Source organism: Caretta caretta, chromosome 18 (genome assembly GCF_965140235.1).
Source record: "Caretta caretta isolate rCarCar2 chromosome 18, rCarCar1.hap1, whole genome shotgun sequence".
NCBI classification, from domain to species: Eukaryota; Metazoa; Chordata; order Testudines; family Cheloniidae; genus Caretta; species Caretta caretta.
Window position 1 is genome coordinate 10,761,330 of NC_134223.1, and position 55,077 is coordinate 10,816,406.

Below are 55,077 nucleotides of genomic sequence, written 5' to 3' on the forward strand. Positions count from 1 at the left end.
ATGTTGGGGAGAGATATGAAGGGAAAATACACGGGGAGTATGCATCGTAGGGAAGAAGGCTCTTGCTGATTGCGTCCCCCAAAGGAAAGGGAAGCATTTGTTTTGCGCTTTGGGAGGGGTAGAGCAGTCAGTGACCCAGCTGGAGGGCTATGACACTGTACCCAGAAGACACTGGAAGCTGGGTGGAGCAGGGGAAGACCAACAGGCAGACCAAGTCTGAACGACTGTTGCACAGCCCAGTGCTGCCAAAGAGGTGTTCGGGTAAGGATGTGCTGTTCCAGAGACCTCAAAGGGTGCTATCAAAATCTACAGCTGTGCTCTGCACAAGCAAGCCTGAACACTTCTGTCTGTCCCCTGAAATGCTCAGAAGCTGAGAGTCCTCTAGTCATGCTGATGAACTTGCCAGGCATCCCACGTTCCTTTAGCTTCGTGACTCCAATGCGCTCCCACAAGTAGCTCTCTGGGGGGATACTTCAACACAGTTTACCTGGTCCTGCTTGTTTTGCTAGCTGGAGCTAGGGATGGCCTTCAGCCTGCGTAGGAGCTTGTCTTGCTGCTATTCCTGCATTGGGGGGGGGGAGAGCTCCCAATGCTGCAGTTTCACTTGCATGTAGTGGGCAGCACACTGCCCCTTAGTCTATTCTTTTCAGGTGTCATTTGGCTTTAAATGCAGCAATGCCATTGGAAGCTGTGCTCTCAACCGGTCTCACTAGCAAAGCTGGGCCTGGCTTCATCTTTATTTGGCTAAGAAACCTAAGGAAAATGCAGAGCACTGCAGCTCATGATACTGGGGAGTCAGTAGGGGGTGCTCTTCCATCTGCTTCGGTACTTACCCAGGCTGTTGTATAAATGACACTCTCCCATCTACCATGTGAGTAAGAGGTGCTAGTGAGATTCTGATCAGCTGTGGCTCTGAAAGCACCATAGCGCTCTCTGCAAGAGGCTGGCGATTAGTACTGTGTAGCCAGGTGCCAATTTGAGTAATACCTAATTCACTCCATTCCCTTGGCAGTTTCAACTAAATCCACTCTTCTTTCTTCCTACCTGGCATGTTGTTGCTGTTCACTGTCTTTAAAAAAAAAAAAAAAATGTTCCACCCCAGAAGAGGCTGCATTTCTAAAAGGTTGTGAAGCACTTGGCAATGCTGGGGATGAAAGGTACCATACAAATGTGGTGTGTTGTTGTTGTTAGTGTGTGTTACTACAGTATGGCCTAGGAATGTCCATCAAGGAGCAAAGGACCTTATGTGCTGCACAGACAAATAACGGTGCCCACTGAGCACACAATGGTGGTAACACACTTGTTGGCAAGGTATAGAATCATAGAATATCAAGGTTGGAAGGGACCTCAGGAGGTCATCTAGTCCAACCCCCTGCTCAAAGCAGGACCAACTCCAACTAAATCATCCCAGCCAGGGCTTTGTCAAGCCTGACCTTAAAAACCTCTAAGGAAGGAGATTCCACCACCTCCCTAGGTAACGCGTTCCAGTGTTTCACCACCTTCCTAGTGAAAAAGTTTTTCCTAATATCCAACCTAAACCTCCCCCACTGCAACTTGAGACCATTACTCCTCGTTCTGTCATCTGCTACCACTGAGAACAGTCTAGATCCATCCTCTTTGGAACCCCCTTTCAGGTAGTTGAAAGCAGCTATCAAATCCCCCCTCATTCTTCTCTTCCACAGACTAAACAATCCCAGTTCCCTCAGCCTCTCCTCATAAGCCATGTGTTCCAGTACCCTAATCATTTTTGTTGCCCTCTGCTGATGCTTTCCAATTTTTCCACATCCTTCTTGTAGTACTGTGGTATGGGTCTTGCCTGCCTTGGACTGTACGTTTCTCTGGGAGTAGGCCTATGGAAGTCAATAAGGGACTATGAAAATGGCAGAATCTAGCCTGAAATAAGTGGCAATGTAGTTCTGTAAACAGGAATAACATCTTGCATTTTCAGGCAGAGATCAACTGTGCTTTACGCATGGGCTACTTAACCCTTTCATCACCCCTACACCACACGTGCTGGGGGTATGCCTGCTCAGTGGCCCTTTATCAATGGTTAAACTAAGAGCACATCTACCCTTGGACCTGGCAGTGTGATTCCCAGCTTGAGGAGACATCCCCGTGCTAGCTCTGACTAAGCTCGTGCACTAAAAATAAAGCATAGCTGCAGTGGTGGGAGGGGCTAGCTGCCTGAGTACACACCTCTCCAAGACGCTAGGCATGTATTTGAGGCTGCTAGCCCCTCACACTGCCATGGCTACCCTTATTTTTAGCTTGCGAGCATACGTCTGCTGGAGGGGAAATCACCCCCCCAGCTCGCAGTGTGGGCATATCCTGAGGCATAGAGTCAAGGGGATTTTCCAAAAGCAAGTCAGGAGCAGAGTTCTGATCATGAGTCCCACTGCTCAACCACTTGACCAAATTCTGTTTTGCACAGAACATTGGCATATCCTATGTAACCCTTCTGCCAGGCCAAGTTGATAGCAGCAAGGGCCGGGTTCAGTACACAGGGGTTCCCTCTCATCAAAGCAAATGCAAAACCGGCTCAAGCCCCCACCCAGTGACCTGGGAAAATCTTACACACCCCCTGGGTGCCTCAAAGAGGCAATACTTCCCCTCTCGCAAGCACAGAGTCTTGGTGTAGCAGAGAATCTTTAATAACATGAGGTAAACAACATCAGCATTAAATTGGGGAAACACCACAACTAGTGTTCATTAACCAAACCATGAGCAAAGACCCACCCCAGAAAATTGGGCCACATCCTTTCCCTCGGGTTCTTGAGTCCCAGAACCCAAACGTCTCTTGAGTCCAGCAATCCACAAATCACCCAAAGTCCAAAAAGTCCAGCCCCAGAGTTCAAAAGTTCATCTGCAGAGTGTTACTCCCCGTCTGGCTAAAATGTGCCTGTGTGTGGGGGAAAGAGGTAAGGGGCACCTTACCTGTCCTGAAGCTGACTGCCCCACAGGGCTCTGCTCCACCATGACCGGCTCCCCTCTGCACAGCTCGCCGTCTCATGAACACACCGCTGTCTCAAACAGCTCCGCTCCACCACGACCGGCTCCGCTCTGCACAGCTCACCGTCTCATGAACAGCTCTGCTCACCATCTCACAAACACTCCACCAGCCTATCCACGAACAGCACTGCTGCACTCTAGAGCTTCCGGCTCCCCACTACTTGACATAGTGCTCAGTGATTTCAGCTCATAGTAGTGGGAGCCTTAGTGCTGGTGCACCATAAGGCCGAAGTGAATGCAGCACAGTACCTGTAGCTAGACTCTTAATAGACCCAAAATTAGCTCTGACATTCTACAGTGGAGAGAGACAGAAGTGCAATTGGTGCTTCAGGCCCTCACAAAGGGGCCCACACCACCAGGTACTAATACCTATCTCAAGTCTCTCTCAATTCACAGAGTTTTGGAACTCATGTCCCTTGCCTAGCGAGTGCTACTCAGTTGATGGTGAGTCCCTCCATCATAACAAAAGGCCAAGTACAGTTCCAAGCACAGTTCCCATAATCAGGGTAATAACAATTTATTCTTCCCGCCCCAATAACAGAGACACTGGGGATCCCACAACAGCCAAAGTGACCATTTGGGCAGTTATGGCCTCATTCTAGGCGGGGTGGGTGTGCCTATGCAAATGAGATCAGCCCCTGAAGTTCTTTTCCACAACTTGCCACACCTCACCACCAGATGTCAGGGTGGAGCCCATCCTGACTCTGCTTACACCTAAATGATTCTTGGTTCTTTAGACAGCCTCGTCAGCTCGTGCCTGTTAGCCTGATTAACAGGTTTCTTTTCCTGCACATTGGTCACTCTGCAACCAGGGCTTGACATTTTCTATTTATAGGGGAAGACTTGCAAAGGCACCTCAGTCAGCAGCCCGCACACCCCGCGCTCAGGAAACTGCTACAGGCGAAAATATGTTCTGATTAATAGCAAAGGCGAGACATGTTGTTTTTTCTCTTTCACAGCTGCTAATGAGCAAAATCAAAATAGCGTCTCCCAGAATGCTGGTGGCAGCTCCGAGGTGTTAAAAGTTCAAGCTTAAAACAAAACAACCACAAAAATATCAGCCCTCTTTGCAGGGAGAAATATCAAAAAGGCCTGGGAGGCTCGAGATGGCCTTTTTTAAATTGCAGAGAGTCGGCACCATGAAACTAAAATAATCGGCCGTCACGCTGCCAAGTTAGGATAAGTGCTCATGCTCCCCGTTTTTTTTTAAAAGTGAAGGTAGCACTGGTTTATGGCTCTCATTTGACAACTGTGGAGACCAGAGTCATCCGCTTCTGCCCTGAGCTAGGACATCAGGCAAGTGTATTCAGAATGTTCCAAATTTATTAGAATGCAAAACCATGCGTCTGTCTAGATGGAGGGCAAGCAGGGCAGCTCTTCAAATAATTCCTTTTATCATGGCTGTGCCCTGAGACCAGTGTGACTTGCCCTGTAGGCATCCCCACTGCACATGGTGGATCAAGGGGAGATTGGCCAATAGGAGCCCGGTACAGTGAGAGGAACCCCGCACCTCTCTCCAGCAGAGCCACCCTCACACACTTGTCGTCTTTTCACAGTCTTGAGGGGAAAGCAATGTTCCCAATCATAGCGAATGGTGTTTCTCTTATGTCTGGGGTTCCACAAGCTACCTACACGACACAGAGTACACCTCCTTGAGTTGCAAGCCTTCCCTCACTACTGCCACACAGGGCACTACTGAGCCCAAAGAAAGGAGCTCAGAGCTTTCCTAGAAACCTGTCGATATTTGTTATCTAGACCCATTAACCTGTTAGGGCTTTGTCCTCACTCCTGGAGGTTTAGTTGCTGCTGTGTGTCTCTCTCTCTCTCCCTCTTCGCCCGTCTCTGCCCCCATTCTCCTCCTAAGCTTTACTTCTGCTCTGTTTCCCCTCTTGCTCACACACACCTAGTTCTCCACACTATCTGTTGACCTACCAAGGCTACTTTGTGCTATATTGTTCTAGGTCTAACTGTCCTCGAGTCTTTGTGCTGGGTGGCACTTCATCTGTCATCATCTCTCCTCTGTTCTACTGCTTTAGACGGACTGCATGGGCTAATTTTTTTTTTTAAGAAAAACCCTCTTGGTTGACCCTTTTTGTTGGTAATAACTGTTCTTTGGAGGTAAAGAGGGCTGGAGCGTGGTTGTAGTTAAGGTCTGATCCCATTTCCTAAGAGACGAACCCATGAAAGGGAAGAGAGAAGAACAACAAAGAGAAAATACACCTTCTGGCTCTGGTGTTGATATTGACTTGCAGTCTCACTGGTGGAAAAACACAGGTACAGCACTCTGAGACCTGGCTGTTCAGGGCGTTGCTTTTAGCTGCCTCTTTCTGGACATAGGACTACAGATGTGTTGCAAAATATGCAGCCTTGGTTGGCTAAGCTAGACTCTTATTAGACAGAAGGAAAAAGGAGAGGGATGGGAAAGAGAAGAAATAAGGTGGGGAAGGAAAAGGTCACATGGTGTGGAGGGGAGTGGCATCCCAGGTGCTGGTCAGGCATCAGCCAGTGGTAGTGGAGATGTACTCTGGGTCCCTGACTTTGATCAGTATGACTTTCAGGACTGGGATAAATGAGGCCTAGGGGAGGGCGGGGCTGGCAGCCATGAGGGTTAGGCTTGCTCCAGTAGCCAATTTTTCTCCCCTAAGTCTTTCTTTAAAGACCTCCAAAAGGGAGCAATGGGTGGAACAGCCCCTCCCCTCATTATTCTGTCCACCAAGAAAGCTAATATCTGCCACACCCATTCATTGATTTCGGGGAGAGGAGTCTTGCACTCTTCTTGTTTCCCAGGCATGATCTTAACACAGTCCTTGAATTATATCAGTGAGACTTTTTGCTTGTACTAACCCAGTCTTTTGTCTCTCTTTTGTGCTATTCGGTGGTGTGAGCGTGATAATACAAAGTGTAACAAAGAACATATGTAGCCAGCCAACACCCCATGAAGTGTTGCCCCCACAGGAAATTTTAAAAATGCACAGCATAGTAATTGTGAAGTTGCACTCATCCAAAGCCCACTGAAAACAATGGAAAGACTCCCACTGACTCTAATGTGCTTTAAAATCAATGGGAGTTAGGCAGGTAAATACCTTTTGAGGAGCTGGACCTAAACACCTGCCTACTTACTTCATGGTATTGCCCACCCATGCTTCGAATTACAGATGGTTCCACTCATGCATTGGGAAAAATTCCCCTCTTTTGTGGCTACCTTACATCCATTCATGCCTCAAGATCTATCTTTGGGAGATTATTTTTAGAAGAATATCACAAACTTGCTGTCTGAGCAGCCAGTTCCAGATCCTAGGCCCTATGTTCCCATTAGTAGATCCTGAGAGAATGCTGCTAGGTGCCAACATGGAGTTTGGTTTTCTCCTCTGCTTCTGTAAGAGAAGTCTCTGACGGCAACGCTATTTATGAAAGCTAGAACCCCTCAATGTCCCCTTGTCCTCCTGATGCTGGGGCTTTTCCATGAATTCTGCTGGTGTCCCTGTGAGAGCACGTGCATCTGTGCAGTGCATCTCCGTGATTAAATCATCAGCATGGTGACTCATTCATAATCCTCCAACCTTTGGCCTGAGGTTGGATGCTGAAATAAATGTAGGATTTGTGAGAAAAGGGAAAACTGTTCTTGCAATGTTAAGAGCTTTCTCTTCAGTTTCTCCTGCACAGATGTTGACATAGATCTAGTCATTGCAGATACCAGCACCAAGTGTCACTGCAGCTTAGAGAAAAGGACCATTGCTTATATTGAGAGAGACATCAACTCCATTTCCAGGGTCAGCATCTCTCTTTTCCCAGTACTCTGCATGAAATCCTGGCCCACAGAAGTCAATGACAGTGGCAAAACTCCCCCTGACTTCCCTGGGTCCAGGACTGCACGCTGTTCTGTGAGAGATCTGCTAGCTGCATGAGGCTGGTTAACCCTGCATGAAGCTGGCTAAGCCGACCTGTCAGCTCCGTAAGAACCTTGTTTGTCCAATTCAAAACTTTGGACTCTCTGCTGTCCAAACGCTGCAGCTGAGCAGACAAAGGAGAAAGGCCTACTACTGCCCGCCCTTAAAAGGATGAAACTCTCATAGGCTTCAAAATGGGAGTTTCACCCATACAAGTGAAGGCAAAAATTGATCCTAGTAAGTTTTGGGTCTCTCAGGAATGCCCCTGAATTAAATTTCTTTTTCCTTATTCTCCAGTCTGTTTGTGAGACCAACCTCCTATGTCAATCATCGCTTCATCTTTCCCAAGACATCTCTAGGGAGGGTAATATCTATATCCCCACATCCATCCTGAGGCTTTTGCCAGCACAAAGCTGATTTCAGAAATGAGTGCTCTGCACTTGGAGCCTTCTGGCAAAATAGAACACACGGGTGTCAGAAAGGCTTTTAAATCACTCAGACTGCAGCACAGCACAGAGCTATCACCTAGGGCAGTGTTTCTCAAACTGGGATCCATGGACACCTAGGCGTCCGTGAGCGGGGTCTGTGGGCCCCACTGATCAACTGCTCTCCCTCCCTCCTTTAACAACTCTCCCTCCCTCCCAGTGCCTCCTGCACGCCGGGGAACATCTGTTCAGCAGCATGCAGGAGGAGCTGGGAGGGAGAAGGAAGAGGGGGTGGAATTGTGTCCAGGGCCATCAGCCCCCCGATCAACTCCTCTCCCTCCCGGTGTCTTCTGCACGCTGGGGAACAGCTGTTCAGTGCTCTATAGGAGGGAGGAGAAGGAGAAGGGAGGGGGTGCACTCGGGGGACAGGGGTTGAAAGCAGCGGAGAAGAGGAGGGGCAGGGGTGGAGCGGGGACAGGAAGAGGTGGTGTGAGGCCTTGAGGGAAGGAGTAGAGTGAGGGTGGGGCCTGGGGTTGAGCGAGGGGCTTGGGGGTTCCTGGGTTGCTAAAGTTTGAGAACCGCTGCCTTAGGGAACATAAATACCCAGAACACATGCTTCAAAGTATACCCTTTCCAAGATGCAGTTGCTGATGTACATCTGATGAACCTAGGGCAATCTGTCATCAGCTAGCCATGTACATGTACATGGGGGGAGGGATAGCTCAGTGGTTTGAGCATTGGCCTGCTAAACCCAAGGTTGTGAGTTCAATCCTTGAGAGGGCCATTTAGGGATCTGGGCCAAAAATTGGGGATTGGTCCTGCTTTGAGCAGGGCTGGGGGTTGGACTAGATGATTTCCTGAGGTCCCGTCCAACCCTGATATTCTATGAATGGAGACCAGGATGCAAAAAAATCCCACAAGTCTTCAACTGCTAAGTTCCCCTAGCTCAGCTAGTAGAAGGAGTCTGTAACTGGCCACATGGCACCCAACAGCAATCAGGGAGAAACAGTACTGCATCAGTCCCTTAGCTTAGGGGCCGTCACAGTCTGGCCAGGGAGTACAGGCACTGTATTAATCAAGCAGCAACGCTGGTCTTCCTAAAGCAGGTGCATTGGGGAGGATGGGGCCATGAGCCTCCATGCCAGCTAGGAGAACTGCAGGAGTGTTGGAGGGGAATATGCTGCAATAAGTGAACCGGTGTCCGCTGCCATTCCAGGGTGCACGCTCTCTGAGCCCCAGGAGAATGCCAGCAGTATTCCGCTTGGGGACCCCTTACGCATCCCCCAGCCCAAATGTGGCCAATGACTTAAAAAATACAGTCAGGTCCATGTTATCCTTAAATCAAGCCCTTACTGAATCGGCTGTCAAAGATGCATAGCTTGTAACATTTACCTGACAGTCATCCAGACCCACTCGACCAAATATGCAGCCCCTTAAATTAGACCCAAAATATCGTCTGAGGCACCAGCCTCAATTACATATTTACCCAAGAGCAGCTCGGAGGCAGAAGAGTACATGTTTATGCAGCCAGTCCACGCTTCTTATTTGAGAGACTGGGCTGGCTTGCCCAAACATATTTCTAAAACACTGTCAGTGTATTTAGGCCACCCCAGATTGGGAGCTTTCTGGCCCAGGGACGGCGTTTGTGGTGTTTGCACACTGCCTCGCACAAAGAGGGTGGGGACCTTAGGTGCGACTGCAATAGAAAGAGTAAAAATAAATGAACAATAAAGAGCAGTTCCCCTGTATGGCGAATACACTGATAGAATTTTCTTCACAGCAAATAATATTGGCTTCAACCAGCCAGTATCTTACTTAGATCTATCAACCACCCCCCATCCCCTGGGTCATTGGATAACAGAACCTAGGATTTTACAGCACCAAAATCACAAGCCTCTACCCCATGAGCTGAAGGAGTAACTCCACTATGTGGTGTAAGTAGTGGGCTCTAATGCTACGTGTGGACTAGACCAGACGTGATCACACTTGCCCAGCATGTTACGTATAGAAATACGTATATATTTTAAAGGGTTATTCTACAGCAAATCCTCAATACCCCCCCAGATTGTTCCTTTGTGATATGTTTTCCATGAACTTTTCCTTTTCAGCCTGTGTGGCTCTTGTATTAGATTGAGGGGGAAAACAAGAAAGAACAAAAATAAAGCCTCAATGAGAGAGAGAGCACAGTGTGTCTCTCCTTCGTAACACGCAGCATCAACTCTGTCTCACAAAATGGCAGCTACCTCTGCAAACTGGCAAGCTTTGAAAAGTAAATTTACAGTATAGGTTAAAAAAATTATGAGTGTTTACACTGTTGTATACCCTACATTTTGGGTTAGATTGTACAACTCTTGGTAAGCAGTTATTCACTCAAGTAGTCCCATTGATTTAAAGGGGGCTATTTGTGTGAGTGCTCACCCATTTCAGTAAAGGTTGAACAATGAGTTTAGGGTGCGTGTTATGTTTACTAAAGCCTTTATGGGCGCTTAGTGGCTCAGACCTGCCGCCTCCCCGTGCATTGATCGTGTCAATGTACGACCAGTCAAAGTGACTAGAAACCCAGTGAAACTGATCAGGCTGGTTGGACTGTCCACCACTATTGAAATACAAAAGCATCAAGGGGAAAAGAATAGTTTTAAAAATACTCTTTCCATGTTAATCATTTAAGTTTTTCAGGAAGAAGAACATTATATTTATTTAAATATATAGGACAACATTGTCAAACATGGGGTGCCTAAATTTAGACATCTTAATCCATCTAAATAAGTGGCCTTATTTTTCAGGCGTACTGAAATCAAAGAAAGCTTTGCGATTGCCCTGGTGGGAGCAGCATCGGGTTCGCTGGGTGCACGTGTTTGGAGGTATTGCTCAGACACAAGTCAGTGGGAGTCCCATGTGCACTTTTGAGGGCAGAATCTGGCTGTGTCCCCTAATAAGGTGGTGATAATGTTCAGACTAGAGGCACTGTTTAATAACAAATACGCCTTTGGATGCTCTTTTCAGAGACTTACAAGGAATATTTATAGCTTCCAAATGGAGATTTCCTGGCCACACTAACAACCTCTTGTCAATTGCTTGTTTCTCTTTGGGCTTCTCCCTGAAATCCTCTCTTTTTCTCCTTAAGCAACTTAACCTCCCAGCTGGCATGCACAATCCCTGTTAATGCTGAGCCAGCCAGCCTACATCACGGTTCCTCAGTCAGCCCCCATACTCCCTGAGATTTTCAGTCCAAAGAATCCAGCTTCTTGTTTGCACAGCTCATCTGGGCTGACACCAGCCTCCTTTGAGGCAGGAAATGTGCTAGCTGTGAGAGGTGTGTATCAATCCTAACTAGCTGCATGCCTCTCTGGTGTCACCGAGATTCAAGTGTGAGCCGGATTTCACTGTGCAAAGCTCCATTGTCCTTCTGTAAGGAGGAATGGGATTCCAAAGGGAGAAGGACTTACCAGGGAAACAAACCTACTGACACTGTTCTAAAATAAATGGGGGGGGGCATTATAACCCAGATTGCAGCCAGTTCTTATGCACAGGAAGCAAAGAGCCCTCCCCTCCTGTATGCCAATTGCATCTGTTATGTCTGTTGACAGCTTCGCCGCCTGCCCCTTTGGGAGAGGCTATGTCCCCAGCCTGTGACAGCACCATATGCTGAGAAGAGATGGCCCAGAGGCTGTGCCACCCAAGAACTCAGGGAAGCCTCTTGCCTTCTCCTTCCCACTCAGGACTGAGCCTTACTAGCCCGATCTGGCCCTATGCCTCTTTTTTTTTAACATTGTGTGTAGGATTTGTTGTTGTCATTTACTTTTTTTAAAATGCTCCCGATTAAATATACAGCAGCACCCTGCAGGAAGGGCCTGGATGCAACAGTCGCATTATTGCCTATCTGCGGTGCTTTGATCTTCCCTGAAGAGCGATTGTCTGTTTTTTCCAACATCTGCCCGAGCTGCATGAAACTAGCCCCTTTTCACCGTGTCTCCTGGGGGCGGGGATGCAGCTGTGGTTTGTTGCAGGGGCGAGGAAGCAGCTAAGTGGGGTAGCAACGAGGCCTCTGTAGACCAAGAAGGGGGACGAGGAGGCATTTTTCCTAACAGACTTTAAATCTAACATTCAAACCATCCTGAAAGAATGAGTTCTCTTCCAGCCTTTGTAAACCAAATATCAGGGGGGCGTTTTTGAAGCCCCACCACAATCCAAAGAATCCTACATGGTTTCAGTCCTGCCCTTTTGCATTTCCCTTGTTTCAAGTCTACCTCCCCTCTAGCTGGGAGCTTCTATGTCTTAATAAGTTCACTCTCCTGGGTTTTCCTTCAGTATTCCCCGTGAGAGACCACTCATTGCAATGGGGCTGCCCGCAAAAATAGAAATAAAATAGACATCATCGCCCGCGTTTTCGTTTGATAAATTTCTCCCTCTCCCCGTTGTCCTCAGATACAGCTTGGCAAAGCTGCCGTGGGTATTTACCAGCCCAGACTGCCCGTTTACACCCCTTTGGGGGATGACTGTTGATAATGACATAAACAGAAGATATTTTTACTTTATTTTAGATGCTTTCTCTGCAGGCCAGTGGAGGCTGGTTGCAACCCGCAGGCAGGCTCACACTTGAATCAAACAGGCAAAACTGATACCCAAGGTGAGCCAAGTTACAGCAGCTATAAGTATTGTACCGTATCTGACTCAAAAAAAAGTAGACAAAGCTTAGCCAGAGGAGGTCTGGGCATGAGACAGTACAGGCTGTACCAATGTATACATTTTCATTCCACAGTGGAACAAAACCAAAACCTTTTGAATGTTTTCCCGGAACGGAATTGTGTGAAATGTTCATTTTCTGCTTGGGAAGATCAGAGTTCTGGTTCTGATTTCTCTCTCTTTCTCTGGACAGAAGTGACGAGAGGGCCCTGAACCTAAAAGACCTCTTGACAAAAGCTTTGTTGAACTTGACACATCTCAGTGAAACGTTCCGGCTTTGAAACGGTGTATTTTGACTACATGGAATTTCACTGACAATAGATTCAGAGACTTTAAAGTCAGAAGGGACCATCATGATCATTTACTCTGACTTCCTGCACTTTGCAGGCCACAGATTCTCACCTACCTACTCCTGTAATTGACCCATAACCTCTGGAGATCCATAATGTTCTGACCAGCTCAAATAATAACATTATTATTAATTCTTATTTTATTTTATTTATTAATAATAGTTTGCATTATATAGAGATTTCTGTTCAAGTACCTCAAGGTGATTTTCACACATTAATAATTTCACACAACACCCGAGCGAGATAGGATAAATACTATGACTTCATTTAATAGTGACAGGTTCAGGCTGCAAAACTTGGATCTGCTTTTCAGAGACCTCAGAATTCAGGGGTATTTGGCTCCAGGGATCTGTTTCGAGCCCATCTCTAGTTGTAGACTTTCTATTCTTGTCTTTTTTCTTTCCGAAGAATTTGGGGACTTTTTTGTTGTAAAAGTTTCTTCTTCCTGCCAAGTTCAAATCCTAATTGTGAGAAGAGTGGGAGTTTGTGCTGTGTATTTTTCTTTCGTTAACCTGCAATTGAGTGAATGTTTCTATGCTCATATATTTGTCTGTAAAGGTAAGCCACAAAAGCTACCCTGCATATCCGGTCACCACTGAATTCATTGTTCTAGGAAGGCAGATAAAAATATAAGAACGGCCATACTGGGTCAGACCAAAGGTCCATCTAGCCCAGTGTCCTGTTTTCCAACAGTGGCCAATGCCAGGTGCCCTAGAGGGAACAAACAAAACAGGTAATCAGCAAGTGATCCATCCTCCTGTCACCCATTCCCAGCTTCTGGCAAACAGAGGCTAAGGACACCATCCCTGCCCATCCTGGCTAATAGCCATTGATGGACCTATCCTCCATAAACTTATGTACTTTTTTGAACCCTGTTATAGTCTTGGCCTTCACAACACAAGGAGTTCCACAGGTTGACTGTGCATTATATGAAAAAATACTTTCTTTTGTTAGTTTTAAACCTGCTGCCTATTAATTTCATTTGGTGACCCCTAGTTCTTGTATTATGAGAAGGAGTAAATAACCCTTCCTTATTTACTTTCTCCACACCAGTCATGATTTTATAGGCCTCTATCATATCCCCCCTTAGCTGTCTCTTTTCCAAGCTGAAAAGTCCCAGGCTTATTAATCTCTCCTCATTCAGAAGCCATTCCATACCTCTAATCATTTTTGCGGCCCTTTTCTGAACCTTTTCCAATTCCAGTACATGTATATCTTTTTTGAGATGGGGCGACCACATCTGCACGCAGTGCTCAAGATGTGGGCTGTACCATGGATTTATATGGGGGCAATATGATATTTTCTGTCGTATTATCTATCCCTTTCTTAGTGATGCCCAACATTCTGTTTGCTTTTTTGACTGCCGCTGCACACTGAGTGGATGACTCCGAGAACTATCCACAATGTCTCCAAGATCTCTTTCTTGAGTGGTAACAGCTAATTTAGATCCTATTGGTTTATATGTATAGTTGGGATTATGTCTTCCAATGTGTATTACTTTGCATTCATCAACATTGAATTTCATCTGCCATTTTGTTGCCCACTCACGTACTTTTGTGAGATCCCTTTGTAGCTCTTCGCAGCCTGCTTGGCACTTAACTATCCTTAATTATCTCAAGCAAATGCCATTCAAACCAGAATCAATTCCATTATCTCTAATATTATCTCCAGACTGTCCTTTCCATTTACGTATAGAATGCCTTGTCATTCCTTTTTCGAAAGTTTATGATGAGATTTTTTATTTCTCCCTTTTTTCCATGTCATTTGTCAAAATATCACCTGCTGAAAGAGCAAAGACGCAATTACATCATCTGTAACTTTTTCCTGTTGAATGAATATAGGCTTTTTAACTTCTGGAGGTGTGGGAGTGAGGTGATTGTGTTCGACACAGTAAGGGGAGGACATGATGACTTAAATGTTTTGCTTTCCAACAGCATAGTAACCAAAAGCAACTAGATACACTTTCACTGTTTGCCCCATAGCATGAAAGATAAGGGCATGTTAATTAGAGAGTTCCATGATATCTTTTATATTTGCCTGTCCTACCTCAGCAATAGATTACAGCTGTAATATAAGACCCTGGGCCTTGCAAACTCTTATGCACATACTTAACTTCGCTCGTGTGCACAGAACGACTCACATGCACAAGAGTTAGCTGGATCTTGGCCTAAAATTGCAACAGAACTGTACTGAATACAGGGGCAAAGGAGAAAGAGAGAAAGGTACTGCGCTGACAGATGCTGGCAGCAGCTCTGCGTTCAGCTTGGAATTTCCTTCATGTACTCTGGAACTGCCTGGAATTGTCTCGATATAGGTCGCTCATTCTGCATCACAGCAAAAACCGAGTCACTAGATTATCAGTACTGTGTTCTCTGGAATATTGCACTGTAGATTATTTGAGTTCTGAGGAATGCGACTGAGATAACTGAGTGTTCATTCAACGTTGGCTGCGGGCTGCTTGATCACAGCCTATTTCTGCCACTCTTGCTGACATTGGGTAGCACCAGAGGACCTGATCCAAAGCCCAATGAATCTTGCCCGAGGATAGAAACCATCATGCCTGAGGACAGAAAAATCCTGGCTCTGCTGCATTCACAGACTGAGTTCAACACAGGCCGGGAATCTTGAGGTCCTAGACCAAGCCACCGTTAAACAGCAATGGCACATGGATGCTGTTTGCATTGTTAAAGTGAAAAGAAAATGGCTGAGCATTTGCAGTGACTTTATATTGTAAAAGCAAATACTTTGCTACCGGCTAGTCCCAACCGCCACTAGCAGCTCCTGGTAGTTTTTTGCATATTTCACTTGTAAGCAGATTATTTTGAAGAGATGTCACGTCCAGTCCGCCAGCATGATATGATTCTTTGGGGTTTTCTGGTGATACACTTTAATTTTACAAGACTCAGTTATTGTATTAGCTCCGACCTGTGCAGCAGGGAGCCCAGCCCTCTCTAATCACAGGCTTAGAATGAATTTCTTCATGCAAATTTCATGGGGCTCTACCTGTGTGTTTTGATGATTCCCAAGCTGGGCATTTCTCCCCATGTGTAAGCTTTGGTTTTATACATACTGCAGATAATAATCATCAATGTTTCATTCATCATAAATGTTTAATATTTATAAATGATTGATGTCCAGGTTTCCAAGCAAATAGGTAGGACAGTGCTAATGAAGAATACATTTGCATACATGTCTAACCTGCATTTGGAATATATGGGTTCAGTTTTGCTGTAGAGATGCACACCAATCGTGCCATCATTAACGGGAGTTACACATGTTGTGACCTATAGCATGCATTACTTGAATTACAGGTCAAAATGTGGTTGTGGGTATAGGAATCCCAGACATGACGTGTTTCATTCCTTTGAAGGGGACGAGCTTATTCTGGATTCCTTTTAAGGTTACTTTTCTAGTGCTATTATGACGCAGCATGTTGCTGGATTGCTTGTTGCTTCAGTGACCACTGAAATCTCACTCATCTATATTAATGCTCATTCTTTAAAATTGTCCTGGTTGGATAGTCTTGGGACTCAAAAGCAAAGTAGGACGCTTAATGCTTCATGTATTTAATCAAGACTCTTCTAGCTCAGAGGGATTTCATTAACAATGCTGCTGTCGGATCCCTGGATGCATGACTTGTGCTGAGCCCGCTTGTCTTGTGTATGGCTCTGCAATACTATGGTATGTTCACATAGATTAGCCAATATGCACTTTACCAATAGATGTCACTGTTGCTCTACACAGATGGGACTAAAACAAATGTATCAGTCACTCAGTTGGCTCAGATTTCAGAGTAGCAGCCGTGTTAGTCTGTATCCGTAAAAAGAAAAGGAGTACTTGTGGCACCTTGGAGACTACAAATTTATTAGAGCATAAGCTTTCGTGAGCAAGTGAGCCGTAGCTCACGAAAGCTCATGCTCTAATAAATTTGTTAGTCTCTAAGGTGCCACAAGTACTCCTTTTCTTTTTTCAGTTGTCTCAGAAATTGTTCTGAGTTTGAAATCACATGCAACCTGAAAAAACAAAACTACATTATAATGGGTAAAATTCAGCCCTTTGTAGAGGCCCAGCCCAGATCTCAGCACCACTCCTGTTGTCCAAAGGCCTTGACCCTGCAAAGACTTGGGCACGTGCTTAACTTTAAGCACATGGATCCTTTCTTGAGCCCTTGGGCTTCACATTTTCAAGCTTTTTGCCAGAAACATGAAGGCTAGAAACTTCATATTTTTTCAGATAAAAGCTCAGACTCTCATGAGGTCACATGACTCCAGGAGCTGGGGCTTTAAGGAAAAATACCAAATATCATAAGAATCACAATAAAATTGCAAGAATTGGTTATACGGTGTTTCATGGGACTACTCCTGCATCTTGGAAGGGGGTTAGACTAGATGACCCCTGTGGTCTCTTCTAGCCCTATGATTGTATGATTCTACTCATGTGATTAAAGTTAAGCACATATATGTCTGCAGGATCGGGCCTTATTGTGATACAGAAGATTAAAATACGTTTTAAAGTAAGTAGAATTTGTTGCAAGTTATCTGCTTTTTCAGGCACACAGAGTCAAGAGCAGTAGCCAGGACTCCTGGGTTCCCACCCTGACTGATTGTGCGTTCTTGGGCAAGTTACTTGTGGCTTAGTGTTCCTACCTGCAAAATTCTAACTTGTGTGACATGGTTTTGTGCAAAATTATGAATGTTTGTAAAGTGCCATGAGCCCCTTGCCTGAAAATTAATTATCGGTATTGGTACCCATAATGAGAATCCAAGTCTCTTCATCAGCTCATGGTGAAGCAAGATAGAGACAATCCTCTCATGTCGGGCTATCAATTCAATCCTCAAAGGGAAGTTATGAGGCGCACACACATATATTTGAAATAAAACGAAGCAGATGGTGGTGCGGACAGGTGCTATTCTCCTTAACCTTGTCACACAGCTGTATCTGCCCTGTGTTTGTCTTACATACCCTGCTAAGACTGATGGCTCCATGTGCATCACACGGAGGGAGGTTTTAGCAGTGCTAACCACAAGAGGCATGATCCAATCACCCCTGAGGTCTATGGAAAGACCCAGGGGAAGCAGTGCACTCTACGCCACCAGGCCAGGTTAATAGAGAAAACGGTTGAAATCCGTTCAGTCATTTTTAGTTACTACTACTGTCTGTAAAGTATGTTAATGCACAGTAAACCTCCCCAGTGGGCTATTTGACTTTTACAATGTGTGATAGCGATGGCAAAAAAACCCACTGCGATAAATGAGATCCTCCAGGGAAAGGATACTCTAGCATGGAAGGATGGGTAAATAATTGATTGGCAACCCTAATGTGCGGGTATTTGGCATTATTTCAAAGCTTATTCTAGCATTTCACTCTGCGAATGCATTGGTGGGTCCTGGCTAGATAGCAGCTTGTGTCTGAACTGAACCACAGTATGGGCTAAGTTCTGTCCTCAGGGGCAAGGGTGAGTTCAATGCACCTCTGTGGAATGACAGCGTCTGGATTGTATCATTAGTCTGTCAGCAGCTCATTCGCAGACTTACCGACAACTGAAAACAGTAGCAAGGTGCCATGTAAAGGCCGCTTCCTGGGATGTCTTCTAGGTTTACGGTGTTTGGTAACGTAAGGCCAGGCAGCATGACTTACTCTGCAAATGTCATGAGACATTTAGTAAGCTACAGCCAAGGGCACATGAAGGTTTGCTTGCATATTGTATTGAGAGCCACCTTGGTTCACCTTGCATCCAGTCGTCTCACAGGTTTATACATATTTGCAGGTTGAGGGGTTGAGAAAAAACAGATTTCTTGCCAGTTTCTCAGAAGCGAGACAAATAGAATTTTGAGAAAAAGAAAAGGCAAGCCGGGAGAGAGACACCTCCTTCCAGGGTAACACCCATGCTGCACCGTGCATTTCTACTGCAGCCACACCAGTGACTGCTCTGGAGACCATGGCACAGTGTTTATATGCTCCACGTGCTTTCTTGGTGGGAGCTTAGGTAATGGGTCTACGCCAGACCCAGGATCTGAACACCTCTGAACTTTGGGGGACTTCAGATGTGGTGGCTTGGGCCCATCTCTTGTAGTATCCTGCTGGAATCCTCCCTTTCTGGGCACCACTCGTGCTCACGGAAGAAATGGTAATAGGAGAGCTTGGGCCTTTTCACTCATCTCCTTGTGCCCTTCCAAAACCAATAACTATTACTTAACCATGTCACCCTCCCCACTCCAGAAATGTTAACCTCCAAAACCCCAAATTTGATCATCCCTAAACAAAGGGAGAAGGAGTTGGATTCCAATCCTAGACCCTGATCCTAATGTTGCAGCTGACCTTCCTTTTCTATGAGGGGCTGATCCGATATCCCTGAATTTTGAGGTTTCAAAATCTGGAGTAGGATTTTGCTGTATGGGCCTATCTCTAAGGAAAGGTAAAAATTAAATGCAGAAAAACATGCATGTGTGCGCGCTCACAGACACACAGACCCGCTTAAAAAAATTAGGTCAGTAAAATGAAACAGCCTTGTATTTGCTTGTTGATTGATTTAATAGTTATATCACAATCTGTAACAGCCTGTCCCCTAATCTGAAATGAGCAGTAGTGAGAAATGGACACACTATATAAAACCATTACCATTGTGAAACCTGTCCTAAATAGAGATGCCTCACTTTATAACGACACCTGTCATGACAATGAAGTTGTTGATAGTGAAATTGCCATATATCTAATGACAAAAACCTGTTTAAATCAACAGCTTTTAAAGAGGTCTCCCCCTCCCGCTCTGGTTTTCTCCTTATTGTTAAGTTTGTTTTTGTAGGGTTGCCCATGAAAACTGAACTGGAGGCATTGATTTATTTCTGCTTTTAAAAAGTGACTGAATTTGTTTTTAAACAAACAAATGAAAAAACCCCACATGCACACAATTATATGAACTTTGTAAACCAATTTAGGGAAACAAACTTAGTTTGTGTATTCTGCCCAGTTTGAAGGCTCATCTAAACAGATACAGTTTTACTGCCACAAGTTTCTCCCTTTAGAAGTTATTATTGTACTTGAGTGCAAAATGCAAGTGAAGACTGAGACACAGATTCTGCACCCTTTATTCAAAATAACACCTTACTCGGCAATGGGTTGATTGGCATGATTTCCTGGTAGGGTTAGATTGTTCCAGCCTTACTCACACTGGCAAGCACTTACACAAGTAGTTCCGTAGCTGTGAGTTCGGATGGGACAATCTGGCTTTGAGGGATCAGGTTGAATTCACAGTGTACAAAATGTAATCAAAACAGGCCTGACTAAGAGTTAGTCAAATCCCATTTATCCTGAAAGACTAAATGTTATTCACCCAAATCTTTTAACGCAACCACTAAGCACTTAGAATTTTTGGTAGGCATGAGTCAAACTCATTACAAATTGCAAACTAATTAAATCCCAGTCAAATACCCCAACTTCTTCCTAGCCTGAACAGAACTGTGTTGATTTCTTTGTTTTGATCTTTTTGCACTTACGTAATAGTACCTTCCAGGCTGATGATCTCAGAGCACTTCATAAACATTATTCACCCACCCCCACACGCACAGCCATGAAGTAGGCCAAGATCCTACGCCATTTTACAAATGCTCAGGTAAAACAAAAATATGCAAAACAGGCAGATGCCATGGAAGCAGCATATGGTTTACCTATTGCGCTCATGAACGAGCCTGTATTCACTCTAATATAAAAGTGGTCCCTGGCATAGATGACAGTCCTCATGTGTAACGTGTGTAAATATATAGGGTACTCTCCCTGTATATGGAATATATACCTTACTTCTTCTTTCCACAAGGGAGAGGCACAGAAGGGCCACACCCACCCCTAAATTGAATAAGGTCACTCGCTTAGTAGAGGCAGTGACTGATGGTGACTTTTGTCAGTACATAGGCAAAGCTGATGCACAAAGGTGAACTCAGAGCCATTCACAGCAGCACAGAAAGATCATGCAGATGTCTGATTCGAGTAAGGGAAACAAAGTCCACCCTGTGGAGTTGCCACAGGTCAAAGGCAGAGCTGGGAATGTAATCCAGTCACCCTACATTCCAGTGCTCTGCTCCAACCAGTAGACACCACTCCCTCTATACAGCCTAATTCCTATTTCTGCCAATAGCGCATGGACCAGAATCGTCTTAGTGTTTGGGCAACATGTTGTATTTAAATAGCAGTTAGAGTATGGCAAGAAGCATGGTACAGTGTGGCGTCAATGGCTGCCGTGTCTCTGACCGGCTGCTCAGGAGCTTGCAGGCATTTTGGTGAGCCATCACATTCCAGACTTGCACGGAGGTTGTGGGGAAGACACTACCCATCGCGGAGTGGACCGGTGGCCATTTGTGACCGGACGTCGGCGAACGGCAAAAGCAGAAACAGGTGGCATCTCATAAGAAACAGTGTAGACACTGTTCATCACTCCTGCCTCTTGGTGGGTCCATTTTTTCATTAGTTGCTCAAAAAGGCCATAGTTGGTGGGTGGTTCTGGAAAAAACAATGATGAAATGTCACAGTAATAGAAACAAATTCATGGCCACTAGGGTTTCCATAACTCAGGGCACATGGGGCTAATTCAGAACTTCGTGACAACAGCGAGGACAGAATTCAGACCTTCTTCTTCCACAACCAGAAACCTTTACTCCTTGAGTGGAAGGAGAAGCACTGCTAGCTGTTGACAGTGAAGGAGCTATGATACACAGACGAGCAGTTCCGAGTCCATCCAGTCGAGCGCAATGGTATATAGGTACATCCTCTGGTGCATACAAAAATTACTGGAATTACATTTAACATTTAAATCCATAGTTCACAATATTTCTGGGTAACTGAACCAATTTACTAGAATATGGGTAAAATTTTATAAAGCACCTGAATGACTTAGGAGCCAAAGTGACTTAGACACTTAACGATACTTAGGCTTCTAAGGCCCAAATCCTTAAAGGTATTTAGCCACCTAATTCCCATTCCTACATCAAAATGGCACTCACGTTCCCAAGTCATTTAGGGACTTTTGAAAATTTTGCCCTGAAACCACAAGTGTATTAGGCAGGTGCCCATTCAACCATAAGCACTTAAACTCAGAATGAAGCTTGGGGTACTTCAACCCACAAATTCAGATGTTCCTAACCGGCTCTAACCACTAGACAGGACATTAATGACTTTGTGCTTATGCAATGGGAAATGAACAGAGAGTCTTCCCTGTCTGTTCATAACACTTAGCACTCAGTCTGAGGCACTTTTAATCTTTAAAGAATTTTACAAACATAGGCCAAATTCTTCTAGCAGTTACACCAGTGTTATTTTCACTGGGAGTTGCACTGTTGCACATGGGAGAAAAGTTTGGTCCATTAACTAAACTTCACTACTCTCCTCTGTGGTGGATAAGTATTAATTATTATTATTTATATTTTACAGATGGGCAAGGCACAGAGTGGGTAAGTGATTGGCCTAAGGGATACAGCAAGCCATTTGGAGATGAAAGGTTAGAATTTAGTGAGGCCTCTGACTCCTAAGGCTTGAATGCTGACCACTAGACCAGACTGCACCTCTGCCTGTGAGTGACTACCAGGATAACACTAAAAAGTACCGAAAATGGGGAAATCTGATTTCTCCGGGAGCCAGGCTAGCTTTTGTCCATTCCATCTACGGAGCGGAGGCAACACAGGATTATAGCCATGTCTGTTGTAATGATCATCGTATTGAGTTACTAAATTTCGGTTGTTCGGTTCTTCATGATGCATAAACAGATGCTGCTTTGGCAGGCCCTGTAAAGAGAGGTCCACGAAACCATATTGCTTGTATGGGCAGAGCATTTAAAAGGTGCTGGAGACTGTTAGGTCAGATTGCGCCCCAGGTGATCTGGCAAATATGGGTCAGAACCCAATCCCCAACAGACCCCTGCTTTTGCACTTGCAAAACAGGTACATAGTTAGCAGCTTTGCACACACACACACATTCAGGCATTTGCAGGTGCAGTGGGGTATGCAATTGAAAAACTGATCCTCACGTGTTACCAAAGTATTTTGGGGCATGAACACACACATACATGTATCTGGAGGAAATAATCAAGGTGTCTGGGGATGGGGACATTTTGAAGGAAGAGACATTGTAGGGGGTGGGGAGAACCCTAACATTCTGGAGGATCTGGGCCTCATTTAGTGCAACATCCTTTCCTGTTACATGGGGGTGCACTGGTGAGAAGAGGGCATAAGGAGCCTCTTCCATGTGCACATCTGTGATCCAGCAGTGCAGGATCCATTCCAGGCACTCTGCTGGGGGATGCCCTCCCACAGGAAACACATCCTATTCCCCGTGCACACATGTTGGGGTTAACAACAGGAACTGCGGGGAGCTGCAAGAAGCATTGTGGAATTTGTATTCTCCCTCTTCTGCAAGCAGCATGCAGGATGGCTCTGGGGGCCCTAACTTGGCCACTATCACTCTGTACCTTCCCCTGGACACGCACACACACACACTTGGGCAGGATTTTAATCGTAAATTTAATACATGCCTGTTTTGAATGCTGACATTTACAATCTTAAATCTGAGGTCTTGTCTACATGGCCACTTAGTGCACAGCAAGCCAGCGTGTAAATCTACAGTCCTCTAGCCTGTGGTTTCAAACAGCAGCAGATGAAAGCATACTACCGAACTTTTAGCACATGGTAGCAGGGGCCGTTTGACCATTCAGCTCACAGTAGGCTGGTGCACTGTAGATTCACACTCCAGCTTGTCGAGTACTAAACCTCTGTATAGTCAAGTCCTGAGGCCCCCCTTTTTTTTTTTTACTTACATCAAGTTTCTTCATAATTGTTCTCCTCACTGTTCGATCTGTTCTGTGGTCAGGGAAGCAAATAAAGTCAGTCCCATAGATGCTGTTGCTGGGTTTCCCAATGTCTTTTATAAACTAAAAGAGATCCAAAAGGAGACACTCGCTATGTAGCAATTATTCACACTGAAACAACTGCTCGTTGGGAGAGATTTTCAAAGGCCCAAAGTGCAGTTAGGTGTCTTTTCTACAGGGACCACTCGCTGTCAGCCAACTCACTTTACTTACAGTACTATAGGTAAAAACCGGTTGTCACAAAGTGTGGGGAAGTCCGGGCCCTGCACCCCTCTTCTTGGGATTCACCGTGACTCTCAGCCAGCCAGTAAAACGGAAGGTTTATTGGACAATAGCAACACAGTCTAAAACAGAGCTTATGGGTACAACCAGGACCCCTCAGTCAAGTCCTTCTGGGGGGCAGGGAGCTTAGAACCCAGCCTTGGGGTTCCCTGTGTTCGACCACCCAGCCCGAAACTGAAACTCTCTCCAGCCCCTCCTCCTTTGGGCTTTGTCCCTTTCCCGGCCCAGGAGGTCACCTGATTCCTTTCTTCTCCAACCCTTTAGCTCTCACCTTGCAGGGGGGGAAGGGCCAGGCCATCATTTGCCAGGAAACAGGGTGTCGGCCATTCTCTGTGTCCAGACCCCTGCACACACCTGCCCTCTAGGGCTCTGCAACGATCATACACCCTTATCCCACCACCTAGATACTTAAGAACTGCCTAGGCGAAACTGAGACACCCCCACAATATTCAGAGAAAACATTAAGAACAGTCCCGCTTCGTCACAACTGTGCTGCTTTATTCAACTATCTACAAACAGAGTGGGAGGAAACACACGCTAGCTAAACAGGAAGGGAGGGATAGAACATGGCTCCGACCTGTTGTACTCTGGTAACCCATTTAATCCCTTAATGACCACTTTACTAGAGCGTCAAACTCCCACTGAGTTGTGTGACTCGCATGTGGCTTTGAAAATGTCTCCCTTTGCCCTTCTGAAGATCAATGGAACAACTGAATTAAAATGAACAGGTCTGGCAGATTTACCCAGGGGCTCTCATGACAAAGAATCCTAAAGCCCCGATGCTAATGACTTCCTGTCCACACTTGGGAGGCACTTCTTGCTTGCAGGGTCTTCTACCCTGAAGACCTTGGCTCAGATGTTGCAATCAACCAGTAAAACCAGTCATTGTAAAAATCCTGGGATGGTTCTTATGTGTGGACATTACAAGCTCACCAATGCCTTGGTGCCACACCTTTTCACCTAGTGCAGGCTTAGCTACTGGAAGGAAATGATCAACTTTCATTTTGATCCTCAGTACATCTACCACCCAGTGCAGGATTGTTCCCTACAGTATATCTTCTGGGATTTTGTCCAGTCTAGTTTTAAAAATCCCAAGTAGGGAGACCTCTTCCACTTCCCTGAGGAGATTATTTCATGGTTTAAAACATCTCACTTTCAGGAAGTGTTTCCTGATCTGCAACCTACATTTTCCCTTTTTCATTTCCTCCTATTTTATACCGCCAGGCAACACCCTAAATAATTCCTCTCCCTGTATAATGTCTATACCCATCAAAGATCTCTTCCCATTGTGATCCTATCAGATCTCATAAGATAAGTGGTGTCCGGCTGAGTGAGACTTTGGCTGCAATTCCAGAAAATAGTGGGGGGCTGCCGGAAGGAGTTTGAGTGATTTTAAAAGGAGACAGTTCTCTCTGAATCAATACTGAGCCAGTGTTAAGATCAGCGTGGTGTAATGGGTCACTGTGCTGCTGGTCTTGCTGGTCTTTGCCTGACATGTAAAACCAACATCCAGAACAACTGTGGTCATTCCAGTCCCCCTGGCACTTTTTATAAAGAGATCGGGGTGCTACTTGGAGCAGTTTGTGGAAGGAGAAGAGTAATCAGGTCTTTGTTGAACAGTGTTGGTGTGTGCTATTAAACAGCTGCTGTGTTCCCACACTGAGGTGGCTGCAGTTTAGTGGTGGGTATATATTATTTTTATGTATGACAGTGGTGTGTAGGGACCCCAGCCAAGATTAGGATCCCATTTTTCTATGCCCTCTACAAACAGGGTAAAGACAGTCCTTGTCTCACAGAGCTTACAATGTAGGCTATATCTCTATATACAATTTGTTCCATTTGTAAATTACTTTGAGATACTTTGATATAAAAAGTGTCACTTAAATATAAGATAATTTCTACAGACCATATGTGTGGAAAGAGGCTGACTATGAAGAACATAAACAATTGCTAGTATCCCAAAGTAAAAGGATCTAAAGTTTAAAAAAAAAAAGGTCTTTGGCACTCAGTAAAACTTAAACATGTTTATTTAAAATAGGGCATTGCTTCACCCCCCAGGAAGAACACGTCTGATGTGTCATTATGAACTAAGCTGGTTTCCTGATCAAAGAAGAAAGATTGCAGGGGTTGGCTGCCTCGCTGTGAGAACAAAGCTGTGCTAAAGCAGAATTCAATAAAAATAATGAATGACCATTACAATGACCGCATTGCACTTGACAGATTTTAGTAGCTGGTTACAAAGTATACATGCTAGTACAGGGTTGTCTGCACCCACCACTGAAATACAGCTGCCCCTGACTGGATGCCTTTCTACAGCACCCAATAACAGTGCAGGACAAAGAGAGAAAGAATCTCCTATCCACCTGAAAGCACTGGGGAATCGGAGGTAGACAGAACTTAATTACACAACTGGAAGTGAACCGGAAAACTGGAGTGAACGTACCTGGTCTTGGGAGAAGTGCCATGGAATCTTTAATGGCCCAAAGTTGTCAAGACCATCGCTCTATGTGTTGTCTGTAAGAACCTCTCCATCTACACCACATCCCTGGGCATCCGTCATGCTTGGGCATTGCTTTAGTAGTGGCTCAGTGGGAAAAACTACCTCCTGACTAGAATGAATGGAAGCAGGCCAGTGAACTTTGTGGTCAAGGCACCCAGTGTTCTGCCTTTGTTCCTCTTTTGAAACGGGCCTGGATCCAAACTTCCCTAAAGTTTGGTGGTTGATCATCTCCAGAGCATCAGGGCTGACCCTCTCCATTCCCATTCTCCCTTTTCTTTTATCCCTTCTTACCTTTTTCCTCTCTTCCAACCAGTTTCCAATGAGCACTTTCGTGGAGTACTTTGGTTTGATGTTCCAGCTGGGAGATTCCTTCACATCCCTCTGAGATGTAAGCATGCTTCTTAGACTCAGCAGCACCCTTTCCCATCCACTCCTGCAGAATCAATGGTTCCTCTGCCCTTCCCCTTCTGGGATGTGAATGGTGGTTCTGTGTTCATGCAGCAGAGATCAGGCAGAACAGAATCTATGCTTCCCTCTGCCTGTGTGCAGGGCGAGATGGTTAATGTGTGGAACTCCCCTGCCTTGGAATTGCCATTGTTTGCTGCCTCCATGGTGATCGTCAATGGATGCAAACACTCTCTAGGCAACAGCAGATCCTACTGCTAAGAGAGAGAGGCTCCTGCCGCATTGAAGATAAATGGATTTTTGTTTCTGACTTCAATTGGAGCAGGACTGGATCTTTACACTCCGCATAAGGTAATTTAAAAAAAAAGTAGTCCAACAGTGCTGTACATTACAAAGACGGAGTAGGAAGGACATATTTACTGGACATAATTACTGGAGTTGAAATTTGGACAGAGCAATGGGACTAGCTTTAAGGAACACTTGTAGAATTTAGTAGGGATACAGCCAATAGGATTACAACAGAAATTAATCAGGTGTTTGTAGAAATTACTCTAGAAACCCCCCCCCAAAAAATCAAAAATATTATCCTTTCTACAGAGTTTTTGTAACCATCTTATAAAATTCAATAGCAGGGATATAATTAACTAGATTTGATAGGATGGTTCCTAAAAAGGTTGTGATTTCCTACTAGATTCTATAGAACTTTTCCATAAGGAGGAACATCTTTTACTCATGGAAGTGAAAGAGAAAACAGTGCAGGCAAAGCATCAAGTATGTTTCACTATAAGGGAAGATTTTAGTTCCCTAATAGAACATGAGATTAAACTGATACAACACTGTATCTTATTGAAAAGTGGTGGAGTATTGTTAAATGGAAGAGCAGAAACATCTCTGATGTTTCTGTAGAGGGATGTAGCAAGGATGTTTACTTCATGGCACCATGACTTTGGTGGGCACATTAGACGGACAACAATGATCTTTTTTCAGGTTTCATTCTATTTACAGGTGTGGCATACTGGGCAAAATAAAAAGAGGTATTCACAAAATGTTTGGCTAATCTTTGTGTAATGCAATATAAGTAATATTCTGGACTGAGATGAAAAATATTCCATGATCCATAATGAACCCTTAAATTTGCAGAAGATGAAAGACCAAGGGTTTCACTACTGCAACTGGATGTAAGTTGGATGCTGGTACCGCTCTCCAAAAGTACTGCAGTGCACGGACTTTACATCATAATGTTGTGATGTAGGTGGTGTGTACTTTTACTTACACACATGCAGACACACACACATCATCTCTCTCCATGGAAGGATTAACAGTCAGGCCTTCATTGAATCAAATGGACCAAACCAGAAAATCAATTACAAATAGTATTCTTTAATCTTTACTGATATTTATAAAGACAATAGCTTGCAGCATGATGCAAAGAAATCATTTCAAATATGTAGGTGTGTAATCAACATTCCAACCAGTAACAGAAGGGACTTCACACAAGCTCGTGAACTTCATCACCAATGGAAACCATGTCATGGCAGCCCATCATGTGATAGAAGATACTGTTCCTATAGGTCTCTTCCCAGACGTTGGGGCATATATGAAGACCAGAGGAAATATACGACCCAATCTTTGAGAAGATTGGTTTTTATAAGCTTCTGAGAAAGTTTACAATGTTGTCCAGTCCCTTTTTTCCAGCTGGAAATGACAACCTGCCATTATCAAACAGGCTTATGATTCCATGGAATCCATTGTCAATGTGGTACCAGGTCACTGGCACACCACTGTCCTCTAATCGCTTCTTGTATAACAGGGCATCATCCCTAAGCACGTCATACTCACAGGTCAAGATGAATGACTCAGGGAGCTGGCGAACAACAGCATCTTCAGCGAGAAGTGGGGAAAAAGCTGGCTCACAAAATTTTTTAAGTGCCTCATAAACTTCATTTGAGCATTCGATGGGCACCTTTGGTTTGTATCCTCTGACCTTAAATTCCTTAAGGATATTGTCTGCACTTAGCCATTTTCTAAACTTCAATTTTACGTCTACAGGCATATGGGAACCCTCCAGGACATCTTCCAAAAATGATGCGTCCCCCTTGAGGTACTGCAGAACATAAAAAGCCATGCGTTCCCTGAACAAGATGGGAACTCCACAGTTTTGCTGATATGATGGCAAATCGAAGTCTATTGCCTGGAGGCATGGATAGATCAAAATCTGAGCATGCACCTTTGGAAGGTCTGGTCTACTCACTAGTGTTTGGCAAACAGCAGCAGCAAGATTGCCCCCAGCACTGTCCCCACTAATGATAATACGGGCAGGATCCACTCCATAGTCTTCTGCAGTCTTCATAAAGCAGGTGGTAGCAGTGAGACAGTCCTCATACTGTGCTGGGTACGTGTGCTCTGGTGCCAGACGATACCTAATATATCAAAGAATTGGTGATTTATAAAAGTGGAAAAAAATCATTATTTGTTGGAAGTTTATTTGCTACAAACTCCTCCACTTTCAGCCCTCCTGTTATTTTGCAGCCATGGACATCAATATTACTTCATAAACGTGCACCCGCTCTCCAAACGATCATTCCTATATTTGCAGATCACAGATAAATTATAACCAGCAGGGCCAAATGCTGAGGATTGTCTTCCGGTTAAGGCATTAGAATGAAACTCAGGAGAGCTGTGCCACAGACTCCCTGAGGGACCTTGGCTTAGTCATTTAATCTCTTTTTTTATCCTCTGTTTCCCATCCGTACAATGGGGATTAATGATACTTGTTTTGTCCGTGTTATCTATTTAGATTGTGAGATCTTTGGGTTAGGGACAGTCTCTTGCTGTGTTTATATTGTGATCAGCATCATGTGACCCCAGTTTTGGTTGATGCCTATAATCCTAATACCTAGCTCTAATAAGTGCTACTGTTCTCCAACAACATTTTTACTCTTGGTGCTATGGACATACAAATATTTCTTATTTCTTATTGAGGGCAAAATTCCCCATTTACCTCAGGGCCTCAATGGGAGTCTGCGGATTAAGATGAAGATTTGGCTCAATATCTGACAGCTTTATGTTAATTGCTGGGTGCAAGACAGATTTGTTTTTTATTAAAATGATCTGATAACTTCTTTCCAGTGTTTCTCCCCCAGCAGATGACAAAATGTGCTCATATACAACAATCTTATTCTGGGTCTATTCTGTCTAGCTCAGCACAAAAGCAGCGAAAAGCGGCAAAATCATAGTCAACTTGCGCATCTTGCCGAGCCACCTGGATTCTTGAAAATATAGTCCTCGGAGAAGGGAGGCACTCTAGAAGCAGTGCAGCTGATGGCTATCACAATGTAGAGCAACTAGTTCCTATAGAATAGAAGTGGACCAGGCTGACTTACTCAACAGACACGACCACCGATTCACTTTCTCTGGCGATATAGCGGCACACAGTTTCATAGGCATCTGGAAAACAAATGTTTTCACTGGTGTTTGGCTTGCGCTCTAAGGAGTAGCAATTCTATACCCTGTTAGCTCTGTGACGCATTTAAGAAAAATGACAATTCTCTCCTTTCCCCCATCTAATCCCTGCTCTTCCCCACCCTGTACACACCACCCCAGCTTCATTTCTCACTGTCCCCTTTGCTCATCATGGTATCGCACCTGTTTCCAAGCTGCCCCACTCTCTGGAACAGCCATGTAATGTTCAACAAGTCCTCTCTTCTTGCAGCCAACACCTACCTGACAGAGTATGTGTGTATTTGTTGGTGAAGAGTCAAATCTCAAATGTTCTCCCAAATCTCAGGCCCAAACCAACTTCCCTTTGATGTTTGTAAAAATAGGGTGACTTTTTATCTTTAATTATCCATCATATTTTTTCTGTTAAATATCTTACTAATGCTTCCAAACATCCAGCCTCCTCCATGGAAGTAGAGGACTCCTCTCCTTCGGCCAGCAGAAGGCACTCTAGGCTGGTAAATCCTCACTGGCACCTTCCCAAACTGCAGGTCCTTCATGAAGAGCTTTGGGTCCTCCCCTAATTTCTTTCCCCGTCGCATATAGCGGGTGAAGCCAAGTTGACTGCACAGACCCAGCTTCTCCAAAATCTTCCCCTGTTTAGAGTGAAAGAGACCAGGGATTAGCATAAAGAAACTCCATTCTCCTCAATAGGCATAAGCTGTGCTCTCTTTGGAGAAACTAAGGCAGGATCAAAAGTCTGGAGCTCATACAGAAAAAAAACAACGAATATAGAGTTCCAGGCACGAGCACAATCCGAATAAATAAACTAATAATAACAGCAGCAGCACACAGAGAAATGAAGCACAGACCATGTCTATGCAGCCGTCTTCACACACTGTGTTATCATTGGTCCTCTGCCCTTTATTGGAGAGTTTGGTCTCCATAGGTTATTCAGTCCTTAGTTCTTCTGCTAGGAGTTCCACCTAGGGTGCAGACAGGTAACAACTGTAGTGGTGGTTTTCTTGATATGGACGCTCACCCACAAGGACTGAGAGAAGAGGTCATCAACCAGATTTCAGGCTACAATGATTTTTCATGATACCAGCAATTAGAAGCAAAGGATTCTACCATGTACCCCATTACCAATCACCTGGTCCACCCTTAAAAAAAAAAGCAGGGTGAAAACCAAACTGGTCTACAGAGAAGTTTGCCATCCAGATAGTAGGTAAAAATAAGGAATGGATTCTAGTCTCTGTAACCAGTGTAGGAAATTAATCTTCCCAATGTAACAACCCTCACTGCACACTCACTCACTTCTTACAGGCTGTAAAAGAGATGGTCTATCCCCTATCCAAATCTATAGCCATGCTGAAATCACTTTAGAAATCTGACACAACTGACTGGCCATACTGATCTGCACGCCACACATTGACTAGATATTACTGACAGACATCTGTCTGGCTTTTTCCTCCCTGTGGTTCAGTTTCTATTTGATAACAGCAATAAAGTAACGCTCAGTTACTGTGACAGACTGTACCCCGATGTTCACCACTTTTACAAGACCATGATATATTTTGTACAAAATATGCCTCGTGGGGTATCATTTGAAAACTCATAATCTGCTGAACCTTATTGTCCTGGTAAAATATGTGAATCAACATTGTATGAAAAGTTAAGATTCTATTTTATAACATTGCTGTAACATGCTCCAAGTTTAGAACAGCAGGCATAAACCAGTTCTTCAGAAACAAAAGACAAACCAACATCTGGTATCAACAAAATCAAGTGGAATATCAGCTAGCTAAGCAGCCATTCTTTGGCAGGAAGAAGGGTGTGTGTGAGAATTTTACATATTGACAATGGAACAACTGCGGGTTCCTGTGTAAACAGACTGGGTGTCACCTGAACCCCAGCTGGAGATAATCCTCAAAGAGGGGAGAATGGCATAAGAAGAGAAAACACACACAACACAGATTACCTCTCCTCCATTTCTCTCTGCTCACGGCAGTAACAATGCCTGAAGAAACACTGAAGTGGGGGAGGAGTCCTTTTCTGGAGGCTTCCAGCCAGTAAAGACTACAGAGCATACGTTGAGAAAAACCTTTTCTTTGACTCCATTTAACTTGCTAACTTAGGTATTAGTTTGTGGCTTATCTTTTTATTTTCTTTGTAATCTATTCTGACTTGTATGTGTCATTACTAGTAATTACTTAAAATCTATCTTTCTGTAGTTAATAAACTTGTTTTATTGTTTTAGCTAAAGCAGTGTGGTGGGACTGAAGTGTTTGGGAACCTCCACTTGAGATAACAGGACTGGTGCATATAATTTTCCATTGATGAAATGACTGGACTTTCTATGAGCTTGTATTGTCCGGGAGGAGGGGGAGCTTGGCAATGCAAGATGCACATTTCTGGGGGACAAGGCTGGGGCTGAGGATTTGCTGATGTCACCTCAAAATACAAGCGAGGCTTTAAGAGGAACTAAGATGAGGGGAGAGTGGTGGTTTGGTGAATGTTTGGAATGGGCATTACTGGCATCAAAGAGACCTGGAGATGTGTGGGTGAGAAGCAGATAAAGTAGGTGTCCAATTTTGGATGCCAGGTTGTGGATAAATAGCAAAAAGTCCAGAGAGAGCAATAAAAATAATGTTAGGTTTAGAAACTCTGACCTATGAGGAAAGGTTTAAAAAAAGGGGGCATATTTAATCTTGAGAAAAGACTGAAGGGGGGCCTGATACCAGTCTTCAGATATGTTAAGGGCTGTTATAAAGAGGATGGTGATCAATTATTCTCCAAATCTACTAAATAAAAAAATTTTAAAAAAAGCATTGTGGGTTGCCCCAAAACAAAAAAGTTTTGTTTTTTTAAAAAATTGTCTGTTTTGGGTCCAACAAAATATTTTGTTGCAGTGTTGAGTTTTCTTTAATCCTGTTATAAAAAAAGACAAATTTCGGCAAATTTTGATGCAAAAGTCATTTTGAAATGAAAATATCAAGACAGTTTGTTTTGAAAATGTTGAAATGTAGCATTTTGACTTTTTCAGTTTAATTTATTTGGCCAAAACTATTCTGCAAATTTGTCACAGATTCGTGAATGTGATTCAAAACTGCATTATTCACAAATAACATTCATCTGAAAAATTTTGACTAGCTCTAGTAATGGGTAGAGTGATGGTATGAATGAAAAAATTAAAAGAGATCAGACAGGAGATGTATTGATGGAAATAATTGAAAGCAAGGAAAAAATGCCTTGAATTTGCTACATAAAGGGATGAGGAATTAGTAGATCCCTAATCCCTCATGTCCCCTCTCCACACAACTGGCCAGCTAATAGAGGGGGCAGAGCCATGGCTCTGGTTCCTGCCTGTCCCCTTCAGTGTGTCAAATGCCCTTGGGAGAATAGCGCTGGAAGTGACCCTGCACTCCCCAGAGTGCTGGGGGTGCAATTCTGCCTGGCCCTGCGGCAGGCTCTGCATGTGGTCTGGAGCAAGGAAAGGTTCCTCACCATGTAGTGTTGCCAAATGTCGCGATTTTTCTCACGACTCTCACAACACACAGTGTTTTGCTCAGAGCCCCTGCTCCTGAGATTCTGTGATTTCATGAGAATCTCAGCCTTTATTCAAAAACAAAGTTTCTAGCCCTCATGGTTGCAGAGAGAATTGTAAACATGACCCAAGTGCAGCCTAAAGGCTCTGGGACCCGGGGGGTGGAACAAAAGCAGCCCATCATTTATCGTCTTTTTTTAAAAAAAGAAAAAACTCATGATTTTTAGGGCCTGATTCATGATTTTTGAATCTTTTGGGGCTGGCAACACTGCACCCCACGAGGTGGTACCACCTTACGAGCCAAGCAGAATCTGACTGTACACGCGCTACAAAGGTAAAGAGTCTGACAGAGACTTAGAGAAACTGCTTCCTAAGTACAGCCAAAAAGCATAAAAGTAGCATCTTTCTTTCACCGCAAGTAAAGGCATCTGGCAGGGTTCCTATTCCCAGCATTTGCATTATGCTTAGAGTGACATTTACAGGCTCACCTAAGCACCCCACCTTAGTGTCAGACAAGGTAAACTCACCAGAACCGCTGTGCCAATCAAAATACTGTGAACGATTCGGAGCTTTACAGGCTGGTCCACTCCAAGAGGGATTTCTGAGTTGGAGAAATCAAAATAAATTGTCCCCACGACTAACAATATGAAAGCAGCAATGAAAACTGCCAATATTAACACCAGCAGCGCATAAGCAAACTCCATTTCATGTAGTGAGGCCGACGACGCTAGGAATCTGACTTTCACTTGACTCCTCTGTTCTCTTTGATTTGTTATTTCCTGTTTCTGGAGCGCCTCTGCATGTAATCAGGCTGCACTAGGACGAATTTTTCCCCTTCTCAGCTACAGGTCGTGCAAAGGACTCTCGGTTAGTGAGCAAATGCTGCAGAGTCATCAAGGTCTGGAACTGTAATAAGTCAGTGAGCCTGACAGCTGTGCATATGCCAGCAGCTCTGCCAATGAGGTGTTAGTCACTCCAAAACACTGTATAACTGCCAGCTATTCATACACTGAGACTGCATTTGATCTTGCATTGACAGTGGGAAGGAGAAAGGGTGTGGACTGTGGTAATCTATGTCTATAGTTGAGTCTCATTTCTCCATGATGGGATATGAGACTGTTCGTAGGTGATATTTATCTAGGACTGCGTAAAGATCCTGAAGTTCAAGTTTGTGATATGCAGATACATTTACCAGCAGAGAGAGAAAAGGCTGTACTGTACCTTGCTTGTGATCTGCATCCATAATTTATTCATCTCAAAGTGCATTGGGATTATGCCATTATTTTTTTTCACAATGGGGCCTTTAGAAAGGCATTAGCTAAACAACAAGCCACTGTTACCAAAAAAAGAGCGAAGGCAATCCCATTTTAAAGTTTGAGTTCAGATAAGCATCCCAAATTTTAGACATGCGGCAGATAATAGGAACTCTGAACATTTTGGAGGTGCTTATACCATGCCCGTATCTGCGGTCCCTCGCAGCCATGCAATCCAGTGTTCCCAGCTTTCATGATTTTTACCACAAGCATCTCGTTATTGGGATTGGGGGGAGTTCTTAAAGGCCCCGCTGTGGGAATGAAGGAATAACATCAGTATCTCAACTTCCATTTTAAAAAAAAGTAAATTTCTAACCCTTGTAGTTGCAGAGAGAAACTTGAAAATGTGACCCAAGTGTCCCCCAAGGGCTCAGAAACCAGAAAGCAAAGGAAATGTACCTGACATTTCTTTTTGCAACATTTCATGATTTGTAATGACTTTTTGAAGGCCTGATTCATCATTTTTGGCGTGGGGTTGGCCACTCTGCTTATCCCTGCACTTTCCCCAAATATTCACCAGGAAGGATAATCTTGCCACAAGTAATAAGATGTTTGTTGGAAACGGGGTGCAATCAGATGCAAAGATGAGGGAGCAGTCTGTTTGATTCCCCACTCAGAGCCCAAAACACAGAGCTGTTGAAAGGAACCCACATGAATTCCAAAGGCTATTGCATTGTTTTACATTACTGGTGTTTGGAAATTGGTTGCGAAGGGCCAGCAATCGTAGTTTATATTTTCTAATGTCATGTGGTTAATCTGTTAACGTACACAACCCCTTTGCACTGGATGAAGTAGGGGCAGTATAAGGCCCTCTCGGTGGGAAACCTTGGTTCAATTCCCCATTATGCCTGATGATGGAGAAAGGATTTGAACAAGAACCTCTCCCGTCTCCGGTGAGTGCTCTGGGATATTCTAAGGGTTGGATCCAGTGGTTAGGATTCTCACTTGGGAGGTCAGAGACTACCATTCAAATCCCTTCTTCCCCAACAGGTAGAGGAGATAATTGAACTAGGATCTCCCACATCCCAGGAGAGCATCAAAATAATGGTAACTTTTCAGATTTAGACCCTGATTTTGCAAGTTCCCACTGAAGTCAAGGGGGCCTTGTGCATAGAACAACTTGCGCCATCGAGGCCTTAGAAGTTTTCAGCTCACAGACCTTCTTCTTTCCCTTTGTTCATATGCTTTCATAATGTTATGAAGTTACTACAAATAATGATCTTCTACATGGCACCACTTACTAGTTCCTATGGAAATGTTATCATAGCCAGCGTTCCATACAGACAAAAATATTTTTGATCAAATCAGTCTTTTTTTTTTTTAACAGCAAAATATTCCGCTTTATTTAACATGCTCACAGTGCAAACACATTTGATTACAAGGTAATTTACTTGCTTTAGTAAAACATTGTCACAGACAATGCTGTAATTTTGGCTTCAGTATATTAAATCTAGTATTAATTTACTGAGCCATAATAGATTGATGTAAGTAACACAAAGCCACACTATTTACAAACTTATTTCAGGCACACAGAAAAGCTCCCTGACATTTTAAGGTAGAAGTGGATACAAAAAAAAGTTCCAGTTTAAGAGTCTAATTAGGCCTTCAACCAGAACCAAGGTAGGGAAGAGAAAAGGGTGCATAGCAGAAGGAATAAGTGAAACATTCTGAACTTCCAGAGAGAAAATCCTTTATTCAGCAATCACTGAATACTGTATCACAGCACATATAACTGCAATGGTTATGAGAGAGAGAAAGAAAAGCAGCCACCTTCCCTAAAAGAACCTCTCTTAGTGAAAAAAGAAAAGGAGTACTTGTGGCACCTTAGAGACTAACCAATTTATTTGAGCATGAGCTTTCGTGAGCTACAGCTCACTTCATCGGATGCATGCCCTCTTAGTGACTGATTCATGCCTGCTGAGAGATGCAACACTGGCGGCTTACTGTCTTACAGGAATTATTGCTCTTTTTTGATGCAAGAGGCTAGGCAAAGTAGCCCTTGGGGTGTTCCAGAGAGGAGCAGAAACTGATGATGGAGTCTGGTATTTTATTTAATGCCATCTTGTGTATTTACAAGGAATGCACAAAGGCTTGCTTCTGCAAATGCAGGGGGAACCGAAATCAAAATGAGTGCTTTCTTTTCAGCCCACACCCTGACCCAGGCTCTCTCTCTAGGGTTCTGGGCCACGCTGTGCTTACAGGCTTCTACTCAGATTTTTTCCAGCTATCTCTGTCAGCCAGTTCCTCAAAGGTGCCTATCTCCCACTGAAGTCATTGGGAATTACAAGCCTAAATACCTTTGAGGATCTGGGCTGGTGTGTGTATCTTCTCTCACAGATACACCCAGCCCCACCTGGTTACAATACACACTGGAACCCTCCCCTTTGCCCTCTGGTCCCTAGTTTCCAAACACTCTATGAGACCTTGCTTTAGGTATGGTCCCTTACCTGTCTCACAACTATCTTAAGTAGAGGGCCTGCTCATACGTGGGTTTTTAATGCAATTTTAACTCAACCCATAACAAGGTTTAACCCAGCTCATAACAAAAACCCTTTCCCAGCATCCCTTTCTGGCAGCTGTCCCTTTAAATTTGGCAGAGACAAGCCGCCATAGCCCTAAAATGGCTTCATTTCCCTTTTTTCCAGCTGGTAAATATTGTTCGTTCCTATTATGTTTTAATCTGGTTTTCCTGTTTGTTTGGGTTCTTTTCCCCGTAAAGATAGATTTAATGCTTGTAAACAGATACCTAAATATGCACCCAGGACCTGCTCCAGGCTCTGATCGGTGTGCATATGAGTTGGTGCTAGCCGTACAGCTGAGAGATTGCATGTGAAAACAGAATGTGGCCCTATAATCTGATTTAATAATTACAGGTGTTAATATACTAGTAAAACCTCTATGCAAAAGAACCAGTGCATAGCTTTACTCTAGTATTTATCTGAAATAAGGTAGCTTTCAGATAAATGTACCTTTTGCAGTGTCCATCATGTCATCTGAAGAAAAAGGTAGTTTTATTATGTTGTCTACTTTTAATGTGATAGTTTTCAGGCTAAAACCTGCTATGCTGACCTTACCGGAGTATAACCCTGATGCACTTGCATTGTAAGAGTCACGGTAAAAATGTTTTTCCTGGGTGTTTGGTTCAAAGGTTACGTGCTGGCTGTGCTGGCCAGGCAGATGGCCAAATGTGTTGCTGGTCAGTTGTTCTGAACAGTAGCAGATGTGAGAATGGGAAACCCAAATGCCTGCTAAGCAAACATCAGCTGAAAATACTCCGTCATATTCTGATACCAAACGTAGCTGATGTTTGTTTTACTCGAGGCATTAATTTTGTGACTCTTCCATTCCTAGGAGAGGGAGAAAGAGGGCCCTTTGTGGCTCTCTTCCCACTCCCCGGGGCAGGGGGAGTAAAGAGAGAGAAGTGACCCGGGGACTTTTTGATGCCAACTTGCAGAGTCTCCAGGATAGGATTTTCTAAGGATCACATGGGTCAGATATATGCAATAATAATTCATTAAAAGGTGGCACATGAGGTATCTACCAAGAACCAGTATCCCACTGGTTAATATAATCACTGTGACATGTATGTTCAGACAATATTTAAGGAGTTATGTATCTATCCTGAAAATGTTGTTCTTAAGGCAGGAGGTGACATTCTCAGACAGTTTCTTTTCAGGCAGGGGGTAACAGATGCTTATTTCCCATCTGGTCATTGTGTATTGTGTGCCTCATAATGTATGCCTATTTGCATACTGAGACAGATGCTGATTAAGAGATTGTGAAATCTCTGAGAGAGGAGTATACAAGAAAAAAACAACCAGCAAGGGATGTCTTGCATATTGATAGTACAATGGATTGTTCTGATATATCTGGGGGTACAAACAGATATTCCGAATCTTTCACCCAGGAGGTGAAGCTGGCAGTATAACTTGTCTAATGAGCGTAAGATCGTAGCCAAGCCTGGGTCTAAAAGGCTGGAAGGACTTTGGGTGAGCATTACGCTGTAAGACATGAAATTGTCTCGTAAGTGAATCTAGGTTCTAGAATGTATGTTATGATTTGATTTTCTGTGTCACCATCTGTTTCCAATACTTCTGCCTGCTCTGACTTGAATCTCTCTGCTTTGTTAAATTCACTTTTACTTGTTTGCAGTATAAGGGTATCTAAGAGCTGTGAAGCAGAACAATGATCTGAGGTGAAACTGACTCGCTGGGGTGTCCTGCTTCTTTGGAAGCAGTGAATCTGTGAATACTGTGAGTTTCAGTGGACCAGGGCTGGGCACTCCAGGCAGATGCGTAGAGGACTTGGGGGTTGGAGTGTGCCTATCGCTGATCTGTAGAGAGAGAAAACAGGGCCTGCATAGGCCTAGAGGGGAATGTTTATGTTGCCTGTGGCCCATGGCTAGGTTGCCAGGTGTCTGTTTTTCGACCGGAACTCCCAGTCGAAAAAGGGACCCTGGCAGCTCTGGTCAGTGGTGCTGCAGGGCTAAGGAAGGCTAGTCACTACCTGTCTTGGCACCACATTGCACCCCAGAAGTGGCCAGCAGGTCTGGCTCCTAGGCAGGGGGTCAACCTCCTGCACCCCAACACCTGTCTCAACCCGCAGCCCCCTCCTGCACTCCGAATCCCTCATCCCCAGCTCCACCCCGGAGCCCGCACCCACAGCCGGAGATCTCACCGCCTCCTGCACCCCAACTCCCTGTCCCAGCCCAGAGCCCCCTCCCGCACCCTGAACGCCTCATTTTTGACCCCACCCAGCAGCCCGCACCCCCAGTTAGTGCCCTCAACCCCTCCCGCACCCAACCCTCTGCCCTAGCTCAGTGAAAGTGAGTGAGAGTGGGGGAATGTAGTGAACGGGGGCTGAGACTCAGGGAAGGAGGAAGGGCCTTGGGGAAGAGGCGGGGCTAGGGTGTTCAGTTTGTGTGATTAGAAAGTTGGCAACCCTACCCATGGAGTCAGAGAGCTAACCCTGGCAGGCACAGACAAGGCTTCTGTACACGAAGAGTAGGTGATAGGGAGGCACCTCACAGCCCTGGGTACCTCCACAAGAGCCTCTTGTGGGACCTCTTGGAGTAAAATTAGAATCCTTCAGAACCTTCCTGCAGAGAGTTTGGCTATTGTTCATTTCATAAGTACCTGAGGGTCACAAAGTCCACAAAGTCACAAAGACCCCAGTGGGTCTCCCCTACAAGGAGATGAGCGAGATTTTCAGACTACGGTTGGGTGTGCTCTTCTATGTATTTTTGTAATGCTGAGGTTGCTTTACTGCATGTTTCTACATGCATTTTTGCATTGATAAGCCCCGTTTATTGCATAATTCTATGTACCCTCCTAATAATAATGCTATAGACTTTTGCAGCCTTAAGGCTGGGATTTTATGAGTTCTGCACTTTTGAGGCTAATCTTCTGTACGTGTCTTTTGCCATGTTGAGGACTAGAATTTACATGTTCTTATATGTATTTTTGTAAATCTGAAATTGCAGTAAAACAATCTCCTACATATACGTAATATTCACCATTAAACATTCACCTATATGATAGGTGTGATACAGAAACCCCTAGCCAAAGGTCCCCTGTTCGTCACAAACAGCTCTTGTCTCAAACCTGGCAAACTCACTATACCAAACACATATCTTGCAGGGTATTTATACATACAGTGTAACATGTAAGGTATCTACAGAAAGCTCATAACTTAACAAGACTCATAATCATTGTGAAACATGTGTACAGCCAATATTTAAAGAATAACATAACTAAGTTGAAAATCTGCTTTAAGGTCTTGAATGTACAAATTTGTCACTTAAGGGTAATATGTCTCAGTGATGGCCCATTCAAGGAGGAGGGAGTGGTCACCCCTCCCCAATTAGCCAGTGATGTAATGTAAAGCTCAGTTGTCTAGCCTTGCTCCATCCCAAGACTATCAATGAAAAAACAGCAGGGATAACTGAAAACAATCAAAACTACTTGGAGGTAAAAAGGGAACATTTCAAGAGGCAGGAGATTGCCCTGTGTATGAATAAAGACAAAAGACTGTTGGTATCATATAGAATGGGGAGAGGCACTCTAGATTAATTCACTGAGGAAACATCTTGTGGAGTGGTGATGTCTCCATGAAAGCTTGGATCCTGGTTCCTGTAAAGCCAGCCAGCTCTGCAACGGCTTGACTTTGGAGGAAAAACCTAGTTGATTAGACAGGTAAGGCAACTCTTAGAATGTGAACTAGGGCCTACGCTTGTTATCATTTTGTTTTGTATTGTAATTATTTGTTTCCACCACACGCTCTTGTTCCAAGTTGAATCTCTATTATTTCTTATGTAAGCAGAGTCAGGATGAGCTCCACCCTGACATCTGGTGGTGAGGTGTGGCAAGTTGTGGAAAAGAACTTCAGGGGCTGATCTCATTTGCATAGGCACACCGACCCCGCCTAGAATGAGGCCATAGCTGCCCAAATGGTCATTTTGGCTGCTGTGGGATCCCCAGTGTCTCTGTTAGTGGGGCAGGAAGAATAAATTGTTATTACCCTGATTATGGGAATCAAGGACAGTGGAACTGTACTTGGCCTTTTGTTATGATGGAGGGACTCGCCATCAACTAAGTAGCACTCGCTAGGCAAGGGACATGAGTTCCAAAACTCTGTGAATTGAAAGAGGCAGGTATTAGTGCCTGGTGGTGTGGGTTGGGTCCCTTTGTGAGGGCCTGAAACATCAATTGTACCTGTGTCTTTCTCCGCTGTGGAATGTCAGAGCTAATTTTGGGTCTGTTAAGAGTCTAGCTACAGGTACTGTGCTGAATTCACTTTGGCCTTATGGTGCACCAGCACTAAGGCTCCCACTACTACAAGCTGAAATCACTAATGAGCTAAAATTACTAAGAGCTGAAATCACTGAGCTCTGTGTCAAGTAGTGGGGAGCCTGAAGATCTAGAGTGCAGTGGAGCCGTTCGTGGATGGGCTGGTGGAGCAGTTCATGGGACAGTGGGAGCTGCTTGTGTAACGTGGAGCAGAGCCATTTGTGGGACGGCGAGCAGAGCAGAGCGGCTTGTGAAGTGGATCAGAGTGAAGCCCTATGGAGCTGTGGGGCAGTCAGCTCCAGGTCACGTAAGGAGCCCCTTACCTCTTCCCTCCCACACGTACATTTTTACCCAGACTGGGGAGTAACACTCTGCAGATGAACTTTTGAACTCTGGGGATGGACTCTTCCGGTTGTTGGACTTTTTGGACTTTGGGTGATTTTTGGGATTGCTGGACTCAAGAACCCGAGGGAAAGGACGTGGCCCAATTTGCTGGGGTGGGTCTTTGCTCATGGTTTGGTTGATGAACCCTAGTTGTGGTGTTTTCCCAATTTAATGCTGATGTCGTTTACCTCATGTTATTAAAGATTCTCTGCTACACCGAGACTCTGTACTTGCGAGAGGGGAAGTATTGCCTCTTTGAGGCGCCCAGGGGTGTGTGTAAGGTTTTCCCAGGTCACTGGGTGGGGGCTCGAGCCAGTTTTGCATTTGCTTTGATGAGAGGGAACCCCTGTGTACTGAACCCAGCCCTTGCTGCTATCAACTCGGCCTGGCAGAAGGGTTACACTTAAATAAATCTGTTTGTTTCATTAAATGTTCCTCATAAGTGCTGTGTGGTTTACAGGAGCAGTGGTTTAAGGTAAAACTAGTAAACTGGGGTACACTGCTCCTTTCGGGCAGAGGATTTGGGACTTCTGTGCGTAGCCAGTGTCAGGGGCTGGATATCACAGGGGAATGATTCAAGGAGACTCGGAGACAGAGGTACACCTACTGTGAACCTGCAAGGCAAAGACAAGGCTGGCATAACCCAAAGGGGAGTGCTTGAGTGGCTGAAAGGCTGATGGTGTTAGGGAGCTGACACCCAGTCACCAAGGGTAAGGCTACCTCTCACTAGGGGCAGGGAGTAACAAGGTGATTCACAGCCCTGGGTACCCCAAGAACCATCCCAATAGGTATAACCCAGCAGTGGCAGAATGACCAAAAAGTGGCTCCTATTCAAAGAGTATTTATTTATGGTACTGCTTTGCATTGTATATTTCTTTTTCTACTGTTCTCATGAAAGCATTCTTTAATTATTAAAATTACGAATTATTTAAAAGGACAAAAGAAATTATTACTCCAGTCTGGGAGTCAAAACTGAATGAAAGAAACTTGTACAATACTCTGTATTCTTATAGAATGTGAACTCAATAAGCCTTAAAAGTAGGCCTGTTTATTTTTCTCCTTCCCTCCCAACTAAAACACGAGAGCAGAATCAAAACCACAAACCCCGTGAGCTGTAGCTCACGAAAGCTCATGCTCAAATAAATTGGTTAGTCTCTAAGGTGCCACAAGTACTCCTTTTCTTTTTGCGAATACAGACTAACACGGCTGTTACTCTGAATCCTGTCATAGTAATCTTTGATCCAGACTTCAGGAAACTTGGTATCAATATAGACTTTAAAATATATACAAACATTTTTAAACAGTTTTCATAAGCTTTTTAGAAAGTTTACAATGTCATCCATTGCTTTTTTACCAGAGCGAAATGATAGAATCCCAAAATCAAATAGGCTTATCACTCCATGGAAGCCATCTTTAACGTGGTACCAAGTCACAGGGACACCACTGTCTTCTAACCGTTTCTTGTAGAGCAGTCCATCATCCCGAAGCACATCGTATTCACACGTTAAAATATAAGACAGGGGGAGCTGGCTGACAATGGACTCTTCAGCCAGAAGAGGTGAAAAAGTTGTCTCAAAAGCCACTTTAGCCGCCTCATAGACTTCATCTGAGTATGAAGTGGGCAAATGTGGTTTGTAGCCTCTGGCCTTAAACTCCTCAGGGATATTGTCTGGATTTACCCATCTCCCACACTTCTGTTTCACGTCCAGAGGAACATGAGTCCCCTCCATGACATTTTCCAATACTGAGAAGTCCTTCTCCAGATACTTCAGACAACAGCCGATAACGTGCTCTCGGTACAGGAGGGGCACTGCACAGTTTTGCTGATATGAAGGCAAATAAAAATCAATTGCCTGAAGGCCTGGATAAATCAAAATCTGAGCAAGTGGCTTTGGAAAATTCGGTCTGCTCACTAATGCTTGGCAAACAACAGCAGCAAGAGTGCCTCCAACGCTGTCCCCACTAATGATAACACAGGCAGAATCCACCCCATAGTCTTCTGCCGTCCTCATAAAGTGTACGCTGGCAGTGAGACAGTCCCTAAATTGAGATGGATACTTGTGCTCAGGAGCCAAACGATACCTACAACATTGGAGACATTGATTACTGGAGAGGAAGCAGGGCTGGGCGTTGGGAGGGATAGTTCTATTCTTAGGCCTGTCACTCACCATGGACCAAGCTTCTTCATCTAACTGTGCCTCTGTTTCCCTCACGCGCTTTGATTGCTCTGTCTGTTCAGAGTGCAGGTTGAAATTTTTCAGACACAACTTTTCTTTTTGCCTAAAAATGCAGATTAAGTTTGTCCGAAACATTTTGCAAATTTGTATTGAATTCGGCAAATCATTTCAGGGGGCGAAAATAATCAAAAAATTTTTGTTTCGATGTTTTTTTAAAAAAAAGTTCTGATTTTTCAATTCAAAATTATTTTTGTTTGAATTTTAAGTCAATTTTATTTTTTAAAAGGTGGGCTTTTTTTAAATAAAAAACCCCAAAACATTTGGTTTTGGGTCAAATGAAACATTTTGTTCAAACCAAAATGACATTTTCGAGTGGGGGGGTTGTGATTCACCAGAAAAATTTTGTTTTCGGTGGAAACAAACCAATTTTTTAAATCATTTAGTTCACCTACTGAACTGAAAAATCGGTTACTCACACAGCTCATCTATTTAGATTGGAGGCTCTAAAAAGCAGGGACTGCTCCTCATTGTGGAATCGAATGCATCTACCATAATGGAGTGCAGATCTCAGCTAGGTCCTCGAGGCACAGCTGTAATAACATAAGTCATAATAATTGAAAATTTTCTTTCAAAATTCTTCATTCTTGGTGACGGGATTTTCTTACAGAAAGAGGATCCTTTTTAGCTTCCCCTAATATTCTGTTTAGGTTTTTTAAAATTTTTTACTTGCTACCCATCAACAAGGAAAGACAACAATTGGGAGAGGAGGTTCAAACCAACTAATTTCTATTTACAGTCAATTGTTTTTCTTCTGCTCTTCCATCCCTCTACCATTCCTCTCCCAGGGTCCATGTGCTGGAAAAATTTTAATATCCTGAACTGGAAGGAGTTGGGGATACCCTTCATAGTGAGTTTAATTTTGAGTGGAGCTTCGTTCTTCACTCTAAGCTGTATGGATGTGCTCTTCAAAATGGCTATTGGCGTCTAAGAAGTACCCTTGCTTTGTCATTCTTTTGCATTTTTCTTCATTGAGCTGTACACGGTTACTATTAAGTGTGCTATTTAGTAATAATAATTACTACTATTATGCCAAAAAATAAATAAGGCCTCTGTGGGCAGGAAGCATTTCCTTTATATAAAGTTGCAATCTTATTGCAACTGTTCAAATTTCAATAGACAGTCTTCCCACAGGAATGGGCTCCACTTAATAGCAGAAAACAATCAGAACTAAAACATGATCAGCTCTCTTTATGAGAGACAGACTGCTTCAGAGAAAGGACCAATCAAACAAGGATCCAACATTAACCGTGAATATAGTAAATATTTTAAAAATACATGGGGCCAAGATTTTAAAGGGGCCTTGATCTGCCTCTTGATAACCACAGCCTCCTAATTAATGTTTAAGTTACGAGTGGCATGAAAGAAAGTCACCACTGTGGGAGTGAAGGAGACAGGAAGTATTTCTAAAAGGTGGAGCACAGCAAGTAGGAGGCGACAAGTAGATATGTTCCCTGACATTAATCTGGGGTGCTGAAAATGCCAAGTATCTGCCTCCCAATGTGAGAAACTTCAGAGAGGGACATATGAGGAGAAAGCGGTAGACACTTCTCTTAACTCTGCTGCAATAGACTGGACAAGGAGAGTTTTTTGACAGAAAAGGCAAATAAAGAACAAATAGTTCACTAATAATAAAATAGGGGGAGTCGTTCCTAAACAGGAAGCAATTATGTTAGCAGTTATGATACAAGAGAAAGAGGCATTTCAGAGGGGCGTGCACCTTTTGTGTATTGTAAATAGGAAAATGATGCATGCTCTCTCTTAATTTAATGGTATACGTAATACAAGAACATATCCCAAACAAAGTAACCCTGAGGAAGAGGCTCCTATTGCAAGATCTGCTTTCCACAGGCTTGAAGCACATGCTCTCCCAAAAAGGGTAGAGGACATTAGACATGTGTTCAAATGCCCTCTTGTTCGTTCTACGGCATAACCTTGTGTGACCTTCTCAATAACATTTGCATACCACAGGTAAACTATTTCTTGGGTCTGCAAAAAATATAGTAAATATTGGATTAAATGCAAAGGAAAAAATTCTGTTTTCATGGCAGGAACCAGGGTTGGGGGTAGCGGGATGACTAGTTTGTATCACAGGGCAGGCCCGGCATCATCGCAGCATGGAGGAAAATGGGGTACAGTGCAGAATGTGAATGCTGGACAAACAGTTCTCCAATAAAGGCATATTCCTGAAAGTCCAACATGCAAGTTCTAAACTCTCTGTCACAGTTCCAGGTAACTGCACTTGTATCCCCCTTCCATGGTCCACTCCAGAACTGCCCAGTCAGGTCTCTAGTTGTCATCTGTCCCTGGGCAAGGACCTGTGTCCTACTCCCTTCTGACCAGGGGTTCTAAGGGTCCACAGCCCCCTGACATACATTGTGATCTTCCCAGCAAGCCAGTCTACCTGATGGCCAGCCCCGGGTGGCTTTTTCTCCAGCGTCTATGACCAGTGTACCAATATTCTGAATATACCAGCAATTATGAGTTACCACACAGCTCTTTCTCAGCAGAGAACATTTATTCTTAAGGTAAAAGCATCACAAAGAAAACCTATAATAAACCATAAACAGATTTAGACACTAAATGTACCCAAAATCATCCATTGGTTTTACCGGGCCGTGGTAGGCCAATAAGGCCTGGGACCCTACTAAGACCAAAGATCCTGTCTGTTTGCTGAATCAAGAGGAAGACCCTGTATTAGTTCAAGCTCAGCTTTTTATACCAAAAGCTGTTTCTTTGTCTCTTGGTCTCTGGAAAATCCAGTTTCAACCAGAACTTTCAAACCAACCCAGAGGGTGGTGGTACCTCTTTGGAGTTGTTTACCATCTCAGCGAGTTGCCTCAATCACCCCTGTGACAGACTGACAATTTCCTGCAATATCCTGAATATACTTTATTGAATTAGGTTGGACCTTTGTGAATTAGGTTTATCGTCTTCGGGGTCCATTGAATTAAAAATGCAATTGAGTGTGTGATATTGTGGAATTGTAGGTATTGTGACGGGGCAAGGCCAGACGGCTATAGTAAAGTAGTGAGGAACAGGTATGTTAGCCTCAGGCTAAACAAATCCCTGGTACCATGGTAACCAAATGGCAGTTGCTCCAGGTTAATCAAGACACCTGTGACCAATTAAGATCCTTCTAGAAGGCAGTGGCTATAGGTAGGTTGATTGGGACACCTGAAGCCAATCAAGGACTGGCTGGAACTAGTTAAAAGCCTCCCACTCACTCAGTGAGGGTGTGGGTGTCAGGAGCTGAAGGAGGAAGCTACACTGTTGGAAGAACTAAGTAGTACATACCATATCAGGCCCAAGGAAGGAGGCCCTGAGGCAATGGTGAAGTGAAGCCTGAGGACATGGGGGGCTGTTGTGGGGAAGTAGCCCAGGGATTTGTACGCATCCTGTTTCTAAAAGAGCAGTTACCATAGCTGATACTATTAGGGTCCCTGGGCTGGAGCCCGGAGCAGAGGGCTGACCCAGGCTCCCCCCCTTTGCCCTCTGATTAATCACTGAGACTGGGAGACAACAGAGACTGTGCAAGGGAGGATAGCTTCTCCTCACCTCCCTTGCTGGCTTATGATGAAAATGGCTCAGTCGGCTGTGACCCTTGCCTCTAGAGAGAGAAGGGCTACATAAAGGGTCACAGCGAGCCTCTGAGGCTAGCGAAATCCGCCAAGAAACGCGGGACCCACGGAGACAAGGACAGAGCTTTGTCATAGTATGTAACTTCTCTAGGAGACTGACTAATGCAATCCCTGAAAGATATTAAGAACTTCAAAGGGCTTTTTGGAACAATGCAGGTGAAGTGGGTTTCCTAGAAAGTACCTGGGGGAATTCAAATGATCCACTTCAAAACCACTCTTTTGAAGTACGCCCTGGTGAGGAAAACCCATTGTTTACTAATTACCTGCTCCTAGAAACTCCAGATCAAAGATCCTGACTTGTAAAAAAGGGTGGAATAAAATGTGAGGAGTGTGCTAGTTGTGAGCTGATGCTGTTATGAAGTTGTGACCAAACAAGAGACCCCCCTTTGTGGGGTTTTGAAGGACTGCTCCTGCTGGAGCCTATGTTAGAACTGGGTGGATGTCTAGTAAGCTTGTTAGTATGTAAGTAGGTTTTTATTGTTTTTAGTATGTTTTTTCTGTAGTGTATTTACCAATAAAATAGACTAGCATAAAAAGAGCTGTGTGATATCTATAACGATGGGTAGTCACACTGTGAATCGTCTCGGAAGAGAAAGCAAGCAGGTGTGCTTGGGCAGCCAGTCTGTGCTGGAAATACCACAGTGAAGGCAGGCAGCTGGGAAGCCTGGAAATACCCCAGTCAGGAGGGAGGGAGAGGCAGGTCTCCACTCCCAAATGGCAATGGCTGCAGAGCTGGAAGCCTGAGAATGGGTGCTTTCGCTGGACCATTAAGGGGAAATCTGGGTGCAGTTGATCTGATGTATGAAAACCCCCAATGTTCTAGTTCGTGGAAGAGCTATGGTAACCCTCCCACAGGAAGCAGAACACGATAATACATAAACATGGAATACAACGGTCCCCAAAGATATTGCACAGGGTTGTCGTACCCACTCCTTGTACATAATCTCCATTTGCACTGGGTTAACTCACCCAACAGACACCACCACTGATTCGCTTTCTCTGGCAAAATAGCGGCACACTCTGTCATAGGAATCTGAAAACAAATGTTTCCAATGGCACTGAATTAGTGTCTTACATTAAGATGAGTCCCAGCGGAACATTTTGTTTCTTAATCCAGACCTGGATCCAAAGTTTTCCATCCTAAATAGTGTGGGGTGAATCCGTAGTTTTGGTTTGGGCCTATTTCTAGTCTTCTTGGGTTTATTTGTTTTTGCCAGTCAAATAGTTGTATTTGTTAGCTCATGAACTGCATTTTCACTTGTTTGCGGCACTGTTAAAGTGCAACGCTTTTCACCTTTCCCTTCACGTGCATATTTCTAAGAAGCTCAGGCATGGATTTTTCAGACCGCCACTGCAACCAAATAACACATACCACCTACTACTGATTTAACGGTAGGCACGGGTAGGTTCTCTATACGCTGGGGAAGATTTCAAAAAGTTTTCTACTGTTCAGCTCCACCAGCATTGGGAGCCCTAATCCAGAGGGGCCATCAACATTTTTGACACCATATCACATAACACTGCTCTGAGGCAGTCCGATCAGTACTGTTGTATATTCTGTAACACAGCTAATGTGCTTGTGTTAAATCTGCCTTGTACTTGTCTCACCTTTTTATTGTTCCGTGAAGGCAGTGGGGTTGAAAGGGAGAAACTGAGGGCAGAAGTTGGTCTCTTGATCCTTTCTATGGCAATAAATGGATAGCGATGGCTAAATTGTCTTGAAAAGGACCCTAAATTTGCACCCACGATATTAAACCTGCAACTGAAAGTGTGCCCAAAATTGGAGACTGGCTTGAAGACCCTTCAAAAATCTGTTTGAGCGGGGCAAAATTTCCAGACATGTAGTTTATTTGCCAAAAAATGCAGTTTTGTTCGACCTGAAACTATTTACTAATATGACAGAAATTCACCAGATAGTTTTGGCCAAAATTCTTTTCGGGGGAGATCTAGGTTTACAACATGAGGAACAGCCGTGCTGCTGCCCATTTTATAACCTTTAGCTTAGTGGTTAGGGCATTCATCTGGATGTGGGAGATGAAGGTTTGAATCATTGTTCTGGAGCAGCAATTTGAAACTAGGTCTTTACCGTCTCAGCTGACTGCCCTAACCACTAGGCTATGAGCTGTTCTAGGGTGGGGCACTCTGTCTCTCCTGTTGCAGCTGTTCCAGTTTATACAGATAATTATTCATTGGCACAAGGACTTTACCTTGGCTGTTCCCCCTGCTACATCCCCCTTAGCCCCAGGCTATCGAGTCATTCTCACTCTTGCTCTCTGGCCCAGTGACTATTCAAGTATTTTATACAAAGTGGAACAGCTATACCAAGAGAGATAGAAATAGACCAGCCCTAGAATAGCCTATAGCCTGGGGGTTGAGGCACTTATTTAAGAGAAGAGAGATGTGACTTCAAATCCCTGTTCTAAGGTAGAGATCTGAGCCTGGGTCCGCCACATCTCAGGTGAGCATCCTACCCACTGGGCTGAAAATTATAAAATGGATGTCAACAAAGTCCACCAACAACGTTTTCCACTCTGTTTGACCCAAACCGATGGCTTTAATTTATTTATTTAATTTATTTGCAGAGCTGCCTGTGAACTGAAAAAATCAGTTATTCATCCAGCTCTACCCTGGAGTATTTTCAGTTTTCTAGAAAACAAGAGGCTAGTTTCCTTGTGGCAAAGATAGCATTGTTAGCCCTCAATGCAATCTGTGACAATCCACTTCCTAGAGAATGTTTCTTCCAATCTTAGTGGAAAAGCTTTGGGTGGCCTATGACAGGCAATCTTTTCTATCTAGTGTAAACTCTCCACTCACCCCCAAAAAACAAAACCCTCCATGTGACATTTTAACATCACATGGACACCCAAAATACAGGCACCAATTAACATTACAGACCTCAATCCTCCCCTCAGAGTTCAAAGGCGTTGCACAAATTTAAATAAAAACAGGGCGTTAGCCATCAGGCTTCAGAAGGTTGGATTTGAAAGCTGTTTTTACCAACAGCAACCAGTGTACATTCATTTAGATGCTAATATGGAAGCCACAACTTCATTTGGATACAATAAGACCTGATCCAAAACTTCTCCTGAAATGGGAAACAGACCTGAAACCTTTTTTGAGGTTCTAAACAGTTCAGATGAGTTATTTGTTTTAAATACCATTCGTGGTTTTTTCCCCCCTTTAATGACTTACTAATGCTTCCAAACATCCAGCCTCCTCCATGCAAGTAGATGATGCCTCTCCTTCGGCGAACAGAAGGCGCTCTAGGCTGGTAAACCCTCACTGGCACCTCCTCAAACTGCAGGTCCTTTATGAAGAGTTTGGGGTCCTCCTGCAGGCTTTTTCCATCTTGTGTGTAGCGGATGAAGTTGATCTCAGAGCAGAAACCCAGACGCTCAAAAATCTTACCCTGTTTGGAACAAGGAAGGCCAGAAATTAGTTAAGATGGCCCAGAGCTGGCCACTGTGCAGATAGGAGGAGGCAGCGCTGGTGCCCTCCTTATAGCTTTTAGTCCAGTGGTTAGGGCACCTACCTGTATTCAGTTCCTCCCTCCATTTAATGTGGAGAAGGGATTTGAATTTGCATTCCCTACAGTGCACAAAAGTACCCTAGCTACTGGGCTATGGGGCATTCTGGTGTGGGTCTTTCTGTCTCCCTCGATAACGCTGCTGAACTGTGTATAAATAATTAAATATTCATTGGAACAGGGACTTGAATTTGGGTCTCCCATACCACAGATGAATGAGTGGCTAACCACCTCTACAGAGTCAGCCTCTCTCTTCCCCTCACCCAGTGGCTATTCACTGTCATTCATAGCCATACTCCACAGACATTCATAATGTGTGAGACCCAAGTTCAGATTTCTTCTCCACATCAGACAGCAGGAGGAATTGAATGCTGGTGAGCATCCCAACCACAGGGCTACACGGAGGACACCGTCACCTGCTGCTGGTTGTATGAATGGCAGCTAAAGCCAGGGGGAATTAGCCAGAACTATTTGGTGAATTTGTGTCAAATCTGGGAATACTTTTGGTTTACCCATACCTGCCTTTTTTTTTTTTTTGGTGAATATACTATTCGTGTGGAAATTTTCCCCCAGCTCTGACGGTAAAAGTTGCCATGTTGATAGGCCTGGAGATGGAATCCTCTGTTTTTCCTCAGAATAAATGCCTCATTGATAGTGGCTGTGCCAGTTACCCCTACATCTCCCAGTCTTTATGCCTCAAACAAGAGGGTGCTTTAGCCCTCATGGCCTAATAAGTCCTTTACCAAGAATGCTAACAAAGTTCCAGTCCATGCCAATAGTGGTCATTGGTCCACTAGAAAGTGAACTAAGATTACCAACTCCTTCAACATAGATAACCAAATAGCCTTCAGATTATTGTGAGTTGTGGTTGCCATGACAGGTTAATTTGAACAGTTGACCTAGGTAAAAGGCTCTGTATTCCATCACCAATCCCCATAAGCTATCTAATCCCCATTGTTAAAAAGTTGTACTGTAAAACTACCTGTCAGACAGATAACTTTGGTAATGCAGTTGTGCCTCAGATACAGGAAATTGATTATCATTTCTGTAACCAAGAAATAAAATAATCATCTCCTCATTACACAAGCACTAGAATTGTGTGATGTGCTCAACTTAGATCTCAAAAGTTGTCAAAATTAGTCTTTGTCCATTCACAGCCATTTGCCAACTTTTAAAAGTCATTGGACTTTTAGACAACAAGAAAATTAATAGCTGTAAGTGAGCCGGGGGGCAAAAAGTTGATACCTTTCCACCTTATGGAACAATCAAAACACACCAACTTATCTGCAAACATTTGAGGCTGCTATTAGCTTGTGAATTTCACTCCCATACATAGTTCTGAACATATGCAAATCTGTATGAACATGCAAGGGAACATCACACCTAAACCTGGCACTGTGGGCTCACAACAATCCAACTAAGCTATGGAAAAGGCAACATCTTTTTGAACACGAAGGCATGCTAGCCCATACAAACCAGTTTTTAAAAAAAGTTAAACCATTTCAGTTTTGCAAGCAGTTTTTATTGAGTTATGTTGCACGGAAATATTTCACACAGTGAGATTTATCTATTTGGTGGAAAGCAGGGTGTTGCTTCTAAATGGTATGCATTGCATGAATCTCCTTGCAGATATCAGAATTTGTGAACACTCTACCCTAAGTATTTCCACAAGGATGGAGCAGCAAGGAAAGGAAACCTCTGTGTCAGGCCAGCTGCTGTTCTACAGGTGTCTGTTGCAGCCTTGAGGACAGTAGCTGCTGTTGCCCTAAGATACCTCTTCACTGAAGGGCAGGGGTAGTAGAGGATGTACATAACAGCAGATTTCCAGGCCCCTCAGTACTAGACTTGATCTCAGCTGGTCCCTGGACAGTGGAATTCAGAGTTGAATTCTCTGCCACACTGACTTATGCATCAAATTCTGCTGGCAAGAGCATATCCAGGAGAAGGATGGAATTTGCTCCATAACTCAAAGTCAGCTTTTCTTCTTATCTTAAATACTTGTCCCATCTCTCCTAGTTTCTGGCTCAGAATAGCGCACCACATTTAAACATTTACTTTTAAAACGTTTCCCCTGCTTCCCCTCCAACCCTCCCATGTCAATCAAAAACCAAAATGTAAACACAGTTTCAAGCCAGGAAAACTCACCAGAAAACATACAATAACCATCAGGCAATGAAGGATGCGAAGCTTTCCAGGTTGCTCGACTCCAGGAGGGATTTCTGAATTGGAGAGATCATAATAAATTGCCCATGCTCCCACCAGAGTAAAAGAAACAATCAATATTTCTGCTGCAATTGTGAACAAGAAGTAAACAAGCTCCATGTCTCTTGACTGGGGGTGATGTAGTCAGAGAACTGACTTTGACTTGATGTTCCTTCCAGTTTCTGAAGTGTCTTGGATATATAACTAGGTTATTTACATCCACAAAAGAGTGTGGGTTGTACTCCCAAGCTGAAACAACACTGGAGAATGTTTTGTAGCACCCAATATTTCATCACAGCACTGTAGACACTGTAAATGATTTCATAACAATTTGGGCAAGTGTTGCAGATAAATACTAGTTAGAAGATCACATTGAACATTGTGCAAAGATAAGATGGTATGTGTCTGCACTGTAACTGGCTGGATTCACACGTTTAATGTAGGCTTTCTCTTGCACAGCAGTATAAAATTCTGCTAGCAGCTATTCTGGCAAGTGTGCCCATCCTGACATCCCACACAAGTGATGTGAAGATTTATTCATGGAGAGATGGAGCCAGCCAAAGTACAGCAGCTAACCCTAAACTGTACATGTACAAAGTTAACAATGTTACAGGTGGTCAGCAGGACAGTTCTGTATCTACAGTGTGTTCATTCCGAGGAACATGGGACTTATGCGTTTAATTTTTGATGCTGCTGGTAATTTTAAACCTTCTAAAATTAGGCATCTCACTATTTCCAGAGGGCCAAGGGAGGGGGAGGAAGTGACAATGTCTTGAATCTTTTAGAAATTTGATTCAGACAAGTATCCAAAAGTTCGGATGCTTTTCTCTGTATATTTGGTGGTATTCGGCCTGGGCTAATCCACAGCCTCATTCCTTTACCCCTCAACAGGCACCAGAAGGGTCAGCCTAAAATACAGCAGGAATTTAAAATACCTATTTTAGCAATGAAGGGAGCAATCTGTTTAGTTCATCAATAGTGGTTCTGCATTTAGACTGGGGGATGAACTCCAAACTACGTTAAATGGGCCAGATTGTCAGCTGGTGTAAATTGGTATCTCTTCATTGAATTCAAATGGAGCTACATCCATTTGTACCACATTGGTTTAGCCCTTGGTGTTTGGAAGCAATTCTGATGGCAGGGAAGAATTCTTACTTCATGTCTTGCCACCCTTCCCAATTTCATTCTGATTTGATGTTCTGCCAGCATTTGAAAGTGACTATGTGCTATTCTTCTCCTTCTCGCAGTACATTGGTTCCACCTTTCCCAAAACCCTCATCAGCCTTTGCAATGCCTCCCATTTGGCTTCCCTCAGTTCCCAGCTCTTTGAATTGCAGCATATACAGAATGCTGCCTTCAGCCTCCTAACATGCCCAGAAAACTTCACCCACATCAGTCCCACTTTCAAGCAATTTCCATGGCTCCTTCCCATCAGGACCCAATTTAATTTTTTTCTTTTAATTCCCAAAGCCCTCTATGGTCTTGCTGTGGCCTGTCTCGTGGCTTTGGTCACTCTCTCTTCCTCCTTTGCACTCCCTATTTTTTTCTAGTGGTCTCCATCCTGTATCTCTATCTGTACCACTGTAGGTACAAGAGCCTTCATTTCTGTGGCTCCTG

The 55,077-nt window shown here is 44.0% G+C and overlaps 2 protein-coding genes across 4 annotated transcripts; both read right to left on the bottom strand.

The window, feature by feature from the left end:
• Positions 1–18,861: 18,861 nt before the first annotated feature.
• LOC125624426 (arylacetamide deacetylase-like 4) lies at positions 18,862–34,343 on the bottom strand. Of its 3 annotated transcripts, XM_048825111.2 has the most exons (7): positions 33,900–34,343; positions 30,265–30,481; positions 29,771–29,834; positions 28,639–28,807; positions 23,150–23,263; positions 21,944–22,121; positions 18,862–20,844 (listed from the first exon to the last, which is right to left on the bottom strand). In XM_048825111.2, exons 1-7 carry the CDS (start codon positions 34,074–34,076, stop codon positions 20,633–20,635), a joined length of 1,131 nt encoding a protein of 376 aa, XP_048681068.2. In that variant the 5' UTR covers positions 34,077–34,343; the 3' UTR covers positions 18,862–20,632. The 3 variants fall into 3 exon arrangements, with proteins under 3 accessions (XP_048681068.2, XP_048681069.2, XP_048681067.2); XM_048825112.2 differs by lacking the exon at positions 21,944–22,121 and having other exon boundaries at positions 20,711–20,844; XM_048825110.2 differs by lacking the exons at positions 18,862–20,844; positions 21,944–22,121; positions 23,150–23,263 and having other exon boundaries at positions 27,748–28,807.
• An 8,821-nt stretch (positions 34,344–43,164) lies between these two features.
• Positions 43,165–53,580, bottom strand: LOC125624428 (arylacetamide deacetylase-like 4). The gene is made up of 4 exons (XM_048825113.2): positions 53,404–53,580; positions 50,925–51,141; positions 48,702–48,765; positions 43,165–43,939 (listed from the first exon to the last, which is right to left on the bottom strand). The coding sequence occupies exons 1-4, from the start codon at positions 53,578–53,580 to the stop codon at positions 43,165–43,167; spliced, it is 1,233 nt and encodes a 410-aa protein (XP_048681070.2).
• Between the last annotated feature and the right edge of the window lie 1,497 nt (positions 53,581–55,077).

Bases quoted from the DNA above. Each gene is read 5' to 3' on its own strand.
- LOC125624428 (XM_048825113.2), bottom strand. From the start codon at position 53,580: ATGGAGCTTGTTTACTTCTTGTTCACAATTGCAGCAGAAATATTGATT. The intron at 48,766-50,924 runs GTAAGTCATTAA...ATTTGTTTTCAG, and splicing joins CTGGATGTTTGGAAGCATTA to ATTCCTATGACAGAGTGTGC. The intron at 43,940-48,701 runs GTGAGTTAACCC...CCAATGTTGTAG, and splicing joins TCAGTGGTGGTGTCTGTTGG to GTATCGTTTGGCTCCTGAGC.
- LOC125624426 (XM_048825110.2), bottom strand. From the start codon at position 34,076: ATGGAGTTTGCTTATGCGCTGCTGGTGTTAATATTGGCAGTTTTCATT. The intron at 30,482-33,899 runs GTGAGTTTACCT...CACTCTAAACAG, and splicing joins TGATTGGCACAGCGGTTCTG to GGGAAGATTTTGGAGAAGCT. The intron at 29,835-30,264 runs GTAAGATATTTA...TTTGTTTTCCAG, and splicing joins CTGGATGTTTGGAAGCATTA to ATGCCTATGAAACTGTGTGC.